General features: G+C 33.5%; 4 protein-coding genes across 5 annotated transcripts; all 4 read left to right on the top strand.

Annotated features, from left to right (window-relative positions):
* Positions 1-41567: 41567 nt before the first annotated feature.
* Positions 41568-43555, top strand: LOC141673027 (pentatricopeptide repeat-containing protein At4g19191, mitochondrial). Its single transcript, XM_074479762.1, has one exon. The coding sequence runs from the start codon at positions 41591-41593 to the stop codon at positions 43538-43540; it is 1950 nt and encodes a 649-aa protein (XP_074335863.1). The 5' UTR covers positions 41568-41590; the 3' UTR covers positions 43541-43555.
* A 238-nt stretch (positions 43556-43793) lies between these two features.
* Positions 43794-48344, top strand: LOC141673026 (U-box domain-containing protein 52-like). 2 transcript variants are annotated; one of them, XM_074479760.1, is made up of 9 exons: positions 43794-43910; positions 44210-44426; positions 44963-45081; positions 45438-45559; positions 45868-46139; positions 46231-46288; positions 46523-46820; positions 46909-47010; positions 47105-48344. In XM_074479760.1, exons 2-9 carry the CDS (start codon positions 44234-44236, stop codon positions 48167-48169), a joined length of 2229 nt encoding a protein of 742 aa, XP_074335861.1. In that variant the 5' UTR covers positions 43794-43910; positions 44210-44233; the 3' UTR covers positions 48170-48344. The 2 variants fall into 2 exon arrangements, with proteins under 2 accessions (XP_074335861.1, XP_074335860.1); XM_074479759.1 differs by lacking the exon at positions 43794-43910 and having other exon boundaries at positions 43924-44426.
* A 4725-nt stretch (positions 48345-53069) lies between these two features.
* On the top strand, positions 53070-54587 carry LOC141674859 (uncharacterized). Its single transcript, XM_074481562.1, has 4 exons — positions 53070-53400; positions 53452-53613; positions 53748-54057; positions 54491-54587. The coding sequence occupies exons 1-4, from the start codon at positions 53070-53072 to the stop codon at positions 54585-54587; spliced, it is 900 nt and encodes a 299-aa protein (XP_074337663.1).
* Positions 54588-66195: 11608 nt separating this feature from the next.
* On the top strand, positions 66196-68184 carry LOC141672657 (flavone synthase-like). The gene is made up of 3 exons (XM_074479302.1): positions 66196-66641; positions 67075-67503; positions 67591-68184. Exons 1-3 carry the CDS (start codon positions 66210-66212, stop codon positions 67894-67896), a joined length of 1167 nt encoding a protein of 388 aa, XP_074335403.1. The 5' UTR covers positions 66196-66209; the 3' UTR covers positions 67897-68184.
* Positions 68185-72089: the final 3905 nt, after the last annotated feature.

Here is a 72089-nt window from a genome sequence, read left to right as displayed (position 1 = left end):
ATTCCAAACTGCTAAATCGCATCATATTATCACTATGACTTGTCAACTATTTTCCCCATATTTATCCTATGCATCATTCTTTCTATTCTTCATTACTTCTTGGTTTTTTAATTAACTCTCCAATCTTTAAGCCATGTTTAATACCTGCAACCAAGCACTGGTGAAGTTTTAGCGGAATGTGAAATCTGCAATGAGCGGTTCTGCCTCCTGGAAGAAACGTAGCTGCAATTTCAGAGTAGGCCACGTGAATCACAATACTGCCTAAACTACCTAGTCTGCAACATAGTGTTTTCTAGATAAATGTCTTTCTACAACCACTTGAAGCATATACAAAACACACGCCACCAGCATTATTTACGACACGGCTGAGCATAGAAGTATATGCCTGAAGTTGGTCTTCGTTTAAACTTGTAAACAGCTTCTCATGCTTCTCTCGTTGCTGCGCTTGGTTGTAACCAAGCTCTAACGTAATTAGTCCGTTCTCTAATTCATGTAAGAAACTGGCATTAGGAAAATAATAATAGTGAAATCCTTGAGGATCTTCCCAGCATCTTTGAACAATTTTTCTATTTATGCAGTAAATGGTAGATAGATAAATAAGAACTCTATAATAGGAGAAGTGATATAAAAATGTAGATTACTTAAATAATAGTTGATTGTAATTCTATAAAGGTGTCAAACAAATTGATAAGGTATATGATTCATTGTTGCGGGTAAATTTTGGATGGTGGACCAAGGTCCATGTATCCACTCCAGAAATCTGTCATATTCTACATGGTCAGATGATTAGTTTGATTGTACTTCCTACAGTAATTAAAATAAAAATAATCATTGTTAGATTTATTCGATTATATGTATTTGAGAAACAATCCAAGCCGACATTTCTTTTGTTTAAATGTTAACTATGCCTGCATCATTTATGATTTGTAGTGACAGACATTATGGAAAATGATTCTGTCATTCTGTCCTTATATTTAAAGGTTCTAAACCCAAACATATAATTTTTTTTAGCAATCCTTCAGCTAATATCACCCCAAATAATAATATTTACAGTTAGGTTTCCATGGTGCTCATATGAAGATGCTCCCTGTTAGTGCAGGTTTCCACTGACAATATTTCACCGAAGAAGCTCCAACTGCTGATAAGGGTGATATTCTAAAAAAATGAGGGTTGTATGAGCAGTTAAATCTCACAATAGATTTCTCAGATTATTTGTGGTACCTTACAGAGTAAGTATTATCGTCTACTGATATCAATCCTTATCGTATCTTTTGAAACATCTGTTTTAAACTAATTTTATGATCTTATTATGTTCTCTCCATCATTAATATAACATCGAACGAATGGTTCCTCAAGCATGGAAAAGATCATATTTTTACTATTATGTCAGCTGGTCATACTTTGCAAGTGTTCGTCAAAGGACAACCATCAGGTAAATAGACTAATGTTGAGCTAATGATTTTTCCGAAAAAACTTCTTGCAAGATGTCAGATTATAGGATAACTTTCTTATTTCGACTGTCATAGTTTTATTTGAAGTGTATTAAGTGCTCCACAAATTCTGTAAATGAAAGAGATCTTAATATTATTAAAAAAAGAAAAGAAAAAGAGTTTACTCCCGTGTAGAAATCACTTGATGTTAGTTCTTAACTTATTTGCAGTGTTTCAGTGTTCGTTAACTTACAGAAATGTACCAACCATGAGCACTTGTTTTAATCTGATCTTTAATTTTTTAGCTTTTGTAGGATATGGTTGATGCACAAAATTGTACAATCTTTTGTTTTGGTTAAGTTGGTGTTAGAATAAATTAGCTTCTCCTGGTTGTTGTCTCCTCTGCTTTTACCGTAGTAGAGTTTTATTTTTATCAATTTTTAGTAATCTAATAGTACGATATCTGTTCCAGTAGAATATCCAACATCTATTCTTTGGTGTTGATTGCACATATTTCCAGAAGTATCTAAGTAGACACTTACTTGATCATCATGGTTATATTAAGATCATCAAATATATAGGTTAAAACTATTACTTGATCATCATATTAGATCATTAATTTATATCAAATTTGATTATTACGTTGATAGATTAGTGAACTCGTATGACTAATTTTGCCAAAGTGAGACATCCAAAGTTGAAGTACATATGGTTATAACTTATAAGAGCCTGTCCAATGGGAGAAATCCTTAGTTAAAAAAATTTATGCGGCAACCATTAAATATAATATGTATAAACTTTGATACTCAGACCATACAAAACCCCTGAAACATATGTAACCCCTGAAATATAATCTGGATATATGTAAGCATGTACATGAAAATCCTACATAAACAAACAATGGTGAAGAAGTGGTTAAACATAGCAAATATTTTATAAACTGATTGATATTTAAATATAATTTTATGTAACTATTATAAGTTAAAAAATATAGATTTTACACTATCATCCAGCTGAATGAGGTTATATCCCTTGATGGCATCGCTTGCGGTAGAAGAGTTTGGAACTGAAGGCCACATTCGAGTTACTCTTGCTTTAATATTCCAGGTGGTTCTAGAGAGGTCGAGAGAAAATAGTTTATCGAACATTGTTGCTAAAAATCTGGAAAATAGTATATTCAGCGAATTAGTTCGAATCAATTCAACTTTTAACTACATGACAGATACATAAAAAATCATGAGAAAATAGAAAATCAGAAATAGTTGAGTATTATTACGTTTGTGTAGTGGTTGCTAACTGTTAGTAGGAAGATGTGATTTTGTGTGAAAAGATGAACATGGTTTATATATGTGATTGACACATAATTAGTGGGAGGAATTGATGTATGTATAGACAAATCGGCACTTAATAATTGTTTTCATGATTCTAATAATAAATTAGTAATTTTCTAATCATAAAAGAATCAATTAATGCATGAATTATGGACATGTATGATATTATTTTGATTATTGATTTTGTAAATCATAAAAAGAATCAATTAGAACTATATCTATATTTTTGCAGGGTGTTATTTGCTAATAAATAATTTATATGACTATTTACTTTTATTGATTCATGTAAAATATTAATCGCTACCAAATTATTGTTGAGGATATTAAATCTCAATAAAAATGTTAAACGTAATATATATAGAGTAGTGTGCTGAGGATATTAGTTTTTAAGGATATAAAATTAATGTTAAAAAAATCAAACATAATAAATGATTAATTGGTAAATTTTCTTTTATAAAAGTAAAGAATAGTTGTGATCAGCAAGATTGATGTTACATTCCTTATTTGTTTGAAGAATAAGGTGCATTGCCGTTATCAACTTTCTTGTCATGGTACGTAGTTACCATGTTGGTTACACGTCAAATCTGTTGGATAGTAAGTTGGGTTACCCGGAACCCATGGTTAGTGGATGTAGTATCCGATTAAGTTGAGTATTTTTTGTACTGTCACATTGAAATCGGCCGAACCCATGGGTTGCAATTGGGTCAATGTGGTTATTATGGATAATTCAGCTGAATTTTTCATGACCAATAAGGGCAAGCAAATGATTTAGCAGAGTAAAATAATGAAGGGTATATAAAGTAATTTGTAAATCCTAGTGCTAGTAAACATTAAGAATATATTAATAAGCGAAATATGGTTTCGTTCGGTTGGTTGATTAATGTCTTCCTAAAAAATATGTTAATACTTTCCAAAATAAATTTTAAATAAATAGTATAATTTAATTTAAAAAATTAAATCATGTATCCAATACAACTACAAACTCTATAAATTATTATTCAACATAATTTCTATTCGCGCTCAACTTCTTTATTACCTCTTTTGTAGGGAATCAAATACTTTCAAAATTAATTTTAGTAATTTAAATTTTAATATAACAAAATAATATAATTGACATACAAAATTATAGGATAACTTTTTAAGATTTTAATTATCTAAATTTTGAATCCTCCAGTAATATAATACATACAAAATAATACGTAAATATTTTAACTTCATTAATATGAATAATATATAATTATTATATTTTATAATTTATTTTTTATAAAATAATAAAATTACAAATATTATAATCAGCTCGTGCATCGCACGGGTTATAGATGTATTCAATATAACTACAAACTCTATAATTATTATTCTAACATAATTTCTAATCGCATTTAACTTCCTTTTTACCTCTTCTGTAGTGAATTAAACACTTCCAAAATTAGTTTTAGTAATTCAAATTATAATATAACAAAATAAAATAATTTACATACAAAATTATAAGAGGACTTTTTAATATTTTAACTATCTAAATTTCGAATCCTTCAGTAATATAATACATACAAAATTATACACAAATATTTTAATTTCATTAATCTGGATAATATATAATTATTATAATTTTTTTTATTTTTTATAAATTAATAAAATTACAAATACTATAATCAGCCCGTGCATCGCACGGGTTATAAGCTAGTAAATAAATAAAAAGAGAATTGAATATTGTATTCCTCGACTTTGACCCAAATTCAAGTTATCTCTACCTTTCAATTCATATGAAACATGCATTCATATAAAAAAAAGAATTTTAATATAAAATGTAATTAAATTTTTAGTTATAATTCGAAAAAAGCTAAAATTATTTTATTTTAATGAATTTCCCCCCTTAAATACACACTAAAATAATAATAACGTCAAATATTTTAAAAAAGGTGATGCAGCGAATTTATTACTAAAACTTATTATATGATTAAAATTAATGTTTAAATATATATTTAAAAAAAATATTTTTTTGTGAAATTTTAAACTTTTGAAATTAACACCATAAAATAAAAATGAAATTCAAATTAGTAGTATAAATTGAAAATTCAAAAATATGAAATATATATAAAATTCAATTTTAATATAATTTGAAATATGTAAAATATAAGTTAATTAATTTTTTAAGATGAAATTCATAAAATGCCCATGTTTTATAAACAGAATTAGGCAAAAGAGGTGTTATTTGTGTTGGGTTTCAAAGAAAAAGGATACAAACTACAATTTCTGAAAATATGTATAAAATATTGAATTTGGGCCAAAGTTGAGGGATGCAAAATATAATTATCTCATAAATAAAAATAGCATTTTATATTATTTTAAGTCTTAAATTACTTATTTTAAAATTTCTCAAACGGGCATATTATTGTAGCTTAATTTTAGAAAAACATGATTTGTCTATTTCACTATGTGTTTATTCAATTTTGATTATTTTTATAGATATTGTATGATACTTGATTAATAAATTATTTTTTTGTCAAAAAAAGATGGTGTGACTATATAAAAAACATTTCCCTCTTACTTAAATTGATAACTTTTTAGATTTAAATATAAAAATATAATTTAACAATAATTTTTATATTTGGTTCATGATAGCCTATTAATGAAGTTAATTTTGTTCAATAAATTCTGAAACTCGGAGACAGACATATTACTTTTACTCTCAATTAATTTTACTTACATTAATTGACATTAAAATATCTTTAATGACATTCATTTCAATTTTCCACAATACGACAAATTATAAAAACACTAGTGTTTCCTAATCTTTCGTGTCAAATTGTAAAAAATTTGCATTTCTTTAACAAATAAAAAGCAACTTTCATTAACTTGAACCTAATAAAGTCGAAACAAACTCCCAACTGCCGATACAATCAGGTTGGAAAATAAATAACATACTAAAAATAATTAGAAGATTTGTTTCTTGATCATTTAACATGCTGAATTTAAAATTTTTTGAAGTTAAAAATGAAATTAAAGACATTTCAAGCGATCCAAACTGCACCAACATGCCTGAAAACAACAACATCACAATTGTCTATATCACGTAAAAATCATTATTAGTCAGTGTTCAAAAACACCAATCGCATATAGTGAGATTTGAGAAACGACATCATAGCTAGATGCCCAATACCATTTATAGACATGCCGAAGACACCCCAGCTATATACATGTCAGATACTAGTTATAAACATGTCGGAAGTGTAAACCCTTGAATGATTCATAATCTTTGGTTGTGAAAGGCGAGCTCTTCCGATAATTATCACCAACCCAGATTCGATGAAGGCTTTTCCGATACCAAAAATATCAACAAAATCGTTCTCAACAGATTCAATGTCAAATAAACTCAACTATAACTGAACAAAAACATAACAAAATATTCAATAAAGAGAGACAAAACACAAACTCCAACATGAGAGACACACAAACGACCAAAAATTTGGGTTTTATCGAAAGAAAATTAACGAGAACAAAATAAAAATGAAGGGGTTGGAGCTTTTCCCCGGAGAAAACCAGTGGAAGACTCTCGATTAATTTGAGAAATGACAATCCCTAACCCTGGGATAAGAGAAGAGGAGGGAGGCTGCTATTATGAATCGAAAGAAGTGACATTGTTTCTACATTAAATGTATATATTTTTTTTGAAAAAAGTAACTTATTTCAGTTTTAAAAATTAAGATTTGAATTAAAATTTATATAATAAATACTTGTATTAAAATAATATGTAAATATCAATTGATTTTTTAAAAAGTGTTATGAATTACTTATTTTAAGAATTACTAAATGGGTAATACATATAACATTTAAAAAATGAGTAAAACTTATCTAAAATATTCTTGTGGCTAGAATTAGCGGAATTGATGAGATAATATTTTTTAGTTTGAGATGTGGTCTCTCGCATCTCAATACAAATCGTTGGTTGGATGTTCTTTGAAAAAAATGATCAAAATACATTATTTTTATACTTTAAGTGCCCAAAATATTTTTTGGTAGAAACTCCCACCTAAATGCCTTGCGAATATGCATGATAATGATAGTGGTGTGTTTTCTGTTTTTAAAAAAATTACAAAGCATATGCATTTGAAAATTGAAATAATCGTCTTCCAATTTTTTTAACAATGTTATAACTTATACACGTGACACTAATGCGTGCATGCTAAAATCCAAAAAATGAATACGCATATTAACATTGCGTATTCTTTGTTAAACTTTAAAAATTAGGATATGGATTCTTGTAATGCGTATTTGTAAGGTATTTTGGGTGGAATTTATCGTATTTTGGTATTTTGGGCACTATTTGCTAAAAAATAGATATTTTGCTTTTTCACCCTTATCCTTAAATGTTAAAATTTATTAACAATTTACTTAGGGGTCTGGTTGGTATGTGGTTGTAATTATAAATTAAGTTAAGATGATATGAGGTTAAAGTATTATTTTTTATATTAAGTGTTTGGTTAAGAGACGGATGAATATGCTTGATTTAAAATATTTTCTGGTAATTAGTTTAAATTATTAATTTTAATATTTCTTTATATTTCTGAGTCATTTATTTAAATTTAATAATAAACATTTTTTGTAATTGTGTAAAACGAGATTAAATAAAAAAAATAAAATTAATTCTCATACCTATGTCTCGTTACCAGCTCCACATGAGTACAAAAATTTGAAAGAAAGTTAATATAAATACATTATCCTAAAAGCCATTTGGAAAACGTAACTTTGTACCATTAAGTAAGATATAATTATTAATTTCAAATTTTTTAATTAAATTTGATACGTCAAATATCGTTCTCGCTTAGCACTTCAATGTTAATTTGACGGGCAAGTGAGTATGTAAAATTGTTATGCATATTTACAGAATCTATTATGTACCTATGAAACAATATTTATTCAATAGTAACATAACACACTTACATAGTTTACATAAAAATCCAAATCTTATAAAAACATTTTATTTTAGCCTCCCACGTGGGAGTTTCATTAGATTAATTCCGATGGTTATTTCTTTTGTTGTAATAATTGGGAAGTCATTTACATTATTTCCTGTGAAATTTATTTTCATCAACTTTACTTTTGACTTCTGCGATGGTTGCTACATATTTAACAAAATCTTTTGGGAATGACAATTACATGCCCAGTCTCCATTCCACACATATGCCAAGTATTTTCATTTGTCCCACCTCGTGGTATTTTTTTTCTTGCTTTGAGATTGTCGCTTCAGTAGCCAGAATTGTTTTAAGGTCGAAAATACCAATGAATTCGACCTCGTCCAGGGCATTGACCTTCACTTCATCCATCACTATACTTTTTTCACATATATTCTGCTAAAATATTTTCCTGTTCTTCCTTGATTTTTGCTTGTATCTATATCAACCTAATGCGCTCTATTTCAAGATAAACCTACGACATGTCCAATTGTTCATTAAGAACCAAAAGGAAAATAGAAACTAAGCTTTCATAATAAGGAAAATGAATAATAATACATTCTTATATTTAGAAAAAAAACTCACCTTGCCTGCACATACACTATTAAGTGTTATTATCAACTCAGATTTAGTTTCAACATCTGGTGTTTGATCTATGTACTGCATTACTTGTTGGACCATCGCAGTTATAGCTTGTTCAAAAATCAAGTCAACAACTAATATTAGCGAGTAAACAGTAATTGAATGCACCAAAAAGTAACTTTTTATAAAATTATAAGAAAGCGACAAAAAAGTAAAGAATGTGCCATACATAAGCGATAATATAAAACAAGCAATTAAATCTTATGAACCCTTATGATACAGTCAATACTAGGATTGTTCAGGGAATGAAATACTAAATCCTTCAATCTGAGGTTGGTTCAATCAGGAGAATTAAGAAAAATAGGATACACTTGACTGTAGGAAAATCAAACTTCCATAAGCACATTAAAGACTAAAAGCCTTTTACAAATTATTTTTGTACGATTGGCAACAAAGTTTTCATACTGTATGTGCCAAAATGATAAATTAATAGCTAAACTTGATTGCACAGAATTAAATAAATAATAAAAACCAATACTTCTCAACTTCCCATTTGAAAATGAAAAGGAATCGATGGTTCCACGCAAGAATCATCCCATCAAGTCAAAGCACATGCCATGAATATTTAATATGCATCTAGAGCATATAAAGGGAAAATGAAGTACTGATAAACATATGTGCGATTTCTGGTTCATATCAACATCTTTAAAGGTGACAACTCCAAGTGACAAATGCAATACGGTAAAAAGTTTACATGTAAAAAAAATCATGGTATTCCTTTCTGGTTTACTGAAGCAAATTATTGAAGCTAAGGCAAATAGTAAGCTTCTCGGGAAGAGTGTTCGAGTACGAGACACAAAAATAAAAACCTATTCACACCATACTTCATTTGTGTTGGGTAGTGTCAACCCAAGTACCATATCGAAGAGATAATCGAAAATTATCTTGTATATAGAGCATCCAAATAACTCCATTAGTATGAGGCTTTTTGGGATATGCACAAAAACAAATATGCGCGGGTTTGGCCTTAAGCGGACAATATCATACTAATGTGGAGTTAAGGCTTGCTCGCGACCCAACAAGTGGTATCAGAGCCCATGGTTAAATTGGATCTTGGGGGAGTGACGGGTTGCGATAGTTCAATGTGGGGGTTCCCTCGGTGACGATTGGAGATCTATCGGTGCCCTGTATCGAAAGTCTTCTTGATGGTGTTCGTGTGGCGGGTTCTGTGAGGTGAATCGTGGCGGTGCAAGATGTAGACGGATTTATCGCGGGATAAAAACACGAGTTATGTGGTTCTTGGTTTGAGGGGAGGATTGTTTGGTAGTGTCAACCCAAGTACCATATCGAATAGATAATAAAAAATTATCTGGTATATAGAGTAGCCAAATAACTCCATTAGTATGAGGCATTTTGGGATATGCCCAAAAATAAACCCATGCGGGTCTAGTCCAAAACGGACAATATCATAGTAATGTGGAATTTAGCCTTGCTCGCGGCCCAACAATTTGGCCATGAACCCAAAGCCCTAGCCAATTGCATCTCTGTTAACATAGTTGAGTTACCGTAATGCACATCAATTTCCATGTCCATATTTTATCGATTAAGGTGTTTAAACATCAAACAACCCGTATGATGCCCAGACTTGTTTAATATTATTTATATTATAATAACTTATAATTTGAGTATATTTATATTATTGAAATATGATATGGCAATGTTTGATTCTAATATAATGTTATTATGTTTAATAGTAATATTTTAATTGGATATTAATAAACCTAAATTGGGAATTGTAAATTTATGCTAAGCCCGTCTTAATAATTTCGTTTATACCAAGTAAACCCGTTGAACACATAGTACTGACCAACAACTTATCTTGAGTTCAGTTTTAATATAGTACTATACGTAGATAGATAAAATGGGGATTCAAGATTTATGTTAAGCCTGTTTTACTAAGTCCGTTGATACCAAGTAAGCCAGTTGAGCCAATAATACCGACTAACAATTTAACTTGAGTTCGGCTTTAAGATAATACTAGCTTAGAACCAGTGCGATGTACGGTGTATTTATGAATTGATTATTTTTAATTTTATTTTAGCTCGATTAAATATTATATTAGCTTAGCCCGAATAAATATTATACATTATTTTGTTCTAATCCGATGTCATTATATCGACCACCGATTTATATTTTGATTCTAATTTTGTAATAGGCCTATTCAGTTGTACAATTTTTTAGTCAGATCAATTGTATTTATTATTTTATTTTAATCTGAGACCTATTATACTATACCAACAAAATCTAACTAATTATATTTAGTTTTTTTTTTAAAATTTTATTTAGTCCAGATCAATAGTTTGTTTTACCCAAAATAATAGTAAATATTATTTTGCTTAATCACGAAACCATTATACCGAACAATGAATTTTATTTAACCTCATTAAATAGTATAATTTTTTTAGCATGTGAGAATAATGTATATTATTTTGTTGCCCGAAATCTTTATACCGACCAATTTTTATATATTATATTGTTGCACGGAATCTTTATACTGACCTAATTTTTAATGTTTCGGCTAATATAATATAGTGGTGGGAGAATTGGGCGTTCATGAGTTCGGTAGGCTCGAGTTTGATTAAAATAATTCGGACTCGAGTGCGAGCTCGACCGAACCTTTAATTTCAAGTTCGAAACTCGGCTCGTAAAAAGTTCGGTAGACTCGAGTTCGTCTCGAAAGCTCGAATTAATTTCACTAAATATTAATAAAAACTCGAAATATGACCGATTTGACTCGAGTTCGACTTGAATTCGATTCGATAAAAATAAATAATATAAAAATATTAGATATATACATAAAAAATATATTTATAATAAAAAGTTAAAATAATAGAGGCTCGATAAAGCTCGCGAACCTTACGAGCCGAGTAATTTAAAACTCGAACTCGGCTCGGTTAAAAATTCGAAAAGCTCGAGTTCGAGCTCGACTATTTCAGAGCCGAATTCCAATTTTTTACGGGCCGAGCTCGAATAGCTCACGAACAGTTTGACTCGTTTCCACCCCCACATACATCTCTCTATATAACACAAACGTAAAATCAAATCCCTACCCTATGTTGAACATATCCAATGCCACAAGTACACAATCTATTTAGTACTACATAGTATATGATGTTGTAATACACTAGTAATAATGGTAACTATAAAAGAGCTACTAAATTCAAGAGTAAGAGGAGATGGAAATATGAGCATAGAAAGGAAGCTCGAAACTAGTTTTTTTCATTCTGCAAAGCCATCTATTTATAGGCAAGGTGAAGAACAATAACATTAAATGCATTTTTATAATTTCTACTCCTAAGACTAGGTTTACTATTTTACCATTGACTTATAAATTACAATCAATTATAACACTCCCCTTTGATTGCCATTTAACATGGATCATAGATTGCCTCGTTAAAATCTTGATAAAGAAAAACCCAGTGGGATAAAAACTTTGAGAAGGAAAAAGAGTACAATCTCCCCTTAAAAAAACTAATCATTCTCTGAATTTTGTTGTAACAAATCCTTGAGTCGACGCATTCCAATGTTATGTCGTAACTTCCCAAAGGTTGAATTCGGTAATGATTTCGTGAATAAATCAGCAAGGTTGTCACATGACCAAATTTGTTATACATCAATTTCTCCATTCTTTTGAAGCTCATGTGTGTAGAAGAATTTTGGTAAAATGTGTTTCATCCTGTCTCATTTTATATACCCTTCCTTTAGTTGATCAATGCATGCGGTGTTGTCCTCAAACATGACAGTAGGACTTCTTATGATGTCCGGTAATCCACATGATTCTTGAATATTCTTGATGATAGACCGCAACCAAACACATTCTCTACTGGGTTTATGAATTGCAATAAGTTCAAAAATAATTTATTGATGTTGCCACTGTAGTTTGCTTCGTGGACTTCCAGGAAATGGTTGCACCGCAATATATAAATACATATCTAGTTTGTGATCTGCCAAAATGAGGATCTGACAAATATCCAGCGTCTGCATATCTAATCAACTGAGATGTCGAGTTTTTCGGGAAGAATAATCCAAAGTCTGTTGTTCCACGAAGATAACAGAATATATATTTGATCCCATTGCAATGTCTGTCCATCGGAGCAGAGCTAAATCTAGCCAATAAATTCACTGCAAATGCAATATTTGTCCTTGTATTATTTGCAAGATACATAAGTGCACCAATTGCACCTAGAAATGGGATTTCAGGACCAATAACCTCTTCATCATCTTCTCGTGGTCGAAATGGATCTTTATCAGGTTCTAAAGATCTAACTACCATTGGAGTAGTCAATGGATGAGATTTATCCATGTAAAATTTGTTTAAGACCTTTTCTGTATATGTAGATTGGTGGAGGAAAATTCCCTTTGACAAGTGCTCGACTTGTTTCCCCAGACAATATTTTGTCGTTCCAAGATCTTTCATTTCAAATTTTGTCTTTAGGTATATGACAACATCACTGACCTCCGTAGTTGTTCCTACAATATTTAAATCATCCACAAAATCATATTGTGATTTTTTGATAAAAACACATGGAGAAATTTGGTTACTAATATACCCATTTTTTTGTAAATAACGACTAAGTCTGTTATACCACATACGACCAGATTGTTTCAGTCTATACAATGATCATTGAAGTTTAGTGGAGTATATATGACGAGATTCTTGAACTCATCCATTTTTAACCCTTCCGGGATTTTCATAAAAAAATCACTATCAAGTGAACGATATAGGTATGCAGTAACGACGTCCATAAAACATATTTCCAAATTTTCTTTAGATGCCATACCTAATATAAAATGAAAGGTAATTCCATCCATCAATGACGAGTATTGTTAGGAAATGAATAACACACAGGGGGGGGGGTGAATGTATTTTTCTTTTTGGGGCTTTTCTTGATCTTTTAAGGTTGAACAAAATAAATTAAATCTTGTAGTAAAATTGTGTTCATGCAGAAATTAAACTTCCAGAAAATAAAGAACACAAATCTTCAAAATTCACTTAATTTAATATTAAAATTAATAATATTTTGCTACAAAATTTCTAGGCTCTTTGTTGATAAAGAGCTTAGCTTCTTCTTGAGAGAGTTACAAGACTTTATATCTGAATTGTTACAACTGACTAAATGACTAGTGTTAACTTTATAACTCAGTTAATGCTAGTTTACACAGTGTACAATAAGACATGCTATTAACTTTACCAAGCTGTCACTTGTCATTTCCATTTATAGAAAAATATATCTACTATTTCTGGCTTAGCATATCTTTAGCATCCTGTGATTATCTTGATCTTCCTTTGTCAGTTAATCTTCACCATTGATCTTGCACATTCGTCAAGCTGCTTTTGTAGACTTTCCAATCCAGCTGTTTGGATTGTTTGTTGATTGTTAATCTTGGATATTGAATTGATCTGCAATTTTTTACTTTGAGATTTTACATCGAGATCTCCATTTGGTCTATAGAGAACTTGACATCTCAATACGTATATTGGTTTATCGAGATCTCTAATACTCCATAGGAAATTTGACTTGTAAAGGTCTCTGAGTTCCCTATAAGAGAATTTGGCTTGTAGAGATCTCTAGTCTTCATATCTTCACTTTGACTTATCGATAACTCTGAGTTGTCTAATGGTTTACTGACTTATCGATAACTCAGAGTTCTCTAGGTAAATTTGACTTATCGACAACTCAGAGTTCTCTAGTGAATTTTGGCTTATCGACAACTCTGAGTTCTCTAGTGAAATTTGACTTATCGATAACTCAGAGTTCTCTAATGAATGTTGTCTTGTCGATAACTCTAAGTTCTCTAGTGAAGAAATGACTTGTCGATATCTCCAAACTCCATGTCTTCAATTTGGCTTGTCGATATCTCTATGAGTTCTCTAGTGCCTTTCCTGACTTCTCGATAAGTCATTTTGAGTTCTCGAATGACTTCTCTATAACACTAAATCTGTGACTTGTAGAGATCTTGACTTAGAACATTTTTTCTAAAACAGATTTATTCAACTCCAAGCTTCTTCATAATTCTTCTGAGGCATGATCTTCTTGATCTTCTTCCAGATAGAATTCTTAGGCTTGACACTGTTTATAAAAAAAGACTCTAGTCTGCTCCTTTGACATTTTTACAGACTTTAAGTGTTACAAGTATAAAATGCAAATTAAGATAACAATACAACTTACTTAGGGTTGACAAAATGTCTTAGTCTTGTTAAAGTACAAGCATGTCTTATACAACAATCTCCCCTAATTTGTGAGAAGATTGCTTAACACAAATTCATGCCTGTTAACAAGACTAACCCCAAGTTTAAAATGATGGAAAATAAAATTAATACACAAAGCTTGATAGAATTACAATTTTTGTACAACATAAGATTTATAAGATTCAATGGTTACAAGTGTCAGGTAAAGACAATTTTTTGTGTCTGCTTCTTCTCTAAGTAAATCCTTCAAGTGATCTAGAATTTCAGGTTCTTCTATGATAGGTGTTCCACTTAGAGCTTCTACAAGTTTTTGTCTTGCTACCTTGGGATAACCACTGTCTAGCAAATATATTATAAACCTTGAGAATCCACCAGCTTTAATGTTTAGAAATTTCCCATCTTTTGAAATTCTGCTCATTCCTTTGGCCTTTAGTTCTTCTAATTTTTTATATACATCTCTATTTCTTCATCATACTTCCTCCTTCTCTCTTCAGCTTCAGCCTCATCTCTTTTCTTTGTTTCCTCCATTTCAATCAACCATTCAGCTAGAACTGATCTCCATGCCCTTGTAGAAGTATCCTTGTCCTTTAGCAAGCTTATTATTCTCTTAATTTATGTGGTTGAAAGAGAGTCCATTAATTTGCTCCCAAGAAAGGTGAAGGTACCATCTTCATAGAAAATTCTAACTTCCCTAAGAGATACAATCCAGACTTTGACTACTTCCTCAGTAAGTTGTTGAAAATGGTCTTTATCTGAGATGTACCAGTTTTGAGGTAGAAAGTCAGATTGCTTGAAGCAATTCCAGATGGCCCTTTCAGTGACTTCTCCTTTCTTTGTAGGCTTGACTTTCTTAGGCTTTCTTCCAACAGGTTTGAGATTGAGTTTAAGTCAAGGCTCGGTTAAGGGTAGGGTTGTGATTTTCTTGAGATTTGTCTGGCTTGTGGTGATTGGAATTTTTAGGAAAGAGTTGGCTGTTTGTTTGTATAGAAATTTTGGTTTTGAGATTGAAGGTGGTTTGATGTTTGAGATAGTTGATGTTGTAGGTTGAGCTAGTTGTGTTTGGATTCTTAAGGATTGGTATGGTTCTGAGTCATCATGAAGCCTTTTGCTTCTCCTCTCACTTCTTCTCTTCTTTTCTTCATCTTTCTTGTCATCCTTCTTTTTCTTCTCTCCACTCTTGCTGCCAGATGGCTTATTGGATTGACTTGGATTTGAGCCAGAAGGATTATGATCATCTTTCTTCTGCTCATCATCATCCAAATCATCCTTTTTGATCCGTGTTTTGGGCAAGTTGGCTTCTGCATTATCCAGATATCTCCTCAGTAGCTTTATCATTTCCATATCATCATTGTTCTTGTTCTTCTTGGTTTTTAAACCAGTTTCAAGGATCATGATAAGCTTTCTGTTACTCATGACACACTGTTTGGGGATCTGAAAATGTTTGAATTGTTTGGTGTTTGGACAGATGTATGATATACCCTTACTTGGCTGTAGATATGCTTCAGGAATAGCAGCCACTTGAGCATCTCTCAATTCAGTTAATAGCAAGGTATCTTCATGAGTTATAACTTTGACTTTGTTGATGAAGATATCTAACTTAGATGCCCTCCTTGAGATAAGGTAATTAAGGGACACCTGCATACATCTGTCTGTCTCTGAGTCATTTACATTGATGACTATCCTCTTTTATAAAAAGTTGTCTTGATTGACCATGATCACTCTTATGAAATTAATTGCCTTGTCCAGGGCCTTTTTGTATGTGAAGTGATTGTTGTTGAGAGAAGCTTTTAAGGATTTAAGTAGTTCATCAAACTCTCTGCTCAGACTAGGTCCTTTAGCAGCCCTAATAAGTCTCTCCATGTCAAGATCAACTTCTTTAGATAATTTCTTTTCAGCAACCTGGACTTGTTGTTGAGATGACCTTGATTGTGCCAATCTAGCCTCTATCTCCCCCTAAGTCTTGTTGACAAGCATGAGAAGGGGAGTAGGGATTTTAGGCCTTACCTATTCAGGTAGAGAAGCTAGAGGTATGTTGAGTTTGCCCATGATGGCTCCCAAAGCTATAAAATTCTGCATTTGAAGATGCTTATGGGAGTCCACCAGGGTTTGGACATCTGTTTGTTGGCTCTTGACAAGAGATGTCAAGGCCTGAACTTGTGTAGTGAGAGAAGAGTTGGAGTCTTACAATGCTGTGACTTGACCTTGTAGAGATTGAATCTATAGATTTGTTAAAGTAGATGCAGGTTGATGGAAGCTTGATGTACATCAGTAGATGACCCAAATGTAGCTTGCACAAATTTCTGAATCTCATCCATGACCAAAGGAGAAGGAGTGTATCTGGTAGTGTGCATCTGATCCAACTTCAACCTTATGTTATTAGAGTTGGTGATATGATTTTTAACTTGACTGTGCAGGGCAATAAATGAGTCCTTGAGTTGTCTCATGCTTTTATCTACACCACTGAGACCATATCTGGACATTTGATCTGAGAAGTGTTTGAATTAATTTTTGATCTCAGTTTGAGAGGGAATAATTTCATCCATCTATTCCCTTACCATCTTCCTGATCCTGTCTTCATGACCAGTCAATTTGACTTCAAGAGCTTTACCAAAAAGGTAAAAAGCTTTGAGTTGAGCTTTGTGCACTTCTATGACTGCATCATATACTTCTTATGGAGTCAAGGCCTTTGCATTGCTTCCAAGGATAGTAACATACTCTTCCATGAATCTGGCCAAGACTTGATCCATCTCCAACACAAAGTCTTGAGATAGCCATGCATCCACATTGCCATACCGTTCTTCATCATTTACAATCTTCTCCTTCTATTTCTCTACATCTTCATTGTAGGTGATCATGATGGCCTGATAGTCCTGATTGCTCATATCGGAAGTGAGGAGATGTTGAGAGATGTTTTCCAGTCCATAAATCTGCTCCACTAAAAGATCATCTACAGATGTGGGTTGAGAGACAGATTCTTGCAGCCATTTGGTGAGAATATGAGGTAGTTGAGGTTGTGAGGTTGATGGCTCAGAAACACCTGTGACTGAAGTCACAGTTTGACTCACAGATTACTCTGTGGTTTTGACAGTGTATTGTCCTCCACTTGTAGTGGGAATCTCCATTTGAATTGGAGGGTATTTGACTGGGTTACTGTCATGTACACCATCCTCAAACCCTTGTGTGTATTACAACACACTGGCACTTGAATGTGCTATACTTGCCTCCCCTATGATACTTGCCTCCCCTATGACAGGATCATGGGAATTGTACTCCTAGCTTCAACTGCCAATACAATTTCTGCTAGGATTGTGAGGGGAGTTGTCCCTACATGAGGAACCTCCAATTGAATTGGAGAGGATTTAGATAGCCCCCCTCAGGAGTACTACCCTCAAACCTTGCAATCTGTGAAGACTGTTTTGTACATGAAGGTGCATTAGAAACATCCATGGGGTCTTCAGTAAAAATTGATGAAATCCCCATGGTTTTGATGGTGTCATCAAGGTCTACCCCAACATGTAGTCTCTCACCATCTAAATGAAGTGTCTGGGTGGTGAGCAAAGCTTCTTGAGCTAAGTCACTTGATTTTTGTTGCACTTGAGAAGTGGATTCAAGTGGAATTGGAATAGAAGAAATTTTAGTCATAAGAATTTGTTGCTCAGTTGTGAGTGTTGGCAGCCCCCCCTAAATGAGTGAAGGAGCTTCAAGAGATGTGTCCTCACAGTGTGTGCCTTCCTTATTTCTCCTACCATATACTTGAATTGCTTCTTATGCAGGCTGTGCAGACTCACTACTGGTTGCTTTTATAACTGCATCTTGTTGGGAGGATACAGAGGAGGCTAGAGTGATCAGCTCAGTTTTTTTACTCCTTTTGGATCTTTTGACCAGAGGTGACTCTTTTTCAGCTATCTCCTCACCACTCTCAGTTACAACAGTTAAGGTTGCCCCTTTTCTCTTCTTTTTACTCATCTCATCCTTTTGAGAAGATGAGGTGGTTGGTTCCCTAGCTTCTAAGGGTTTTGAAATAATGGTTGCAGCTTGGGAAGATCCCTGTTGGTGTTCATGTGCTTGTGCTTCCACATGTTCAGAGATCATAGTTGTGCTAGATTGTATGTTAGATCTCATGTCAGGCATAGGGTAAGGGTAAGTCCTAAACCTCTTTAACATAAATGGAGTGATTTTTAGACCTACATTTACCTTATTCTTTGTAGTAAGTGAGCCAAATATTATTTTGGACACTTGCTTACAATTGCTTATTTTAGTACTATCTATACCATTCAATAGGTGTATGTCTGCTACTTTATTATTTAAAGTGGACATAATAAATCTAGGGAAGAATTTTTTTTACCTCTAGCTGACATGGGCATAGTTAGCCTGGTTGCAAGTTCTTCCAGGATCAACAGACCAACATTCAAGTGTTTGTTGTGGGCAATTGAATACACCAACTTTTGCACCACACTTGAAATGTTGTCATATCATGTCTTTCTGCATGTGAAGGCTCTCACCTCTGAATCAAAAATGAATGACCACTCCTTCCTTAGATTAGTTTTGTTCAGGCTTGATAAGTTGATTCTTCCACCATAGTTGATGAAGTCCAGAAACTCAATCAGCTCATCAGGAGTTGGCACCTCCACCAGATTTGCAGTGGGCAATCCCAAAGCTAGGTTCACATCCTGCTCACTAAACTTAATTTGTTGTCCTCCAACTGAGCAAGTCACCACCATTGATACATAATTATCATTCATTACAGTCCTCATCACAGCTATAGTCCAAAACACATGCAACACATCCAGGTACAACACTGGATTAGCAGTCAAGGCTCCTGCAATGTAAGATTCAGACATAAATTTCACAAACCCCTTGAAACTGTCAGGGGCTTGGTTAGCATCAGTAAAAGCCAAATAGTTTGTTCTTTTCTCTGGGATAGTTTCTCTAACAGTGTTTTGTGCGATTGTAGTTTAGTGAGTGAGAATGGGTAAGAAGAATTTTTGAGAAAGGAGTGAAACTGAGAGAGAAATCGGTTTTTACTTGAAAGGCTAGGTCACTTGAGATCTCAAAAATTGTAAGTATGTATATGTATCGAGAAGTCTGGGTATTTATAGTAAAAGTGAATGACTTGTCGAGAACTCAAAAATAGACGTTTGAAATTTGTCTATCGAGAAGTCATTTTAAGAAATGAAGTACATATCGAGAAGTCATTTTAAATTACTCTTATAGAGAACTAAAAATTGACTTATCGAGATGTCAAATAAATACCCAGTTTGTCCAAAAATGGACTGAATTAATTCCAACTTTTATTTGAATAAATTCAAAATAAAGTTAGAATAAATTTTCCAAAAGTATTTTATCAAATAATTTATTAAATTAAATTATTTCAGTTCTGAGTTATTGATAAGTCAAAAATTGTACTTGTAGAGAACTCTGTGAATTAACACTATTAGAGAATTCTACAAGGACTTATCGATAAGTCATATTTAAGCCTATCGAGAAGTCACTCGAGAAGTCCTAAAATGATTTGTCGAGAAGTCAATTATACTTATCGAGAACTCAGTTCTCTATATACTTTTGATCATTTTAATTATGCCTTGTGTTAATTTTACATATTAAAAATGTAAATTAACACTGAGCAGTTTACTTAGAATTTGAAAAATTCCAAGTTGAATTTTGAAAAATAAATATGCAGAGATTTCTGAAATGTTTATAATTCATATTTCAGTTAATTTCCAATTAAATCAAATTAATTTTGATTTAGTGGAAATTAATCTGCTGCAAAACTTTAGCTGAGTTCTTGCCTTAGGATGAAGAATTAAGCATTCCAATTTTACCAACAGTCTAGTGAAAGTTGCTTCATCCAAAGGATTAGTAAAAATGTCAGCTAATTGTTTTTCTGTTGGAACAAAAATGAGCTGAATGGTACCATTTGTAGCATGTTCTCTAATAAAATGGTACCTTACATTAATATGCTTTGTTCTAGAATAGTTAATTGGATTAGCTATTATAGATATAGCACTAGTATTATCACACATAATTGGAATTTTGTGTAACACTAGGCCATAATCCATTAGCTGACTTCTAATCCAAAGCACTTGAGCACAACAACTTCCTGCAGTTATGTATTCAACCTCAGCTGTAGAAGTTGATACAGATTGATGTTTCTTGCTATACCGGGATACAAGTCTTTGTCCAAGAAATTGACAGCTTCCACTTGTACTCTTCCTGTCAACCCTGCATCCAGCAAAATCTGCATCTGTGTAACCAACAGCTTCAAAACCAGTTCCCTTAGGATACCATAATCCCAAGTTTGGAGTTCCCTTCAAATATCAGAAAATCCTCTTTACAGCAATCAAATGTGATTCTTTTGGATTGGCTTAAAATCTTGCACACAGACATGTAGCAAACATGATGTCTGGTCTACTTGCAGTTAAATAAAGTAATGATCCAATCATCCCTCTATAGCTTGAAATATCTACACTCTTGCCCTTTTTATCTTCCTCCAACTTTGTTGCAGTAGACATATGTGTAGATGCAGGTGAACAATCAACCATACCAAACTTTTTCAATAAATCCTTGACATACTTGGTTTGGCTGATGAAGATACCATCACTCCTTTGACTGACTTGAAGTCCAAGAAAGTAACTCAGTTCTCCCATCATCCTCATTTCATATTCACTTTGCATAAGCTTAGAGAATCTTTGGAAAAGTTCTCATTTTGTAGAACCAAAGATGATATCATCCACATAGATCTGAACTAGGATCATAACGTCACCATATTTCTTGTAGAAGAGAGTCTTGTCTATGGTACCTCTGGTAAAACCATGCTTCAGTAGGAATTCTGACAGTGTGTCATACCAAGATCTAGGTGCCTGTTTTAGTCCATATAGAGCCTTGAGTAACTTGTACACAAAATTTGGAAATTTCGGATCTTCAAAGCCAGGTGGCTGTTGCACATAAACTTCTTCTTCTAGCTCACCATTCAGAAAGACACTCTTGACATCCATTTGATACACTTTGAAATTTGAGTGTGCAGCAAATGCTAGAAAAATCCTTATTGCTTCAAGTCTTGCAACTGGAGCAAAAGTTTCATCATAATTAATTCCTTCTTCTTGTGAGTAGCCTTTTGCAACCAACCTTGCTTTGTTTCCGGTGACTATACCACTTTCATCCATCTTGTTCCTGAATACCCATCTTGTTCCAAAAATGCTTCTATTCTTTGGTGCAGGAACCAATTCCCAAACCTTGTTCCTTTCAAACTGATTCAGCTCTTCCTGCATGGTAGATATCCAATCAAGATCCAGTAGAGCTTCATCAATTTTCTTAGGCTCTACTTGAGACAGAAAACATGCATGTAGACACTCATAGGAGTTGCACTTCTAGTCCTCACATCAGCAGTAGGATCACCAATAATTGCTTCTCTAGTGTGACTTCTATCCCACTTCCTTGTATGAGTTTGTTGACTTGTGCCTTCATCATTTTCCTCACTATTAGTATGACTACTAGATCCTTCTTCTCTTTCTTCCCCTGAGTTTGTGCTATCAAATTCAGGTATTTGAGATGAGCTTCCATTTCCATAATTTTCCTGTTGAGTAGTCTCTTCATTTATCATCTGTTATGCATCAACTTCATCTTCCCCATCAGAATCACTATCAATGTTGAGGTTTTCAAATGCAAGGGCTTCAATTTCATTATCATTAAGGCACTTCAAGCCTGAATACTTGTCATCATCAAAAGTCACATCTGTGCTTTCCATAATCTTCTTTTGATCAATCATATAAACTTTGTAGGCTATTTTTTCCAATGAATATCCCAGAAAAATTGCTTCAAATACTTTTGAATCAAATTTTCCCACATATTCAGAGTTATCTTTCAAAATGTAACACTTGCTTCCAAACACATGAAGATGCTTTACAGTAGGCTTCCTTTTAGACATGATTGAGTAAGGTGATTTACCGTATGCCTTGTTAATGAGAAATATGTTCTGAGTGTAGCATGCAGTGTTAACAGCCTCTTCCCAGAAACTTGTTGGCAACTTGGCATCTTGCAGCATTGTCCTAGCAGCTTCAACTAATGTTCTGTTCTTTCTTTCAACTACTCCATTTTGTTGAGGTGTACTAGCAGCTGAGAATTCTTGAACAATGCCTTTGCCTTTGCAGAATTCACTTAATGTTGCATTTCTGAATTTTGTTCCATTATCACTTCTCAATCTTTTCACACAATTGTAATCTTCAGCCTATTTTTCTATCTTCTTGATGTGCTCAATTATGATGTGTGGAGTTTCATCTTTAGAGTGCGTGAACTCTACCCAAGTATATCTTGAGAAATCATCTACCATCACAAGTGCATATTTGTTTCTTGAAATTGATAAGACATTTACTGGCCCAAACAATTCCATGTGAATAAGTTACAATGGTGTACTTATAGAATTCATAATTATTGACTTGTGACTTGATCTCTTCATTTTTCCTTTCTAACAAGCTTCACAAACTTCAACTTGAGCAAACTCCAGTTTAGGCATGTCGCTTACTAATTCCTTTTTGACCAAGGTGTTAATTGCCTTGAAATTCAAGTGAGACAACTCCTTATGCCATAACTTGCTTTATTCTTCTGATGCTTTGGTGTAGAGGCAACAAATTCCATCCTTATTTGTTGAGTCTAAGTCTGCAACAAACAAGCTTCCTTTCCTTGCTCCTTTCAGAGCAACTTCACCAGTTTTCTTGCTGATAAAAGTACATTCTTCTTTGTTGAATAAAACTTCAAAGCCTTTGTCTACAAATTAGCTACCACTGAGAAGATTCACTTCAAGACCAGCTACCAGTGCTACATCATCAATGACAACATTTTCAGAAACAATCTTGCCATATCCCATTGTGAATCCTTTGCTGTTATCTCCAAAGGTCACCAAAGGGCCAGCTCTCTCCTCAAATTGTGATAGTAGGGCTTTATCACCTATCATACACCTGGAACATCCACTATCTATGATCCAGATGACTTTCTTCACTTTGCCCTGCACACAATGAGTTTTAAGTGTGTTTAGCAACCCAAGCAGTGTTGGGTACTTTCTTCTTATTAACTGATTTAGCAGAAGTAGAATGGGTAGTTTCAGATAAAATAGAGTTTATTGACTGTTGAGCATTTTCTCTTTCTGTTGTAGACCCAATTCTTGTTTCTTTGAGGTCTACTCTCAGTTTGTGACAACTTTTCATCACTTTTAAGTTGCAAGGAATGCAGTCAAACTTGTCACAGAAAGAGTAGGGATCATTTGCATCTGCTTCATTGTATTTACAGACTCCTTCAGTTGGCTTGCTAACTGCCTTTTTACAAAGGTGAGTTAGGTGATTAACAGAGCCATATTTTTCACATTTCTTTCTTGGAGCATCTGCAACATAAGCAAAATTGTTGCTTTTGTTTATCCCTATTTTTCCATTTTTATTTTTCTTTTTCTTTCTTGCATCTTCATTTTTGGTCTCTTTGATAGGTGTATTGGGACTTTGCTTGTCCATGAGCTTTTCTTCAGTTTTAGAAGACTGAGTTGATTCTGCAGTTATCTTTTCTTTGTCCTCATCAGCAATTTCTTGCTTGATAATCAATTCTTCTTCACTGAAGTTGACTTCACATGCCTTGAACATAGGTGATGTAACCTTTTTCAGCATAGCTGGAACATTTTTATTAACTGTTGTTTTTCCTTTGTCACCTGTCTCTTTCTTCTTGCTGTTCAAGGCATCATAGTCAAGACCAATAGCAATATTTGCACATGGTTTGTTTTTCTCATGATACTGTCCAATTAACTCATATGCATTCTTGAAAGACTTCAATTTCACCTCATTCTTTTCCAGCTTCTCCCTTAGCACTGCTTCAATTTCATTTGCATACTTGAGCTTGTTCTTGAGATAAGCATTCTCTTGCTTTACAGCTTCAAGCTCCACCAACAACAATTCAGTTTCTTGCTTCTCACTTTCAAGCTTCTCATTTATCTATGTTAATCTGCTAACTTCTTCATTAGCAGCAACCATGCTAGTGTGAATGTGAAACATTTCTGTGCTCATCTTCTCTACAGTTTCCTTATATTGACTCGCATTTAAATCAATGATGGTAAGAGTTGGTACCTATGATTTAGATGAGGATGATTCTCCTTGCTCCAAGGACATGAGTGCATAATTTCCAAATTCTTCATCTTCATCATTTTCAGAGTCATCCCAACTTTTACCCTCTGCAATATAAGCTTTGCTTTGCTGTTTCTTCAGAAGAGCTTCATACTTTGCTTCTAATTCAAGATAAGCTTTATCCTTCTTTGCTTTCTTGGGTTTCCTGTATTCTGTGGCAAAATGGCCCAACTCATCACAGTTGCAGCACCTTATCTTAGGTCTATCAACAAATCCAGTTTTGTAACCATTCTTGCTATCAGAGGTGTACTTCCCTTTTCCTTTCCAGCTGTTATCTTTGTTGAAAGACTGTCCTTTACCCTTGAAAAATCTTGGCTTCTTTACTCTAATGTTAGAGAATTTTCTAGCCAAATAAGCCATTGACTGATCTAGCTCTTCCAGTTCATCAAGAGTGTAGAACTCATCTTCTTCCAATTCCAGAATGACTTGTTCCTGTGAATCATCTGTTCTTTGCTCACTTGTTGAGGCCACTAGAGTTTTAGGTCTTGGCTCATCAATAGGTGTTTGGCTTTCATTGACAATTAAAGCACTTGAGCCATCTACAACATGTCCTTGGCCAGATCTCAATGTTTTTCTCGGAATCATTTCAAGTTCATATGTTTTAAGAATTCCATATAAAACTTCCAGTGTTATCCTACTCAAGGCTCTCCCTTTCCTGATTGTTGAGATTTTCTATTCCAAATGATGATGGAGAGTAAGCAAGAACTTTAAGTTCACTTCTTCAGCTTCATAATATTTATCATGAAGTTGCAAGTTATTTATCAGCTTGTTAAACCTTTCAAACACTTCAGTAATACTTTCCTTTGGCTTAGCCATGAAACCCTCATACTTTGAAATCAGTATCCTTCTCTGATTTGATCTAACTTCCTCAGTTCCCTCACAGAGTATCTCAATCTTTTCCCATATTTGCTTGGCAGTGTCACAGTTGACAATGTTGTTGTACATTACATTGTCAAGTGACTCAATCAATATTAATTGCAAGCCACTATCCAGGGAAACTTTCTCTTTTTCAAGCTCAGTATACTCAGAAGGGTCTTTTGGAGCATAATGAGCTGGGATAACCATGTCTCCATCTGTAGATTCCTCAACTCTAACCATAGGAGTGAAGGGCTCATTCTTGAGGATCTGAATGTAGTTAGCTTTGTCAAAGGTAGGAATTTTGATGCTACTGATTTTTTGTGTATTCATTCTTCCAAGATCTTGAATCTGTTTACTTTCAGATTTTGCTCTGATACCACTTGTTAGGAAATGAATAACACACAGGGGGGTGAATGTGTTTTACTGTTTTTGGGCTTTTCTTGATCTTTTAAGGTTGAATAAAATAAATTAAATCTTATAGTAAAAATTTCTTCATGCAGAAATTAAGCTTGCAGAAAATAAAGAAAACAAATCTTCAAAACTCACTTAATTTTTATATTAAAATTAAGAATGTTTTGCTATAAAATTTCTAGGCTCTTTGTTGATAAATAGCTTAGCTTCTTCTTGAGAGAGTTACAAGACTTTCTATCTGAATTGTTACAACTGACTAAAGGACCAGTGTTAACTTTATAACTCAGTTAACTGCTAGTTTACACAGTGTACAATAAGACATGCAATTAACTTTACTAAACTGTCACTTGTCATTTCCATTTATAGAAAAGTATATCTTCTATTTCTGGCTTAGCATATCTTTAGCATCACGTGATTATCTTGATTTTCCTTTGTCAGTTAATCTTCACCATTGATCTTGCATATTCTTTAAGCTGCTTTTGTAGACTTGTCAATCCAGCTATTTGGATTGTTTGTTGATTGTTAAACTTGGATATTGAACTGATCTGCAATTTTGTACTTTGAGATTTTACCTCGAGATCTTCATTTGGTCTAAAGAGAACTTGACATCTCGATAAGTATATTGACTTATCGAGATCTCTAATACTCCATAGGAAATTTGACTTGTAGATATCTCTGAGTTCTCTATAAGAGAATTTGGCTTGTAGAGATCTCTAGTCTTCATATCTTCACTTTGACTTATCGATATCTCTGAGTTCTCTAATGGTTTACCGACTTATCGATAACTCAGAGTTCTCTAGTCAAATTTGACTTATCGACAACTCAGAGTTCTCTAGTGAATTTTGTCTTATCGATATCTCTGAGTTCTCTAGTGAAATTTGACTTATCGATAACTCAGAGTTCTCTAATGAATGTTGTCTTGTCGATAACTCTGAGTTCTCTAATGAAGAAATGACTTGTCGATATCTCAAAACTCCATGTCTTCAATTTGGCTTGTCGCTATCTCTGTGAGTTCTCTAGTGCCTTTCCTGACTTCTCGATAAGTCATTTTGAGTTCTCGAATGACTTCTCTATAACACTAAATTTGTGACTTGTAAAGATCTTGACTTAGAACATTTTTCCTAAAACAGATTTATTCAACTCCAAACTTCTTCATAATTCTTCTAAGGCATGATCTTCTTGATCTTCTTCCAGATAGAATTCTTAGTCTTGACACTGTTTATAGAAAAAGACTCTAGTCTGCTCTTTTGACATTTTTACAGACTTTAAGTGTTACAAGTACAAAATATAAATTAAGATAACAATACAACTTACTTAGGGTTGACAAAATGTCTTAGTCTTGTTAAAGTACATGCATGTCTTATACGACATGTATGTCTCTTGATAATCAATGTCAGGCCTTTGAAAAAACCCCTGTGCTACAAGCTGGGTTTTATATCTCATAATTTCATTCTTTTCATTTCGTTTTCTTATGAATACCCATTTTATTTCCAACAGGGTTCTCACTAATTGATATTTGGACAACATGTCCAAATACTTCTCTTTTACGCAATGAATTTAATTTTGTTTGGATTGCGTCTTTCCATTTTGGCTAGTCTTTTCTTCGATGACATTCATCTACACTTTGTGGTTCAGGATCACAATTTATGTCGACATCCAACTCCGCGGAATACACAAATACATCATCGATTATGACTTTACTTTAATCCCATAATTTCATATCATGCACATAATTTATTGAAATTTATGATTGTTTAATCCCGTATCTTCGGAGACTGGAATCTCTTCAGGAGATAATACCACTTCACGGGTATTTGCTTCATCTGGAGCATGTGCCACTTCGGGGGCAATTTTCTTTATTCTTCTTTTTCGTGGTGCAACATCTTTTGCACCTACCGGTCTACCACGCTTCAGGCGTGACTTTAATTCTGTAACCAATTCTTTTGTATCTGATTTTTGAATGGGTATATCTATTCTAGCTGGAGTATTTACTGCAGGTATATGAGATTTAGTCATATTTCTAGAATCGTTAAATGTGTCAGGCATTTGGTTTGCGATATTTTGCATATGAATAATTCTTTTAACTTCAAGTTCGCATTGATCGGTACGTGGATCTAGAAAATATAATCCTGATACATTCCATGTTATGTCAGGATTAACTTTATTTAAATGTTTATCTCCCCCTAAGAGAGGAAACATAGACTCGTCAAAATGACAATCTGTATATCTTGCGGTAAATAAGTCTCCGGTTAGAGGCTCCAGATATCTAATTATAGATGTGGAATAAAAAACAACGTAGATACCTATTCTTCTTTGAGCTCTTATCTTCGATCTTTGTGGTGGAGCAATCGGTACATATACAACACTTTCGGAAAATTTTGAAGTGAGAAATATTAGGAACTTGACCAAGTACTAGTTGTAGCGGAGAATGTTGGTTGTAGAAAGTTGGTTTAATCCTAATAATATTAGCAACATGAAGTATTGCGTGACCCCAAATAGATGTAGGTAATTTTGCTTTCAACAACAGCGGTCTTGCAATAAGTTGGAGTCTTTTGATAAAGGACTCGGCCAACCCATAAAATAAAGGGATCCTCGACTTCCAAGTACTCAGATTTTAAATCTTCATGCATGTGGTGTCAGAGAAAAATTATAGAGGTAAAGTTTTCTTTAGCCGTTGATTTATTTTCATCCTTTATTGTATCGCTTAATTTCTTTGAACCCAAGTGTAACTTTACATTTTGCATCCATGATAAATAATTATCTCCAGAAATGTCCATGGCAACGAACGACAAGCTTGTAATATTTGTCATACTAAATATGAATTAACACGAAAATTATTAAATTTAAATTCATCAATGTAAATATTACATAAAATCCTAGTTAATCGGGTGCGTTAGTAATTACACAATAATCAATGTATATATCATTATTATCATTGATATTATAAACAGATCTATATATAAAATGATAAATGGATTTTCACCCGGCATACGGATGTCTACGTATGCAGGTTATCTCCGACCAATAATAAATTAAAGTGGATATGTTAGATATATTTGATAATGTCATGGCTAATATGTTTTATGTTTAGATTTCAGATCTTATTTGAACAGAACAAATCAGTACTTAACTGATCAGTACTTATACTGGACGTCAGAACTTAAGGGATATCAGTACTTATGTTATCAGGAGATAAGCATCAGGAGATAGATATCAGAACTTAAGTGCTGAAGGACGATCAGATAAGGACAGTAGCTGATTGAAGTTAAGAAGATCAAGATAAACATAAGAAGAGATATGCATGAAGAAGGAATTCCGTGAAGAATGGAATACTTGGAATAGAAGATATCTGATTGATATATATTAGGAAGCAGAATTATATTCCATATCAATTAGCGATTATCTTGTAACTGTGTAGTATATAAACACAGACATAGGGTTTACACTATAAGTGTTATCATTATCGAGAATATTATTTACTGTAACCCTAGCAGCTCTCGTGATATTTTGTTCATCACTGAGAGATAACAGTTCCAGATTGTAACAGAGTTTATTGTTTCAATAAAGTTTGTTTTCTGTTACATAAGTTCTTGAAGTTTGATTTGATTGTAATAAACACTGTATTCACCCCCTCTACAGTGAAAGTGTGACCTAACAAGTGGTATCAGAGCCTTCTGTTAACACACATACAGTTAAAGATCCAAACACAATCATGTCTGACACAGAAACTCCAACTAAGCCTACCAAAACTGAGGAATCATCAAAGACATCAACTCAGAGTCGATATGAGACTATCAGAGTTCCCATATTGAGACCATCTGAATATCCCATATGGAAGGTAAGGATGACCATGTTTCTGGAAGCAACAGATCCAGAATACCTTGATAGAATCAAGGAAGGGCCTCACAAACCTACCAAGCTCGCTGTTGTAGTTGCAGGTGAAGCAGCAAAGACCGTACCAAAGGAAAAGAGTGATTACACTGCTGAAGATATAGCATCTATTGCTAAGGATGCCAAGGTACGACACTTATTGCATAGTGCCATTGATAATGTAATGTCAAACAGGGTAATCAACTACAAGACTGCTAAGGAGATATGGGATGCACTGGAGACAAGGTGTCAAGGAACTGAAACAGTTAAGAAGAACAGGAAGACAATACTCACTCAAGAGTATGAACACTTTGACTCTAGGACTAATGAGTCATTGACTGATGTATATGATAGATTTGTCAAACTCTTGAATGACTTGTCATTGGTTAATAAGGAGTATGATCTTGAAGATACAAACCTTAAATTCCTGTTAGCTCTTCCTGAATGTTGGGATTTGAAGGCAACAACAATAAGAGACAACTACAATCTTGATGAGACAACTCTTGATGAAATCTATGGAATGCTCAAGACTCATGAACTTGAGATGGAACAAAGAAGCAAGAGGAAAGGAGAAAAGTCAAGGACAGTTGCTCTCAAGGCTGAAGAGGAATCTCCCAAACCACCTTCCTCAAAGAAAGACAAGGGTAAAGCTCTTATCATAAAGTCTGATACTGAGTCATCAAGTTCTGAGAGTGATGATGACTCAGATTCTGAAAGCTTGCCTGGAACTGATGCTGATGAGGAGATGATGAAGCTGTGTGCTCTTATGGTGAAAGGAATCACAAAGATTGCATACAGGAAGTTCAGGAAGGGAAATAAGTTTTCCAGGAAAGGCATAAGTTCTGATAAGAAGAATTTCAGAAGATCTGAAGGAAGAGGAGGAAAGTCTGACAGAGGAGATTACGCTAATGTTAAATGTTATAATTATGGTGAGAAAGGCCACATATCTCCTGATTGCAAGAAGACCAAGAGTGACAAAGGCAAAGCTCTTGTCACAAAGCAGAAAAGCTGGACAGACACCTCAGACTCTGAAAGTGAGGAGAACTATGCATTGATGGCAAATGCTGATAAATCAAGTTCTGAGAGCAGTTCTGAAGCTGCTGAAATAAAGGGCAACAGGAAAAATATTTTAGTTCTGGACAGTGGATGTTCAGGACATATGACTGGAAATAAGGCCCTGCTATCAGACTTTGTTGAGAAAGCTGGCCCAAGTGTTTCTTATGGAGATGGCAACATTGGAAAAACTTTGGGATATGGCAATATCAATCTTGGGAATGTCATCATTAAAGATGTAGCTCTGGTCTCAGGACTTAAACACAACTTACTGAGTATAAGTCAAATCTGTGACAAAGGTTATCATGTTGATTTCTTTGCAGAACATTGTGAAATAGTTAGTAAATCTAAAGAAAAAATTGTTCTGAAGGGATTCAGGCGTGGTAACATTTATGAAGCTAAGCTTTCAACAAGTTCTGATGGTTCTGCAATCTGTTTAGTGAGTAGAGCCTCAACTGAAGAAAGCTGGAATTGGCACAAGAAACTCTCTCATTTAAACTTCAACAAGATAAATGAACTGATCAAGAAAGATCTTGTGAGAGGACTGCCAAAATCAGTATTTGTTCCTGATGGTCTTTGTGACTCATGTCAGAAGGCTAAACAAAGAAAATCTTCATTCAAGAGCAAGACTGAATCATCAATTCTTGAGCCTTATTATCTGCTTCATGTTGATCTATTTGGTCCAGTGAATGTCATGTCTATTGCAAAGAAGAAATATGCGTTGGTCATAATAGATGAGTTCACCAGATACACATGGGTGTATTTCTTGCACACAAAAAGTGAAACTGCATCTATCCTGATTGATCATGTCAAACATCTGGATAAATTGATCAAAGATTCTGTGAAAATTTTGAGGAGTGATAATGGCACTGAATTCAAGAATCTGATAATGGAAGAGTTCTGCAAAAATCATGGAATAAAGCAGGAATTTTCTGCTCCTGGAACTCCACAGCAAAATGGAGTTGTTGAAAGGAAGAATAGAACTCTCATTGAAACTGCACGAACAATGCTTGAAGAAGCAAAGCTTCCAACCTATTTCTGGGCTGAAGCTGTGCAGACTGCTTGTTTTACTCAAAATGCAACACTCATTAACAAGCATGGAAAAACACCATATGAGATGGTGAAGAATAAGAAGCCAAATCTCAAATACTTTCATGTATTTGGATGCAAGTGTTTTGTTCTCAAGACTCATCCTGAACAGCTATCCAAGTTTGATCTAAAAGCTGATGAGGGAATCTTTGTTGGATATCCACTTTCTACAAAAGCCTTCAGAGTCTATAATTTGAGAACAAAAGTGGTCATGGAATCTATCAATGTCTCTTTTGATGACAAGAAGATCACTGGACTTGAAGATTGCATTGATCATGATCAGCTGAGATTTGAAAATGAAGATTCATATTCTGATACCTCAAGTCCTGACAGTCTAAATCCTGATACTGAAAATTCTGATGGATTAAACTCTGATGTTATTGAAACTGTGGTGACTACGTCAAAGGAAGATGCACCAATGCAGGGGGAGCATACTCAAGATATTATCACATCTCAAGAAGCATCAGAACATACATCTGGCTCTTCAAATTCTGATTCGTCAAGTTCTGATAAGCCAAGTACTGACAGTACTGAAAATCCAAATACTGAAGGATCCAACTCAGAGAGCATAGTTTCAGGGGGAGCATCAGAAAATGAAACCGAAGACAGCATGAATCATGGGGGAGCATCCAGTTCTAGAGAAAATCTTCCATCTGCAAGGAAGTGGACAAAATCACATACACCTGATTTGATAATTGGAAATCCTGAGGCAGGTGTCAGAACTAGAACAGGTACTTCAAATGAATGTCTTTACAATTCTTTTCTCTCTTAGTCTGAGCCAAAGAAAGTGGAAGAAGCTCTTCAAGATGCTGATTGGGTGCAAGCAATGCAGGAAGAGTTGAATGAATTTGAAAGAAACAAAGTCTGGACCTTAGTGCCAAGACCTAAGAATAGATCGATTGTTGGTACAAAGTGGGTATTCAGAAACAAAACTGACAGTGATGGCATAATTGTAAGGAACAAGGCAAGGCTGGTTGCAAAAGGATATTCTCAACAGGAGGGAATTGACTATGATGAAACATTTGCGCCAGTTGCTAGGTTAGAAGCCATAAGGATATTCATGGCTTATGCTGCTCACAAAAAGTTTACTGTCTTTCAAATGGATGTGAAAAGTGCTTTTCTCAATGGAGAATTGGAAGAGGAAGTATATGTTGAACAACCTCCAGGCTTTGTAGATTCCAAACATCCAGATTATGTCTACAGGCTTGATAAAGCACTTTATGGACTTAAGCAAGCTCCTAGAGCATGGTATGAGACTTTAGCTCAGTTTCTTCTGGAAAGTGGATTCAACAGAGGAACTATTGACAAAACACTGTTCTATCTCAACCATGGCAAGGACTTACTTTTGATCCAGATTTATGTTGATGATATTATTTTTGGGTCTCCAAATGACAAACTTTGCAAAAAGTTTGCCAAACTAATGCAGTCAAGATATCAGATGAGTATGATGGGAGAACTTAGTTATTTTCTGGGCCTTCAAGTCAAGCAGAGTGAAGAAGGAACTTTTATTTGTCAATCTAAGTACACCAGAAACTTGCTGAAGAAATTTGGAATGCAAGACTGTTCAAGTGCATCCACTCTCATGGCCACTGCAACAAAACTGGATAAGGTTACTGGTAATTCAGTAGATATTACTGATTACAGAGGTATGATTGGCTCACTTCTCTATCTAACTGCTAGTAGACCAGATATCATGTTTGCTACCTGTCTTTGTGCAAGATTTCAAGCAGATCCAAGAGAACCTCACTTAACAGCTGTAAAAAGAATCTTTAAGTATCTTAAAGGAACAGCTGATCTAGGATTATGGTATCCTAGAGAATCAGATTTTAAATTAATAGGTTACTCAGATGCAGATTTTGCAGGTTGCAAAATTGACAGGAAAAGCACAAGTGGTAGCTGCCAATTTCTTGGAGGCAGGTTGGTTTCTTGGTATAGCAAGAAACAAAAGTCAATTTCCACATCAACTGCAGAAGCAGAGTATATTGCTGCAGGAAGCTGCTGTGCACAGATTCTCTGGATGAAGAATCAGTTACTGGATTATGGGTTAACATATTTCAAAATCCCTATTTACTGTGATAATCAAAGTGCTATTGCTATGACAGGTAATCCAGTTCAACACTCTATGACAAAGCACATCAGCATCAGGTACCATTTCATCAGGGAACATGTGGATGAAGGTACAGTGGAATTGCATTTTGTTCCCACAGATCAACAAGTAGCAGATATCTTCACAAAACCACTGTGTGAAGCTACCTTTACAAAATTGGTAAATGAACTTGGAATGATTTCAGGTTCTTTCTCTAAATCTGCTTAAACTTGTTCTATGTTATCAGACTTTATGATCAGTATTTACAGAATTAATCTCTTTGTATATTCTGTGCATTAATTGATAAATGTCCTTAAGTACTGACTGTTGTCTGATATATGTTTCTAAACTCTGATAAGTGATATGCCTGTTTCAGTAACTATTCAATCCTATGAGGATAACTGTGCTAGATACTGACCTACTAGTCTTCAATAAACAAATGATCCCATGAAAGAAGTAATTATTTCTGTGGAAATCTTATGACACAAGCAAATTCTGATACTTGAGCTTAGTTTAGTTTACTTTATTCATCTTATTACTAAGTCCCAAATTAGAATAATGCTACTCATCTGTTTCAGTTCTGATTCTAGTAAAACTGCTGAATGTACTAAGTGCTGATAAACCTCACTTATCAAAAGAAGAAGAACAAGAATCAAAGAATAATATCAGGTACTCCTTTGAGATCTAGAGTAAAAATGTGAATGGGACGACCCAAGTGCATAGCTGGTATTAAGTAAATATGCATTAGAAAAGCAAAATATTTTTCTTGGTGACTTTTCACACTCTATGATTACTGGATAAATACTCTGATAATAGCATAAATTCTGATAAGCAGTCGTGACTCACTTACACTGAGAAGCCACTGTAAAAGAGAATTTTAAAAGATGCATAAAATTAGCACAAAAACAGTTGAGGTGGACTCATGCATGAACTCATTTATCAGTAGGTTTCAGAATAATGACAGCTCTTTAGCAAAATTTTAATTATGACTTATTTCTAAGATGTACTGAAGTAGATCAGACTTTACTCTTTGTCTGTTATTTAGCTTAATGCACACACTAATCACTCCATCTGAATGATGAAAATTTCTGTGGTGGTCTATGTTATTTTAGATAAACAGTCATTGTGTCATTTTTGCACAAATTCTGAGGACAAGTTCTAGTTACACGTTCTGATGATTAAGTTCTGACGCTCATAACTAAGAACTTGTATGAGTATTTACTAAGATGAGCATTCCTTTTTTGAGTTAAGAAATTATGTTCTGATGACTGTTAAGTTCTGGTATAGGTCTAAGTTCTGATTTCTCAGTCTAATCCTTTACTTGGCTTATCTTTGAATGAAATTTAATAACAGTCTCAGTTTGTACTCGCATATGTTGAAGTGGAAGATTAATAGTCACTATGATTAGGATTAATGGTTTTGTACTTGAACAGTCCACTGTTTCTTATGTCTTGTGCGGTCTAGACCATGATTCCTCTTTCCAATGACTGTTATTTTTTTTCAAAGTCTAGGGAGACGAGGTAGAATTAATTCTACCTGTCATCATTAAATATCTTTGCGTCTCTTGGCATTCTCTTGCCTATATACACAGCCACTTCACATTAGTCTTCTCATCACACTTGTATCACAAATTCAGTCTTGTTTTTCATTTACTATCACAAATGGATGAATTTGGCTGGTTCTACAATTACGGTGATGAGACTGAATCAGATTCTGAGGATCAGATTCCCTCTTCAGAACCTGTGGTAAATGAAGCTGAGAAGGCAACTTCTCAGACGGATTCTGCAATTGGGGGTTCTAGGCTTCTCAAGAGGCTTAGACGTATGACGGTTCCTGAAACTCCCAAGGAATCCAAATCAACAAGGAAGTACAAGAAACAGAGGGCACAAAGGCCAGTTTCAGATGATGAGGAGGAAGCAGCTAAGGAAGGGGATCAGGAATCTCTGATCTCACAAGACAAGGAATTTGCTCCAGTCACTTCTTCTCCATCAACTCCATCTCAGGATCCTGTATCTGACAAGGCTAATTCACCTTCTATGTCTCTTGTTGATCCAGGCACAAGTGCTGAAATTGATATTCAGAACCTAGTTGTGCCTGAAATACTTTTCTTAGAAGCTCCAACAGCAAATAATCCTTCCACAACACCTGTTACTGATGCTGTTCAAACTCCTGAGTTATCACTAACACCTTCTCTGCATCAAGATGCTGATGATCAGATTTTAGGTGAGCATCAGGATATGGCTGTTGATCAGAACTTAGTATCAGATCAGCAATTAGAGGCCATTGCTACTCACACAGTTGTCTTATCAGAAGATACTGATTCTCTAAGTTCTGATGCTGCAAATGTTGGAGATACTGGTGAGGCTGCTACAACTGTAGATGCTGATGAAGCAGGTCCTTCAGGATATACTCCTCCACTGACTCTTCCTAAGTCTGAACTGGTAAAGGAGTTTGTTCTCAGGGATGCACCAGTACCTTGGAGTGAAACTCCTGCAGGACAGGAGTGGACTAAGGAATGGAACTCAGTTTCATGTGTTCCAAATGCTTTACATCTTGCTGAGCACTTGACTAAAGCTGATGAAATGTTACATTCTGATGATTTTAAAACCCAGCTTAGAGTCACTGCATTGAGTACTAAACATCTACAAGGTCTTCATTCCAACACTCATGCAGAGCTACACAAGATTCAGGAGAACTTTATCAAACAGGAACAAGTTTGGAAAATTGATAAGAAAAAGTTCTTCCAACCTACCATTGACAGGGTTGCTTATATTGAGAAAACTCAAGAGAAGCAACAAGCTCAGATTGATCAAATTCTGACAAATCAAGCTTCTCAGCAATCGCAACTTACTGAAATCCAGACCTCAGTGGAACTACTTATCTCTCTTTTATTACCTGCTGATGCCAAAAAGGGGGAGAAGGTAATTAAGTCCAAATGCAAAACCAACAAGTCACTGCAAGGAAAGGATGATGGAAAAGATGACCAAGGAAACTCTGGAATGGGTAGTGGTCATAGTCAAGGTAGAAGGTTTACATCAAGACAAGCTAGTCACAGAACAAGTTCTGATACTGGGAAAAGAATAAGTTCTGCTGCTGGTAAAAGGATAAGTTCTGATGAACTTCTAGATCTTGATGAGGAAATGTCAAGACAGTTATTTCTTCAAGAAAATCCAGGGATGGACTTGGAAAGTTTAAAGGAAGAAGAAGCCAGACTTAAATCAGAGAAAGTCACATCTAAATCTGAAGCTTCTGGTAAAAAGTTACTTCCAAAACCTAAAGGCATTGTGATCAAAGAAAGGATACATACTGAAGAAACTTTGGCTAGATCACAACCACAGATAGATCCAAGATCCAAGGGTAAAGAAAAGGTTGGTGAACCTATCAAACCTTATGTACCTCCTGAGGAAGAAGAAATTACTGATGGAAAAGATGATCTTGCTCTGACTTCAAGAAAAGTTCTTAAAACAACCTCTGACATGGATCAAGTTGTTCAGAGTCAAGAAATTGTAAGTTCTGATATTCAGAAGAAGCAAGTAACCTCTGACAGTGCTCAAGTTAACTTGATATCAGAAAATAAATCTAAAACACTCCTACCAGGATTCACTAAAGCAAAACAGACTCAATCTTTGAAGACTACTCCAAGTGGTTTTGAAGCAAGAGTAGTTACTGGAAAGGAAGCTAGAGATAAAAATGGATTGGGAAGTGCTGATGAAAGAAGAGTACACAACACTACCGATGATCCAACTTCCTTGAGTGAACCAGGTATTGGAGCAACTCCTGAGAGATTGAATCAACTAGAATCTGTACAGATGGTTTACCATACCTACTTGAAAGAATACATCATGTTGTATTTCATGACAGATGGTAGGATTTATCATATAAGACAAAATGCCATTCCTTTGAAGTATTTTGAAGAATTGGAGCATGTACTTTTCTTACTTCAAGTGGATAACAGAATAACAGAGACTGCTGCAAACTACTTAAAAGAACAGATTCAGAGACAGAAAAGGCTTTATTCTGTTAAGTCTGACAGCAGATATGTTCCAAAGTACAGAAATCACAATGGTGATATTGTTGATATGAAGCCTAATACTGCACAGATCAGAACATATCTTGGTATTAAGGGGCTTGAATTCAATCTAGAGTCTAACAAAGCTTATGTCATAAGACTAGATCGGGAGTTGAGAAAAACAAAGATTAATGATCTCAGAGCTGCAATATTTCAAACTGGTGAAGATACTGCAGAGCTTAAAGATGTCAAACGGAGAATGATTGATGAACTCAGATATGCTGAGAAATGTTTGTTGAAGAATTATCTCAGAACAACTCCTGACATCAGAGAGATCAGAAAATGATGAAGCCAAGTCAAAGATCTACAACTACTTAAATTCTGATGTGTATACAGACCAAAGTTGTTATCAGAAGTTGAATTGGTAAAAGCTTTAAGGACTGTAAGTTGTAGTTATCTTGTCTATTTCTCATGCATTTGTACTTAATGTTTTTGACATCATCAAATATCTGTTAAACTTGTATATTTTGCTAATTTACAAGTTGGGGGAGATTGTTAGATATATTTGATAATGTCATGGCTAATATGTTTTATGTTTAGATTTCAGATCTTATTTGAACAGAACAAATCAGTACTTAACTGATCAGTACTTATACTGGACGTCAGAACTTAAGGGATATCAGTACTTATGTTATCAGGAGATAAGCATCAGGAGATAGATATCAGAACTTAAGTGCTGAAGGACGATCAGATAAGGACAGTAGCTGATTGAAGTTAAGAAGATCAAGATAAACATAAGAAGAGATATGCATGAAGAAGGAATTCCGTGAAGAATGGAATACTTGGAATAGAAGATATCTGATTGATATATATTAGGAAGCAGAATTATATTCCATATCAATTAGCGATTATCTTGTAACTGTGTAGTATATAAACACAGACATAGGGTTTACACTATAAGTGTTATCATTATCGAGAATATTATTTACTGTAACCCTAGCAGCTCTCGTGATATTTTGTTCATCACTGAGAGATAACAGTTCCAGATTGTAACAGAGTTTATTGTTTCAATAAAGTTTATTTTCTGTTACATAAGTTCTTGAAGTTTGATTTGATTGTAATAAACACTGTATTCACCCCCTCTACAGTGAAAGTGTGACCTAACAGGATAATCCTGCACAAGTTAGTTAGGGGAAAAAAGTTATTATCCGATAGTATGCAATTTATAATTTAAAGTTCCCACTATACTTCGGTATTATCCAAAATTAAATGGTACCGTAAAATAATTTTAATAGGCGGTGCTCCGACCATATATATTTAAATTATTAGTAGAGGGTGTAACCACGTCTACTCCGATCATATATATATTTAAATTATATGTAGAGGGTGTAACCACGTCTACTCATATATATGTATATTTAAATTAAAATTATACCTTCTCAGTTTCGGCAGAGTTTCGTGCTGATAACGTGCTGTAATACACTAGTAACAATAAAGGAGCTACTAAATTCAAGAGTAATATGAGAGGGAAATATGAGCATTGAAAGGAAACTCGGTACTAGTTTTTTTCATTCTGCAAAGTCATCTATTTATAGGCAACGTGAAGAACAAGAGCATTAAATGCATTTTCATAATTTCTACTACTAAGACTAGGTTTACTATTTTACCATTGACTTATAAATTACAATCAGTTATAACATAGGATAATTAATAGCGCATCAATTTTCCTGTCCATTTTCTACTGATCCAGGTACTCGAGCAACATCAACCTACCATGATTCTCCCGGTCATTATGACGACTCTAATTGCCTTCATGACTACTGCCTACATTTTCTCTCTCTAACATTACTCCTAATTCTTGGGTACTAACGCCATTCCCAACCTTACTTTAAGTGGTCAGAATTGTTACCAAGGCCAGAAATTTTTGTGCATCGACCTCGTCTACGTTATTAAGCTTAACTTCATCCAACTCTACATTTTTTTTCACGGACATTTAGTCTGTTGGAATGATATTCTTTTCCAATAGAAGAGTGATATATCGTGTTGGATGAAATTGATATTTTTTAATCACCATTTTGATTTTGTTTAGCAAGAAGGAAAAAAAATATAACTAAACAAATTTGTGTTATTTTACATCTCAGTTCAATTCTTATGAATAGGCGAAAACTAGATAATGTCTGAACACACTTAAAATCCTGAAATTTTAGGTTAAATCAATCACTTTAAGCTCTCGGTGCATAAACTAGATTTTTATGATTAAACTCTTTTTAAATTTCTTTCACAAACTCTTATTTTATGCATGTGATATCATAATAATATTACTGGAACATTTTTATTTCTTTCCAAATGATTTATTTATTAACCGTTGTAACAAATGTCAATACTAGTTATTGTAGGGATGTCAGAATTTTCAGAATTGATGGATATTCGACCGAACTAACATGAATGATTTGTAATGAACCTGATTTTTATAGTTCAGTTACAGTTTGATTTTTATTTTCGAACAATAAATTTTGTTCGGATTCAGTTTCTAGGCGAATCGAACAAAAATTCGAACCAAATACCCGATTCGACATAAAATCAAACTTTATCGAAGATGATATTTTAAACTTAATATATACTTTCATTATATAACTTTACATAATACATTTATATAATTGGGAAATGATCTCATGATAACTTAATTTAATCGAGTAACTATTCATAAAATAGTTTAAATGGATTAAGAGTTGGTTAGGTGATTGACAAAGAAGATCTATTGACTTGAAATGAAACACATGTAAACTGAGAAATATAATCGACTAAAGTAATTAAATTGAAATACACGTAAAATAAGAAAAATAACCGACTACAACAAGTAAATATGACTAATAAGTAATTGAGTATTTAAATGATATAATGCTAAATTCAGTCATACATATTCCATTATATTTGCAACAATTTGGTTATACTTTATATAATTTTCTGGTTTCGATTTAAACATAGAAATGAATAAAAAATTGGCAATTCAGATTTAGATTTCACTTTTTAAATTTAGTTCAGTTCGATTAGAATTTGGTCTTGATAAAAAAGAAATGCTATATTTTCAAAAACTGTTCCAAAAATGGTTTCAAAATATTTAGTTAGCAACATATTATTAATTATTATTTCATTAATAATTAATGATAGGAGTCCATGTGCATATAAGTTCTACCGGTAACCCTAGGTCATATATCATTTTGGAATCATTATTGGATACTTACAGTATTACAGATTTCGGAAATCGGAACTATTCGGTTGAGGTACCAATTTACGATTTATCGGACGATTTTTAAAAAATCGGTTGATTTATCGGGGATTTATCGAAAATCGGTCAAATCGGATCAATATTTTTGACCGATTTTTGAGCGATTTATCGGCGATTTTTGAAAAATCGGCCGATTTCTATAACAGAGTATACTTAGTATTAATAAAAAAATATTAAATTTATGGCGGTAAGTCTAGCTATAGTAGCAGTCTTGTCCTAATAATCATGTTACATGGCGGCAAAGGCAACAATAATACCTAGTTATAACCATATTTCAAATTTCTCAACTGTCACTCTATGGAACACAAAAATAAAACGAGCTATAAAACAAAACCAGCTTCATAAATCACTAATTTACTTCACACAAATGAAGCAAAACAACATTCAACCCAATAATTTAACCTTCCCATTTTTAGCTAAAGCATGTGGAAAGCTCACAAATCTATGTAACTCACAAATCATTCATACCCATGTTGTCAAATCACCTTATTGTTTAGATAAATATGTACAAACAGGTTTGGTTGATATGTATGTGAAATGTGGGAGAATTGAGTTTGCGTGGAAGGTGTTTGATGAAATGTCTGAGAGAGATGTTGCGTCATGGAATGTAATGGTTTTGGGGGTTTGTCAAATGGGGGATTTGAGTAGGGGATTATGGTTGTTTAGTGAGATGAGGCTGAGTGGGGTTGAGGTGGATTCGATTACGGTTATTGGGTTGGTGCAGTTGGGAGGGTTTGTGAAGGATGTGAGGTTTGTGAGTGGTGTGCATTGTTTGGGGTTGAGGGTTGGGGTTGAGGGTGATGTTTTGGTTGGGAATACGTTGATTGCTTCGTATGCTAAGTGTGGGGATTTGGGGTCTGCGGAGAAGGTGTTTTATGGGATTGGGTTTGGTTGTTTGAGTGTTGTGTCGTGGAATTCTTTGATTGCGGGGTGGGCTTATGGTGGGCAATTGATTAAGGCGGTTGGGTTGTATCGGATGATGCTTTGTTATGGATTTCGGCCCGATGGTAGCACTATTCTTAATTTGCTTACGTCGTGTGTTCAACGGGAAGCATTGAATTGTGGGAAGAGTTTACATTCACACGGGATCAAAGTGGGTTGTGATGCTTATGTTTCTGTGCTTAATACACTGATTTCTATGTATTCCAAGACTGGAGATGTTTGTTCTGCGAGGAATGTATTTGATAGCATGCAAGAAAAAACATGTGTTTCATGGACAGCTATGATTGGTTGTTATGCTGAGAAAGGTGATTTAGACGAGGCTATGGTCTTGTTTCAGTCCATGGAAGCAGCTGGTTTAAAGCCAGACTTGGTTACTGCTCTTTATATAATATCCGGTTGTGGACAAATAGGGGCACTTGAAACTGGGAGATGGATTCACAATTATGCTGTTTTAAATAAGTTACGTAACTTAGTGGTGTCAAATGCATTGATGGACATGTATGCAAAATGTGGTTGCATGACCCTTGCTAGAGAAATCTTTAGCACCATGCACGAGAAAAGCATAGTGTCATGGACAACTATTATTAGTGGGTATGCTTTAAATGGAGAATTCAAAGAAGCATTGGATCATTTTGAACTGATGGTGGAGCTTGGACTAACACCAAATCATGTAACGTTCCTTTCCGTCCTTCAAGCTTGTAATCATGCAGGTTTCCTTGAGAAAGGTTGGGAGTGTTTCCATTTGATGGTTAATGTATATGAACTGAGCCCTCAGATAGAACATTATTCTTGTATAGCGGATCTTCTTGGACGTAAAGGTAGGCTAAGAGAAGCAGTAGAATTTGTTCAGAATATGCGTATTAGACCTGATGCGGGAATATGGGGTGCCTTGCTTAGTGCTTGCAAGATCCACCATAACATAGAGATAGGTCAATATGCAGCTGAGCGTCTGCTTGAAATTGATCCCCAGGTTGCAGCACCCTATGTCGAAATGGCTAACATCTACGCTTCAGTAGGAAGGTGGGATGGAGTGTCGACAATGAGATCAATGATGAAAGACAATCAAGTGACAAAATACCCAGGACAAAGTGTTGTTCAAGTGAATGGTAAGACTCATACATTTACGGTGGAAGAAAGATGTCATCCTGCAGATCTACTTATATATGATGCATTAGATGGTTTGAGTTTGCAGTTAAAAGAGATATTCGACTCTGCATTCATTGAAGAGATGACTATTTAACGTAAGCAAGTTAGTCAGTGGTTCGGACAGGATATATATTTATCTAGCTAGCTTGCTTCCTAAGCACTTGCAGACGAAAATTCATTTTCTTTAAACTAGTACCAGCCTACTAGGACTCTACACCAGATCTCGAAAATGGAACTAACCTTATGAGTTGATTATATCTATCAGAAAGATAAAATCTATAAAAGGGAAGGCGAAGCATCCAGATTTAGAGATACTAGCATTTGTGAATGCTTTTGAGACTTGAGAGTGATGATCTTGGGAGGAGAGGTTGGTAACTATTGCTATATGCTTGGATTGCACAGATGGAGGATGCAGTAGAAACATATAATACTGGTGACTAACTGCTTAAGAAAGCAGTTCAAAGGTAGTAAGCTCATAAAGTCTAATTATAGAAGCAACACATCTATTTTTAGAAAATAACTATAGCGTGTGTGGGCGGGGGGTACAACAATGGTTTTATATCTAATATTTATGTTACAGAAAGAAAGGAAGAAAAAATGTGGCCATTGAACAAATATGGCAAACCATCTGCCAACTCATACAAATGCAAAACTACAAATATAGATATATTATTACATACCTAAACAATACATGCATATGCATAGAATCAACTGCGTTCTTTTATCTATCTTTTTCCTTCCTCTGAGGACTATTGAAATTTAGGGGAAATTGTAGAAGAGAAGAGGGATGTGGCGGTCAGGGGGAGGTCACGTTGGAGGAGAAAAGAAAGGCTTGGTAGCGGTGGCAATTGACAAAGACAAAGGGAGTCAGTTTGCTCTTAGATGGGCCGTCGATAATCTTCTCTCCCGTGGCCAAACCGTCGTCCTCATCCACGTTTTGCACAAACAACCCAATCCTATCAATGATTCACCTACTTCATGTATATGCATATACCATTATAATCTTCTTTTGATATATCTGGTTGTGTGTCTATATATATGCATGTATATTATTGATACATGATTAATTTTCATATAATTTTCTGTTCATGCATAAATTATTCACTTCTTTTCTTTATTATTCTAATATCATTCTGCACATTCATCTTCCTGAGTTGTGATCTCTTGAGCATAAGTTAATCTTCGATTTTGTTCTTAGTTTGTTGTTCTATTCATGTTAAATTGAAACCTTGTACTTGATATGGTTGAGCCACATTTCTTAAAAAAACGGCTCTAAATTTAAAAAATGTTACAATCTTGCCAAATCGCCAAATATTTACTATACACTCCTGTATAAACTGTGAGACACCATAAGTCCGTGCAGAATGTAAAATCATTTTTTACAAATAGTTTTGTTGTTTAATCTGAATAGATGGGAGAAATGAAGTAATGTAATATGAAGTGCTGCAGTTGCCCTGGCTCTTTTACATGCAGTTTCCGCTCTAACAGTGCTGCACTGGTTACTTCGTGAATGCAGTGATAAACAATTCAATTGTTGCTGACATTAATGGTGATGCATCTGCGAACAAGCAGCAACTTGAGAAGCAGACTAAAGATTTATTCCTTACCTTCCATTGCTTTTGTACCCGCAAAGATGTAGGTTCTCTACCTGTTTCATTGTTTGTGCTACCATATCCATACATGAACTCAAGATCCATAAGTTCTGTTATATGTATGTATAGATAATGTTAGATGTGTGTGTTTGTGCGTATTATACATGGTTCTGCTTAGTGTCAGAGAGGACAGTACCATGACGAGTTATTATGTACCTGGATGACAAGTAATCCTTTCCAGTAAACAATTTGTTGGATTATGCTTTCTGTTTGGTGGACGCCAATGCTTTTCTTCTATCATTTAGCCAAGGGTTGCAGTTTATCTGTTTAAAGTGTTTATAAAAACATAATATAGGAATGATATTACAGTAAAACTAACTTGTGTGCATAATGCAACAGATTCAATGTATTGATGTGATACTTGAAGATACAGATATAGCAAAATCATTAACAGAATATGTTAATTATACTGCTATAGAGAACTTGGTTCTTGGAGCCCCATCTCGACATGGCTTTATCAGGTAATTTATGTGTTCTTAATCTTATAATGTACTTAAAATTGACAGAGGCTTTTCTATAACTTTGTAAGGTAACTATATTCAAAATGCCAATATATTATGGTGGAAAATGCATTTTTTTTCCTGGAATGATTAAGTTTGTCCGCATAAGGATATTGGGAGTATCAAAGCCATGGATATCGTGCACAATTCGTAATTCTACAAAAGAAAAGGAATAATTATCCTAACATTGAACCAAGCGGTAGACTAAACCTCGTAGAAATTCTTATGTTGATTATGTTGACTGAGTTCTCCATAACTGTTTTCTGCAGGAGATTTAGGATTTCTGATGTTCCTGGTAATGTGTCAAAAGGGTCACCAGATTTTTGCACCGTCTATGTGATCCACAAAGGAAAGATCTCATCTGTAAGGAATGCGTCTCGTTCAGCTCCATTCAATTCACCTCTTTTAGCTCAAATTCAGAAACAAAATGATAACTATAGCTTCCAATCTGCTGCACCTTCCGGAAATAGCTTCCAGTCTGCTGCACGGTCGGGACATAGCTTCCAAAGTCATGCACGGCACAGAAGCTTGAGTATGAAAGGTTTGTTTTTGGCGGTTCGAAGAAATGAGTGTGCATTCCACATGTTATTTCTTCCGTAAATATTTCAGATGTTGCCTCATATTTGTTACAGGAGCAGAAATGATACGTCAGATGCCTCGTAACTTACAAGATGACCATGAAACAATCAAGTAAGTATCATGATTAACAACAAAAATACACACACACGCACACTCGCTCACACTTGTTGTAATGTGAGATAAATCTTGTAGATCCTGACATTGTGGAACATATGGCAAGTAATAAAATTTTGAGTAGGCCAATTGAGCACATTTCCACTTAGTCATGCTAAGAACATAATGGGTAGTTTATTTACGGATTATTTATTATTGTTTGAATTGATTCTGATTTTTATTATATAACAGGCAGTCTGCACAGAGTAGGGTAAAAGATTTAAATGCGAGGATTAGAGATGTTTGCGACTCTGATACCGACATATCATTTGTAAGCTCTGGTAGACCCGAGACTGATCGAATGTCAGCCATGCTCCATGATAGCTTGGATGTGGGAAGAACTCCACGGATGTCTACCAGCTCAGACCATAGTGGTGGCTCATCATTCCAATATAGAGGCAGGGATTCTGACTTTAGCTCCCTTAATGATTTATCTTCCCGATCCTCATTTGAGAGTGAAAGAGCATCAATATCATCCACTAGCACCACGGTAAATGGAGAAATAGACTTGGCACCAGCCTAAGCGTCAATATATTGATAAACATTTCTGGCTTATTGGTGCTTAAATAAAATTGCAGGATGATGCTGAAGCTGAAATGAGGAGGCTAAAGCTTGAGCTACAGAAAACGATGGAAATGTATAGCACAGCCTGCAAAGAAGCATTGACTGCTAAGCAAAAGGTTCATAGTCATATATTAGAGATATACAGTCGTATTGATATATAGATGAGGTGTCAAGTAGCATATTTAAATGGTTTGTATGTATGCACCCCAGGCAGTTGAGTTGCAGCGTTGGCGGATGGAGGAGGAGGCTCGAATTGCTGCGGAATCAGAAATGGACTCTGCAGAGAATGAGAAAACAAAGTCTATGGCATCCATGGAGACCTCAGAAGCATCCCAAAGAAGTAAAATGCATTCTCAAAACGAATCGGAGAAAAAGCAAGAGGAACCACATTATGAATTCCGTTACAGGAGATACACAATTGATGAGATTGAAGCGGCAACAGAGCATTTTTCCAGATCTCGGAAGATTGGGGAAGGTGGTTATGGCCCTGTATTTAAGTGCCGTCTTGACCATACACCAGTTGCAGTTAAGGTTTTGCGTCCAGATGCGACTGAGGGTCGATCACAATTTCAGCGGGAGGTAGAAGTTCTAAGCTGCATGAGACATCCTAATATGGTACTACTAATGGGTGCCTGCCCCGATTATGGATGCCTGGTTTATGAATACATGGCTAATGGTAGCTTGGATGATCGCCTCGCTCAGCAAGGAAACACACCACCACTATCTTGGCGACATCGATTTAGAATTGCAGCAGAGATAGCCACAGGGCTTCTTTTCCTCCACCAGACCAAGCCTGAACCTCTAGTCCATCGTGATCTCAAACCTGCCAACATTCTTCTTGACCAGAACTATGTAAGCAAAATCAGCGATGTTGGACTCGCTAGGCTAGTTCCTGCATCCATTGCAGACCAAGTTACACAGTACCGAATGACATCAACAGCTGGGACTTTCTGCTATATTGATCCAGAGTATCAACAGACTGGAATGCTTGGGGTAAAGTCTGATGTCTATTCCTTTGGGATTGTGCTTCTACAAATAATAACAGCCAAGCCGGCAATGGGTTTGACAAGTCATGCCACGCGGGCTATTGAAAAAGGGAATTTTGTGGAAATGCTGGATCCTTCTGTTCCTGATTGGCCCGTGGAAGAAGCAATATGCATAGCCAAGTTAGCACTTAAATGTACAGAGCTCAGACGGAAAGACCGCCCAGATCTCGGAAAGGAAGTTTTGCCAGTGCTTGATCGACTGAGAGACCTTGCGGATGAAAACATGTAGTATATAACTAGAAGAGCGCTTTGTACCTGGTATTCACCAGTCACAGCTAATTTATGATGTGTTCTGGTATACTCTTGTGCTCCTGCAGAGCGACTAATAGAGATGATTTACATGCAATTATGTTTTTGTATAGTGGTTTTCTTCTTCATAATTTTAAAACCCTTTACTTAATTGATATTTAGGAGCTCTGTAGCTTGTTTTATTTTTAGAATGGGGATAGTAGCTATAAAGTTGGTGCAAATGTTTTGCAAAGAATGACTATGTTTTAAAATCTCAAGTCACCGTGTGTGTGAATATATGTATTGGTCAACAGGGTGTTGAGCCTGTGAGACAGTCGTAACATGTATTGTAGAAAAATATAAGATCATTTTAGGGTCTTTCTCTGACTTGAATCTAATCTGACGTCACATCAAATGTAGTGTTTATTTAATATGGTATTGAAGCTCCGAACGAAGGGTCTCAGTTTTGAGTCTTCCCAAACCCATTTGTTTAAATTTAAATATTTGTTTCGTTATTGGTATTTGGTATAAAGGGTTATGTTTGTTTAATTGTACGATTGAGAGAGAGTTTTAAAGGGAGTATAAGATTCTCTTAGAACGTTTCACTGGTATATCATCTTTAGTTACAGCTAGAACAAGATGTTTGCATAATCTGGAATATCCAGACCAAAATCTAAACTCCAAATCTTATTACAAAACGCTCAACACAATCAAATAGATTAAAATCTTGCTGTTCTACATTCTACTGCTATCTTACACATCCCACAATTAGTCTCTCTGATGAAAGAACACACAATTTTATTGATCAACCAATACTCCGTACTGGCTTGGTTGACATGTAAATATGAGTAACTGATCGATACCTTCTTCGTCTCTTAGCTAGCCTCATCAGACTCTCCGATAACTGATGATTACTAGAACTCCGTTCATCATCAACATTTTCATGGCTCTGAGCCGCAACAACATCCTTTCCATTCTTCCTCTTGTTAATATTTCCATGATCAGAACTTATTACGCTGCTGATATTTGCGGTATCAGAAGAAGTTATTCTGTTGTCATTATCATCGTCTCCGCTTAGCTGCATGAGCTGCTCAGCTGCAGCAGCCATGTCCATATCTTTCGAGTCTTCGATTTTTATCAGTGCCATCTTCTTTTCTCTTCTTCTCTCTGGAGATACTAGTTTGCAGGTTTTTATACATGCTTGTTGGTAGCCTATTAAGTTGTTATTACTGTATATCTGTAGAAGCATTTTGTAAGAGAAATTACCAGGAAGATGTGAGGAAAGTGTTCGTCAACTTGGAGGATATATTGCTTACCTCCGTTTTTTGTTTTGTCAAATTATTTTTTTATTGTTTATATTAAAATGACCAAATTAATAGCTAAAAAACTGCTGCTTTTACACCCAATGCGCGTATTGAGATCTCTACACGGATGCGGGGTCGCCATAAATCATAACCCCGATTTTTACGTCAAATAATGTGCCATTTCCGATTCTAAATTAGTAACTCAGTCGATTAGATTCGATTCCAGATATTTAAAAACGGAGTAACATGATTATTTACCTTATTACAATAATTAAAGCAAAAACAATACTTAGCTCGAACCATTCAAATTTTTATTGAGCCGAATTCTAGCTCGTAAAATTAGCGAGCCTTATCGAATTTCTATTATTTCGATTTTTTTATTATATATACAATTTTATACAAATATTAAATATTTTACATATTCTGTCGAATCGAACTCCAGCCTAACCAAAAGTTGAGGCACCTAATCCTATTATTGAAGAATCTAGTTTATGGATTTAAAAATCTGTAAAAGGTGAGATCCCGAATCCACCGATTTCCGGAACATTTTTAACATTGGCAAAATTAACTCATAATTTATAAAATCATTAATATCTGATACTATATTAATTAAGATCAACAAAAGGTTTGCAATTTATTTGGTTAATTAACACGTTTGCCTCAGAACCCTTAGACAGCTAGACATCCACACTCCACAGTAAAAAGAGTAAAAATATTTTCCTTAATCAGCTCATTATGGGTAGCAGAATATTCTTTATCATAATAAATGCAAAAAGTTACTCCCCATCCTTTTAATTTGTTATCAAAAGAATCGGACACGGAATTTAAGAAATATGTATAAAGTAGTGTAAAAAAGAAAGAAATGTGGGTGAAGTGGTGGACTCATTGATTTTTAATGTATAAAAGAGAGATAGTTGAATAAAATTAGTGTGAAAAGGAAGAAAAAATGGGAAAATGGTGGAACCCATTGATTATTTTTTGGTAAATTTTGAAATGTAAAGAAATGAAGCGGACATCCAAAAAAAACTGTAAAGAAATGAAAAGTACGGGGGAGTAATATTTTCCTTGTATTTCAAGATCATTATTTTAATATCAAGACTGTAGGTGAAAAATTGTCAAAAGAAAGGGCCCAGTCTAAGTCAATACCGTGAATTCTATATACTTAGCAATGAAGACTGAAGAGTGATGTTTCTTGAAACTAAAAGATAAAAGAAAAAAGATTAACCTGTATTGACTTGCTAAGTCGCTTGAATATAGTCCAGGAGCTGCTGTATGCCACAAGTTACTTGGAAGTTTAACTTACGAGCAGTGACAATTGTATAGAATTTGATACAAAAAATTTATATAGAATAATATTATAATTAATGTGAAATGTTATAATTGAATTTATTAATGTGAATACAAGGTTACTTGCCATGAAACGGTCCACAAACCCGGAAGATTATATTTCCAAATAATTTGAGTTAATAAAAAAAAACATACATCTTTGTGAACACATTTTGTTCACTGTAAAATAAACATTTCTATCCTTTTAAAACACTTTTAACTCAATCAACTCTCTGCTCATTGCTTTCATCTCCGAGCTATCCGACTGTCATCGGGGTTATTGTGCGTGGTGATTGGCACAAATTTTTTTTACAAGAACGTGTCTGTTCAAGCTTTTTCCTTTGACCCCATCCCACAATCTGAACTCAGCCATCTTATGTTTGTTGCCCCTAGACCCGAGTCACCTGACAATTCGGATAACCGGTTCGGTTTTGGATCGGATCAATTTCGGATTGGATCTACTTTCGGATTATGATATATTTGAAAATCATTCGGATCGGATCGGATGTGATTCGGTTCGGGTCTAATTCAGATTAAAATCGGATAAAATTCGGATTAAGATCGGACACAATTCTGTTCGAATTAAATTCGGTTAGGATATTTTTGAATCATAATTTTTTTATTTTTTCAAATTTTGAAATTTGAAAAATATCTTTTTTATTTAATTTAGTATTTTTAATATAATATAATGTAGTTTTACAAAAGAATCTGATTAAATAAGTATGTTATCATAAACATGTTTATGAAATTATTTAAAGTATAAATTTTACTTATTTCGGGTCATATTCAGTTCAGGTAATATATTATTCGGTTTCAAGTTATAATCGAATCTTGTATTTCGGATCATTTTCGGTTAAATTTTTGGTTCGGGTATTTTTCGGATCGGTTTAAATTGGTTTTCGGATAATTATCGAATTATATGATTTAGATCCTGGATCGGATATGGGTTTCATAAATTTCGGTTCAGTTATTCGGATTCAGACCCATTTTGCGAGGTTGCCCCTTGCATATTATAGCCTTCTGGTCATCTCAAACTGAGCAAAATACAAAATGTAGACCTCCTTGATCATAAACTCCATTTTTTAAATACATGTTCTTTCAATCAACGGAATCTTTTTAAAGCTAGTTTATAACCCGTGATTTGCACACGGATATTTTAAAAATTATTTAATAAAATAAATAAATAAATTTATAATTAAAATTGAATAATATAATTCTGAAAGATTAAGTTATATATATAATAAGTGTATTTTATCTGCATATTACGATAAATTCATTTATGAAATTCTTTCGTTTCATAAGTTATTTTTATGTTATATATTTTATGAAATTATTTCTATAAATAGATCTGTCAAAATTTAAAGTTTAGTTCAAATTTGTATTAAAAACTTATCATAAATAACATAATTCATATTTAAAATTGTATTGCAAAGTTTTCATAATTAAAATGGGTCATAATAAATATATGGATCTTTTATAAACTTAATATAGATACCAAACCTAAAAATGGATAGTCCATCGGGTCAAATTAAAATTAAAAATTATATCCGAACCAAAATATGAATATCAAACCTTAGGAAATGGTTATCCAACAATTTATAATATATAAATTTCTTAAATTTTTATTCTTAGCCTTAGCAACTCCTCAGCGCTCCCCTCTTCAATTTTAATAAATAGACACCTCTGAACATAGGCGACGCCTGGTTGCATTTGATACAGAATCCCGTTTCAGTCGGTCAAACACAAGTACAAGCCAACATGACATGTTTTATGAAGATTCTAAGCTGAAGATCATATATATATATATATTTTAATTTCCTACCATACATTTCATTTTCATTTCAAATAAGTAGCAGCAACATACTAATAAAACAGTCATTCCAAGAAAAAAATGTAAGGAATTCTCTGATAAACATTTTACTCACTCATACGGACTTGATACATATCCAAAGTATATACTCCTTCCGTCCCTAAAAACATTTTCTTTTTGTGTTGGACACGTTTGCCAATGTACACTTTTGATTGTTAATATCTTTAATTTCGTATTAGTATTAAATATAATCGATACTAACAGCAAAGCTTGGAAATAATCCAAGTTACAATTGGAGGAGCGTGTTGGAAGCTCAGAACTTGGTCAAACAAGGAATTTCTTGTCGAGTGGGAGGCGGTCACTCTATCCTTATCAATGATACTCCATGGCTTCCAGAAGTTCATGATCCGTACATTCACACTATCCCTGCATCTTTGGTAAATCAAAATGTTTTTTCTCTAATGATTACAGGAGCTCATCAGTGGGACATTGATCTTATTCGAGACATTTTTGACGACAGAGATGCAAACCTCATTCTTTCTATTCCTCTGGGAGAAGATAACGAGGATAATTGGTTTTGGAGACATGACAAGTTGGGCGTTTACTCAGTGAAAAGTACATACATTAATCTGCAACTTGCCAGGAGTCGAAATCTGGATAACAATTCTGGTTTTTGGAGAAAGCTATGGAACCTCAAAATTCCACCAAAAGTAAAGAACTTTCTTTGGAGATCAGTGAATTGCTGCTTACCCACCAAAGATCTTCTTCGTATTAAACGAGTTCCAGTTAATAGTATATGCCCAGTTTGTAATGATGGTGCATAAACTATATTGCATTCTCTAGTGGTTTGCCCATTTGCGGAAAGTTGCAGGTCTACAGCAGCTCTTCTCGTCATAACGGGTGAATATCAATCTTTTGGGGACTGGCCTCAACTGATTTTTGATCAGAGCAACAAGACCTCAATCATTCTCTCAGTTATGCTTTGCTGGAAGTTGTGGGGGAATCGTAATGATTTAGTATGGTCTCAGAAATGTTTATCAGCTATGGAGGTAGTTCAGTCAACATTGTCCGTCCTTAACCAATGGCAATTCATCCAAGATAAATTTTTTGATAATTCTTTGGGATTATTCTACCTGAAGATGGTCAAGTAACTTGGCAAGCTCCAATGCATAATCGGGTTAAGATCAATACTGACGCAACACTCTTTAGTGACATAAATAGATTCAGCCATGCCCAAGTCGTCCGAGATCATAATGGTGAGCTGGTGGAAGCAATGTCTAGATGCCATCAAGGCACGATCAGTCCAGAAGCAGCTGAAGCTATGGGGATTCGCGAAGCCTTAAGCTGGGTAAAACAGAAGCAGAAACAGGATGTGGTAATAGAAACAGACTACCTAGTTGTGGTCCAGTGGATTCGAAGTTCATATGCCACGCTTTCTTATGTGGGCAGGTTGGTTGAGGATTGCAGACAACTTTTAATGGATTTGCAGGGTAAAAACGTGATGTTAAGATTTGTAAAACGGTCTGCGAATATCGTAGCTCACTATCTAGCGAGTTATAACTCTTCTTTAGCTGATCGTAGGTGGGAAAAGGAAAATGTCCATCAAGAATTCCTTTCCATTTTATGTAATGATTTAAAGTAATAAAGTTCTCTTCTTTTCCGGCAAAAAAAATACTCATAAATACGAATCCAACAAGATCACTCATGACTATATTTGATCTTATAAATTAGACGTAAACTAATAGTCAATCGCTTAACATGTATTACGGGACGGAGGGAGTAGTATATAGTATTGCATGGATCTCCTCGACAATGACATCTGCACCCTTCCATTCTTCTTCTCTTGCCTTCTATTACATACATTTGAATAATTCTTTTCTAGGGAGGAAGTTGGCTACAGAAATATTTCTGCTCCTATTCTATCTGCCTCTCTTTTTCCAAAAAGTAAAATTGCACTCCTCAATGCACATCCGCTTTAAACCAGTTCTTGTCAAACTGAAATCATATGTTTGGTTTCACATGTAAAGTTTATGTTTTAAATATGTGTGTGAGAGAGGGGGCAATGTACCATTTTTAGATAATTTGTTTTAGATCTTTCCGGAGCTTTTTTAAGAAATAGCTCAATCATATGGATGACAAAGAATGCACAATCCTTTGTATTTGGTTGTTGAGGAACCTGATGGTAATTCAAGGATGAAGGAACATAATGGTTAAAAATTAAAATACAGTTAGGCATGCTATCAAACAATAAAGTAAACATAAAATCTAAGGCATGCCATAGGGATTTTACATCAACTGTTTTTTTCTGAAAATAGCTAGTAATTTTAAAGTTTTTCCCCATTTTTTGTTTCAAAAGCCTTCATTGGTCAAGACTTGCAAATTACATATTTATAGAATTAAATATAACATATGTCAGTTGGTGAATGGTTTCACTTTAGTTTTCTTACCACCATTCACTGTGTTTAAAAATTATATCACTTGCGAAGAAAAAAAATGAAAAATAGGGTAAAATTCCTACAACTAAAATTAGTCTTTAATTAAAATGATTCACCATAATCGATATTTTTGAATTGCTTTCTCTTCAATAATTTCATATTTGAATTGTTTTCGGTGTGCCGCGTGTACCACAATTCAAGAAAGACAGGAAGGGTTGACGTTTAAGGCTCCGTTTGATATTGCTGTTACAGACCGATACAACAGCTTTTTGCTCAAAAACTGTCAGAAAGGTGTTTGATAAATTTTAAAAGCTGCTATTTGTGAAAGCGTTTTTGGTCCAAAAGCTGCTTTTAGCAAAAACATGCCCCCATGCTTTTGGAAAACGTAGTTTTTAGCTTTTTCAGAAAGTAGCTATCAGTTTCACCATCAAACCTTCTCAAAAATATTATTTTTATATATATTATATCTCAAAATATGTATAAATTAAAAAAATTACCAAACAATCATCTAATTTTCCTTACAGCACTTTTTCCACCGGCTCTTTTTCCCACAGACAACAGTTTTTAACAAATCCCAAACAGAGTCTTAATAGAAAAATTGGAGCAAAAGAGTAAAATAGATGAGTAAGATAATATGGTAGCACTGGTCATAACAGTCTCAAACCTGATTCCCAAGTTGATATGGATGTAATCTACGGGGAGGTAAACTTAGAAGATTCATTCATATTTTACGCTGCCATTATATTTTTTCCCCAATTATCGGTTTCTTTTCGGATAGATATCTAGAGAGGACATTTTCAGGAGTTCTAAAATTTCTAGTTTTAGAGCCTACTAGTTGGTAACCCGTGCTTTGCACGGGTCAAGAATTAAAAATAATAGTTTTACATTATTATATATATAAAATTAAAATTCATAATCCGTACAAAATATATATCTGAATATAATAGATAAAATGCTGTTAAAATATGTAATTAAAAAAATCGAAATTAAGTATAACTCTAAAATTTCATCGTATAGTTCTAATTATGCATACACCTAATTATTTACTTATACAAATCTGACATGTTAACTTATTAATACAATTATTTTAAAATAAACCGACGCTTGGATGTTCAACAACAAATAAAAATTGAAGGAAAATAAAATTTACAGAGAGTAAAAGTTAATTTTTGTCAGTTGAGATTTTATTACATAAAATTTTAAAAATAATTGTATAATTTTTTTAGTGATTACCAAGATTTAGGACATAAACATGGTTTCACTTATTAGTATAGATAGTTGATAGTTGATAACTCGTGCGAAACACTGACCCGAGACTAAAAATATCAAATTAATATTTGTAGAGAATTATTCATAATTTATGCGAAATACGAATTAAAATTAATATATTAATATCAAATATTAAATTGGTACTTGCAAAAAATAGTTATGTGGTTAAAAAGAATCGAATCAGTTATCAAATTCCCCCCTATAATTCTAGTTTTGCATTGTTTTACTTGATATAGAAATCCAACATATTAGTTTTTTATTTTTGTGAAACGAATTGTAGGTCTATCTTACGAACCAAATATCTGTTTTTTAGATAATTTAATATCAATTAATATTATTTGATAATTATCTGATAGAGAAAATATCCTAAATGCACTTCTAGTCCATTGTGATTTAGGTTTTTCCATCAACCAGTTGTAGCATTTTTTGACAGCTGCATGATAAAGTTAATTAAATTGTGCAGTTAGTTAGGTCTTAGATAAGCTAAAAAATAAATCTTAACCTTTTTTAACTCATCCATATGTTTGTTGAACATGTAGTCTGTTGTAGCCCTTACTGCAAGCCACAAAAGCTTTCTCAAAATGATTCCTTTATGATCTTTCACCATGTTCCTATAAAGGTGCATAACACAGAATCTGTGTTCAGAGTTTGGAACCACTTCTGTCAATGCATTGATCAAACCCTGAAATAATTATAAAGGTAAGTTACAATGCCAATTAATAAACCATGAAATGTGAAATAAAGGTCTAGTTACCTTTTTCCTATCATAAATGAATGTCTAAGATGCAGAATTGACCACACCAACATCAGTTACCAATAGATTTATGAACCAATTCCAACTTTCTGAATTTTCTGCCTCAACAATGGCCCAACAAATAGGGTACATCCCATCATTAGAGTCACACCCAACTGCTGTCAATAATTGACCTCCATAAGGTCCCTTGAGATGGCAACCATCCAGCCCAATTATAGGTCTGCAGCCTATTTTAAATCCTTTCTTGATAGGTCCTAAACAAACATATATTCTTTTAAATCTTCTTCACTCCAATCCAATTTGTTCTTCTTCTAATACAACATCAACTATGGATTCAGGCATAGATTTTTTCACTTCATTCACATAATTCCATAATTTACCATATTGTTGAATATGATCACCCTTAATATTCTGCAATGCCAACCTCTTAACCCTTCCTACCATATAGATGCTAACATTACAGTGCCAATCATTAATTATCTTCTTTTGAAATGCAGATATTGGCCAAATGGGATTCATCCCAAGGTCATTCTCATAATGCTTAGCTAACCACCCTATAGTAATTTGTTTTGGTTCAAAGGTAGGTGCACAAGTATGTTTCTTGAAATAAGTCTTCACCTGGTATGTAGAAATGCTCTACATTTTAGTGGCATAGATTTTCCACTTACATGCACTAGCAAGACATACAAATCTAACTTTCACTCCAAAATTTCTTACTAGCTTTATTGCTCTCATGTGCACAATGGCATGCTTTCTCACTGCTGCCCTAAATGAAGTTGTACCCGTGAACAACATTCCCAACTCAAATTATGGATCTCTCATATCTGTCTCCTCATTAAAAACATGATACTTCAATTCCTCTTCATCAGTGCTATTTCCAACCATTCTCTCTTCTTCACTACCAGTATACTCACTGAAGTCAGATACATCACCTAAGTCTAGTTCATCTTGATTCAAGAAGCATGTCATTGTAGATACATCAAATGCACACATACCATAATGCCTATCCTTTTCATCAGCACACTTGTCTTTTTTGAACTCACCATTTTTAAAAGCTATTACATCTTCATCTGTTGAGTCCATGTTTGAGCTGTCACCATGAAAGCTGTTGCCATCACTATGATGATCACTATGATCATCAACTAATTCATTTCCAAAGTTAGGCTCTACAATATCTTCATGATTATTAAAGTCTTTATACATACCCTCAAGTTCAAATAATTGCTCCAATTATTCTTTCTCATATGCAATATGTCTAGGATCATTTACATAAACTAGGTCATCCAAATGCACCTGTGATGGTATGTATGCTTCACTAACACCATATACATGTATGATTCTACTGCAATCCAGAGCATCACACATTTGCAAGGCATGAGCATCACTTGATTAAGGGTTCAAATTGCTCTCTAAATCACCATTTGGAACCTTGTAAAACACCTCACAAACAAATATTGATTCACCACATTCAGTTAACATATTACCTATCTCTAAAAAACTCATCTCATCCACATCAAAGTTGTCTACATATCTTATTTGTCCACCAAAATAATTTCTAGGATTTAGTTCAAATTGACCACCAATGTGCATTTTTATGGAAAATTTATCAAGAAAATCTGCATAAATATGAAAAGGTGGCAGAAACACATAGTAAGCAATCATATTCACTGTGTTCTTCAAACCCAAAGCCTCTTAAAACACAAAAATCACACTTTTCTATAACACCTATGCAAACATGATGGTTACAGTCATATGAGATAATATTACAGATAATATCACATTATACAAGTAAAAATTAAAATTGTATCACTTCAAACTCACTACTGCAATCAAGGAAAAAAACATGAAACAAGAGAAAGCAAGAAACTGACTACTGTAATCGGGTGAAGGGTTTTTAGCACATAAATGCAGCGAAAACGTAAATTTAAATCTAAAAAAAAACGAAACCCTCCGCAGGATCCATGCGAAAAATAATATTTAATTCGTAGTTCAGTATGTTTACCTTAAGAAACTTTACGTTAATGGAAAGATGGAGGTCTTTAATGGCGATCCAAAACGATGAACGAAGATCCTTAGCAACTGCTCCTCAAGTGTGAAGCACTCCACACCAAAAAAACGATGTAATGAAGGAGGAGGAGATGGAGAGAATTAGGGTTTTGTAAATCTTTTTGGTTGAGGCAAAAATAGGGTCTATAATAGTATATTTATAGGCAAAATTTTCAGCTGAAAATTTTCCCATAAAATATTATTATTATTAACCCTTTATTATTCTCACTAATAATTAAAACACTTTTAATTATTAATCCTTTTTCTAAACACTTTAGAAATAATTCTCTCACTTGATTTAATTTCCAAAAATTAAATTCTTAATTAATAATATTAAGAACTTTTTCTTAATTAATTTATAATCAATTAAATCTCATTTAATCAATTATTAAATTTTCCAATTTATTTATTTCATAAATAAATAATTATCAGCCATTATTAATTAATTTCTCCACCATTAAATCATTCTCTTTTATGGTGTGACCCTATAGGTTCAATTTTAAGCCGATAGTAGAAATAAATAATAAAACTATTTTATCATTATTTATATAAATTCTCTAATTCATTAAATATGATTAATTAATTAATCATATTTATTCTACATCGTGAGGGATACTTCTCAGCATATCGCGACTATCCGGATAATACGAATTCACTGCTTAGAATACCAAGAACCTATTCAGTGAGTAGTTACCGTACAATTAATTTCTTCTACCCTGCAATGTCACGATTAAATACAAGGCATGGAACTTGTGTCAAACCTATCTTATTTAATGACTTGCTTTCCCATTCACTATGCTTAGTTTTATTTAATGTAAATTAAAAACTCCTTTCTAATTTCATTCACTCTGGCCAGAGATTCCTGAACTAACATAAGTGGATCAACATTGAACATTCTCTTCCTGCACTGGAAGGGGTAGATCCTTTATTGATCATACACTATCTTCGTGTACAAATTCCTATACCCAGTAGAGCCCTTATAATTGTCCCTTGAGACTAAGAACTAAACCAAAGCATAGTTCAGTGTACACAAGATGACTATGATGATCTCAAGTCTAAGGATACTTGTACAACTATCACTATGTGAACAACTGCTGACACGTGAGTGAACTCCATCAGTTGTTCAGCTGTGTGAGTCATGTTCAGTGAACTTATTCTATAATAAGCACCTACATACTAGCTATAGTGTCACCACACCAATGTCTATGAGAACAGACATCCTTCATAATGAAGCAAGCATAGTATGTATCGATCTTTGCGGATTATTAATTACCAGTTAGTAATCCTACGGCCAGGAACTATTTAAGTTTAGAGTTATCATCATTTAGGTCTCATTATTATGATCTCATCACAATCCATAAAAAGCTTTACTCTAAACTATGGTATATCTTATTTAAACATTTAAATAGATAGAACCCGCAATAAAAACAAAACAAGTCTTTTATTAATATCATTGAAATCAAAACAGATTACATAAAAGTTATTCCTAAATCCTCATACATGATTGGACTTAGGACATATCTCTTTCATCGGGTGCTTCCTTCGGGGAGTATACATCATTTTCAGCTACAGGACGCACAGACCATGCCATGGGAAATTCAGTAAGAATCTTGAAAATTAAGACATAAAGAATATTAGGAGGGAATCAAGAAGAGTAAAGTGGGAGATTGGCGCCAAACTACCTCCAACAAGTGCTTATATGGTACAATAATGCATATTTTGCTGCAATTACAAGAACACCCTACACAATTAGCTTTATTTACTAATGGAAGTAACAGCTGAGTTGACGGGCATACACATTCCGCAGAGTATCATCAACTGGAGGTACACAATCTGCAATTTGAAGGAATGAAGGTACACACTCTGCATTTTGTTGATACTGCAGGTACACACTCTGCATTTTAGTCTGGGATGAGCGAAAAGCGAACTTATAACATGCGACGATGAATTAGAGATAAGCCCATAGTCACTTAAGATAAGTTCATAATCACTTGACACAACTACTTAAGATAAGTCTATAAGAGCATGCATATCACAAGACATTTTAATGCCCAATTCATGTCTCGGGAAGCACAATCAGCACATGCACTATCCACTAGTGTCGGAGGAAAATGAAAAGTTAGGCATGTGGACCGTTTAGTGGTCATGGCCAACAGCAGAGCACTGTTATCAATAATCTTATTTTATGTTTTTCTTATTCTTTAATATTTTTTTTATCGTAGGTAACCCGCAGCCGCTACCCTTCGGGTGCGCACTGGGTAAACCCTACGGGCTCACGCAATAACCTGCAAACCACGTGAACCAAGGTAAACCGCATTTAAGCGACAGACTCTGACTCAGGAGGCATAATCATAAATTCTCCTCCCGTGGGATTCGAACCTGTGACCAAGAGGACAATTTTCCTCTCTTTAACCAACTGAGCCAACCCTTGTATTCGTTAGTGTACATGAGTGTATATGTGACTGTTGACTAGTAACAAATAATTTTTTTTGGTTATAAATTGTAAGTTATTTTCATTCATTTCGTCCTATAAACTTTATCTCTCTAGCAATTTTTATATTCTGAAATTATACTTCAAACTTATGAATCCTAATAATTCTGCCCGCAAGGGTTGACCCTGTTGGTTAAAGAGGGGATACTTGGTCATAAGTTCGAATCCTACGGGAGGAGAATTTATGATTATATCTCCTGAGTCAGAATCTGTCGTCAAAATGCTAATATGAAAAATGCTCAATTTTCAGACCAACTAAATTTCATGTATTTGAATTATAAAAGATGTTATAATTTTATATTATAATTTACCTTTATTAAAATTAATAATTTACTAATTTAATTATATGCTAACGAAAATCTTACAAGATAATTATAAGTTAATTAAATTATATATAATTGAGTTTAGTGGGGTCCAAAAATATATAAAAAAGTAATCTATACTATATTATAATAGATGAAATATTAAAAGTTTGATAATCGGTCGGTAATTACTGAAATTACTTAATTACCCTTACTTAATTATTACAATTCTAATTATTGGGTCGATCAATTTTAATTCTAATTGATATTGAAGACAACTTCATTGCTTTACCAATTTCAATTCTATTTTAAATCGAACTCTATATCATTCTAATTTATATTAAATTCTACAAATTTATATTTTAATTCATTTCGAATTTTATATTATTCAAATTTGTTACTTCGGGCTAAATTATATTTAAGCAAACTAAATATAATTATTAAGATTTAGTTGATATATCATGTGAATCGGGTTAATATAAAATAATAATATTATCAATCCTCCTAAAAAATTATACAAATGAACTTGGATAAACAAAATAATATATTTCATTTATCCATGATAAAAAAATACATTATACACACTACTACAAAATTCAACTTACATAGCATTTATATTTGAGCGTACGTAGCGTTTTTGAGTGCTATGTAAGCCAGTGCCATGCAAGTTCATTTCACTTGCATAACGCTTGCTTACGAGCTATCCAAGTACATTAATTTAAATAACACTTTTATAAGTGCTATGTAAGTAACCGTTATCCTAATACATGTATTACTTATATAGCACTTTTACGAACGCTATTTACGTCATTTGATTTAAAATAACATCACTTACATAATTGTACAATTGGTTCAGACTAGCACAAAACTAAAATAAAAATATAATTCGACCAACAAAAATAAATCATATATACTAATTATTAAGTCTAAAACAAAATTATCTTATTGATCCGCACTTTAAAAAAATTAAAATAAAACTAAAAATAATTAGTTTGATTTTGTCGGTGTATTGGGCATCGGGTTAAAATAAAATAATATAAACCACTAATCCGAGATAAATCAAATTAATATTAGACTAATTATAATTCGTATCCTATTGATATGAACTAAAAAATCTATATTATAATAGATGAAATATTAAAAGTTTGGTAGTCGGTCGGTTGGTACTTGCTGAAATTACTTAATTACCCTTACTTAATTATTGCAATTCTAATTATTGGGTCTATCAATTCTAATTCTAATTGATATCGAAGTCAATTTCCTCTATTATTTTACCAATTTCAATTCTATTTTATATCGAACTCTAGATCATTATAATTTATATTAAATTCAACTTCTTCTACCAATTTATATTTTAATTCATATCGAATTCTATATTATTTAATTATATTTATCCAGGATAAAAAAATACATTATACAATTAATTCAGACTAACACAAAACTAAAATAGAAATACAATTCGAACAACAAAAATAAATCATATATACTAATTATTTAGTCTAAAACAAAATTATCTTATTAATCCACATTTAAAAAAAAAGTAAAAGAAAACTAAAAATAATTAGTTTGATTTGATCGGTGTATTGGGCATTTGGCTAAAATAAAAATAATATAAACCACCGATCCGAGATAAATCAAATTAATATTAGACTAAGTATAATATGTATCCTATTGATGTGAAGTAAAAAAATCAAATTTTAATTAAAACATAAATATTATTTTTTTAAAAATACACATAAAATTATCAATAAAACTCTATCGTTCAATTAGTAATATTGTCTTTTTCAAATATCATTTATAGAATTATAATTAATCAATTAAGTAATCACTATGCTAAAATTATATATTTTAAGTTCCCAACGTAATGGAGACATTATATTTTTACCCTTAATAAAATAATAATTTTGTTGTAATAATATTTCCCTTCTTATCAATACTATCACTTTAAATCAGTTTAAATATTCTAAAAAATTATGAACAAATACGTTTACTAATATAATTATTATGAAGTCATATCATTTAAAGTTTTAAATGAACAAAATTCAAAATTAAATTCAAAATTTTTAATTTTTTTTATATAATATTAAAGAAAATCTGTGTGATCCGTGCATAGCATTGATTTAAGCTAGTACTAAAATAATAGATTAGTTGGGACATTGCGTTGGAGAGAATTGGATACATTTTTTCTTGGGACAACTTTGACAACTTTTGCTTGGTTGACAATAGGGATGGTAACGGGCGGGTTCGGATCGGGTATTGTAAAATTCAAATCCAAATTCAAATATTTTCGGGTTATCCAAATTCAAATCCGTCGGGTTTCGGATCGGTTCGGATCGGTTCGGATATTTTTCGGGTATCCAAAATTATGAATAATGTAGTCAAATTTAATATTATTTATACATACAAACACCACTAATTACATTTATATGATAGCTAAAATTAAAATATATTAACTAATAAGTAATTAAACAGATTATATTGCGGGTTGACATGGTGAGTTATATCTAAGATATGTTGATAACATAATATTTAGTATTTCATCACAAATTAGATTTTTTATATAAATATATACAAAGTACATCTCACATAATAAAAGCTGATTTTGAAATAAAAAATCATAATTCACTAAATAAGTGTAGACAATCTTGATAATAATATACTATTACTCAAATAATACAATAACAATATATAAATTATATGTATTACATATAAAATATTAAATATAATCATGTGTCGGGTTTTAATTGGGTTTCGGATTTGGATCGGGTTTGAATTAGATTTCGGATTTCGGATTTCGGATCGGGTATCAAAATCCAAATCCAAATCGGGAACGTAACCTAGTAGTAGCCTAATCACTTGAGATATCTTATTGCGCTTATTGCGCGTTTAAAATTTATATATACACACATGCACCTCAAACAATTGTTTGCGTAATTTGCAATTTCTATACTTTAAATATTCAACTTTGTATATTGATACGAAACTCTCAACACAATAAGCTAGGTCAGAACCTTGGTATTCTATGTGATACATTCCACTTATTAGTCTTTCTGATGACAAATTACTCGATTTCATCGATCAGATTATTCACCGTACGGGCTTTGTAAACATTTAGAGATGAATAATTGATCTATATCTTCTATGTTTTCTAGTCAGCCTCATCAAACTCTCCGATAACTGATGATTAATATTTGCAGTCTTAGAAAAAGTTATTATGTTGTCACTATCTTGGTCTCCTCTGAGTTGTATGAGCTGCTCAGCTGCTGCAGCTAGCCCTGTCCATATCTTCCAGTGCTTCCATATCTATCAATGCCATCTTTTATTCTTCTCTCTGGAGATTTTAGTTTGTGGCTTTTTATGTATATATACATGCTTGTTGATAAGTATTTTTAAAAATAATAATATACGTTAACAGCCGATCATGTTCCAACAAGAGTGTTCCGGATGCAATACAGTCCAATCATTGAATATTAGTAGCAAATGGTCTTGATTTGTATAAATTATTGAGATATCCCACGTTTTACACATAAATTTCCCCAAAAGGCCAAAACTGACAAGCCTCCTTCATTATTGCAGCTCAATTATTGCTTCTATCGTGTGTGTACCGGAATACTCCACACCTACAATTTAAAACGCCACCACTCAATTTCTGTGGCATTTTTCACGTTATGGAGTTGTGTCTGGATGTGGAGCTCAACACGATATGATCATCATAAATTTGATCATGAATATTCTTAATTTGACTCCTCATGTTGGTTTATTGGGTAAAATTTGTTGGAACACTACAAGAAACATGGCTTCTAACATGCCGATTTTTCCCAGTTTTATGTCGGTCGGTATTGTGGCGGTTGGAAAACTCCCTGTTTCTTGTAGTAGAAGATCAGCCTATGGTCTAGCTCACTCTTTAACTAGCGTCAGCGTTTATATATACCAGTGGCAGACATGCTGATTATGAACTTAATCTTTTTCAGTGACTATGGAGTTAAGCATATTCCATCAATTAAATTGCAGCTTAGAGTATATGACAGGTTCTAAAAAATGTTTCTATATTATATTTGTTTTCAAAATAATAAAAATTAAGTAATAAAGTCCGAGTACCAAAATAAAGATAGCTGCGAACTCTGATTTTTTTAGAGAGAATATAGTTTGTTGTTTACGGAATTAGAACCTTTTTTTTCCAGAAATTAGGGTTAGAACTTTGTTTGTTCTAGAAATTGTTATTTAACATCAATACCACTATTTAAAATAAAATTTAAAATTAAAAATTGACGAATAAGAGTATCTCCAACAATATTGTATCCAGCATGCTAGATGACGTGCATATATATACCACCTTCTTTGGGTTACTGGAGAGTAACAAAGTGTCGGCACTAGACAGAATGGCTCCCACTACTATTTCTGCATTATCCAAGGAGAAAACCTTGAAATCTGATTTTGTCCGGGATGAAGACGAGCGTCCCAAAGTTGCTTACAATCAATTCAGCAATGAAATTCCTGTCATTTCTCTAGCTGGTTTGAATTTGGATGGCAGGAGAACTGAGATATGCAGTAAAATAGTCGAGGCCTGTGAAGGCTGGGGAATTTTCCAAGTGGTTGATCATGGACTTGACCATGGTTTGATCTCTGAAATGACTCGTCTTTCTCGGGAATTCTTTGCTTTGCCTGAGGAGGAAAAACTCCGGTATGATACAACCGGTGGTAAGAAAGGCGGCTTCACTATTTCCACTCCTATCGAGGTACATTTACAATTTTCATAGATAATGCAACATAATTTAAATACCTAGTAAATTACAGACTTGTGCCGAACTATATCCAATTTTGCACTTTGATGACCCGAGTCTTAAATTTGCATTGAGAAAATATATTTTTACAAAAAGTGACCTTAGCCACCTTTTCGAATAGCAAAAGCAACATCTGACCAACATATTACAAACTTTAAACTTTACATATTACAAACTTTAAACTTTGGCACCATAGTGCTTAAGTAGAAAAAGTTGTCACCACTCTTAAAATAATTTTGCATGTTCTTAGGCTTCTCAGTTTTCAGTTCCTCTTGTAGCAGAATCATATCACAGTATATTTAATAATAGTAACCATTTAAATTTGAATTTGACAATCATGATCTATGGATTAGCTGCTCTTAATTTTTCTAATGGTATGATAATACAGGGTGACAGCATAATGGATTGGCGTGAGTTTGTAACTTATTTAACGTACCCGATAAACTCTCGGGACTACTCCAGATGGCCTGATAAGCCCGAGGGATGGAGGTCTATTACGGAGGTTTACGGTGAGAAGTTGATGGTGCTAGGTGCCAAGATACTGGAAGTGTTATCAGAGGCCATGGGGCTTGAGAAAGAGGCTATTGCAAAGGCCTGTGTGGACATGAAACAAAAAATGATAGTCAATTACTATCCCACGTGCCCCGAACCCGACTTGACACTCGGGTGCAGAAGGCATACTGATCCAGGTGCAATTACCATTTTGCTTCAGGATCAGGTTGGTGGGTTACAGGCCACTAGGGATGGTGGCAAAACTTGGATTACTGTTCATCCTGTGGAAGGAGCTTTTGTAGTTAATCTCGGTGATTATGGTCATGTAAGTTCATCTTATCGTAATTAAAGACTCCGTTTTCTCTGTACTTAAATATATTGTTCACAAATAATTAGTTTGTGCTTTGTGTAGTATTTGAGCAATGGGAGGTTCAAAACTGCTGATCACCAAGTAGTAGTTAATTCAACCTCTACCAGAGTGTCGATTGCGACTTTCCAGTACCCAGATCCGAATGCAATAGTATTTCCACTAACGATTAGAGAGGGAGAGAAGGCAATTCTGGATGAGGCCATCACATTTGGTGAGATGTTTAAGAGAATCCTGGATGCACATATTGAGGGAAATCTCCAGAAGAAATTGGCTAAAGAGAAGCGGTTGCAGGGGGAGAAGGCAAATCTGGATATGCAATCCAAAACTGCACCCAAAATTTCAGCTTGAATCTTTATTTTTCCACTTCACACAAACTTTACGCGAACTGCCCTTATGCTGCTGCAACAATAGGATTGTCTCTAGCCAGCCCCCATTTATAAATATGTTACTTATTCTGTGTGTTCTGCTTAATGAATTATGTCAATGTAAATATGCGATATCTGAATATCGCAGTACTAAATATTTCAAGATCCTCTCTCAGCATGCAATAAGGGAATGCATTTATGTACATTTTTAAATCCAGTGCTTCCTTCTGTCGAAAAAAACTAAAAAAAATTCCAGTGCTGTTTATTCTTGTGTCTGTTCTTACCATCTGTAGTAATGTTTTTTAATGTTTTTCTTTAAAAAGAATCAAAATTTTATTCTCAAATCATACAATCGAGCAAATCTTTTAAATTTTAAGAAATTAAAACCTGCACCTTTATTAGTTCGTAAAGAATGAACTTGATGGGATAACTTTTACGAAAAAACGTGATACATGTTTTATAGATTTTTTTTAGTAATGATGTTTTATAGACTTTGTTATAATATTATCATTTTTAGTAAGAAAAGTTTACAAACATCACATTTAAACAACATAGAAGTAACTATTCACTGCACGTCATGAGCATGTTTTAAATTAAACTAACTTTTAAGCCGGGGATTTTTTTAGTATCGTTTATTTGACCTTTTATAAACACACGCCTATAAAAGTGTATATTTTAGTGATAATTTTGAAATTTTAGTTAAAAAAATATATAATAATTAAAATATATAGTTTTATTAATATTAATAGGTGTTTATAAAAGATAATATTATTTTATAAATTTATTTATAAAATATAATTTTGTATTAATTAAAAAATAAATTAACCAAGATCAATATTGTACTATTTATCTTTAGTTTGATTTCAGTATTATTTTAGCACGTTTCAATTGTATACATTATTTTATATTAGTCTAGGATAATCTAATTAATTGTATTCTTTAATTTGTTTAAGCTCAAATGAATTTTAAAATTTTCATTTTAACTTGATAAAAAATATATTATTTTATTTAGTTTGTCAAATTATTTCCTAATTTTAATTTTTTTTATCCCATATTAATTGTATAAATCTTTTAGCCTGATGAAAAAGTATATCTTGAACAATTATACCAACTAACAAATTATATCTAATTTTATTTTAATAAAAATATATAGATGTTATTGAGATAGAATAAAGCTCGTAATTATAAATTATCTTTAATTTGAACTTTATTTTTGTTTTAGCATTAGATCAATCAAATTTAGCTAAATGTATTTATTTTGCTTTAATTTGCTGCCCTCGTATGAATATTATTTAAGTAAATAATAGAGTTGTGATTAAAATTTAAAATATAAAAAATTATAAAAAAACTACAATTACCTTATATTCTCCTAAAATATTATCATCGTTCATAATATTCTCCTAAAATTTCTATAACTTAAAATTTTAAATTATTAAATAGAAAAAAAACTTACATTGATTATTGACTAATAAATAATATAATTTTATGATATTATATTTATGAATAATGAGAGAGCGACTCATTGTATTAAACATGTTTAACGAGATAACGACTTTATAAACATTTTTATTTATTATAGTTATTTATTATTATTATTTATAATTTCATAATGACAAGAATTAGATAAGAAATACATGAAAAAAAAATCGAAATATTATTTCAGAAGACCGCTGCGAAATGCTGTTTAACGAGAGAACGATTTTATAATTTTTATTATTATCATTTATATTTATTATTTATAATTTCATAATGACAAAAATTAGATAAGAAATACAAGAAAGAAAAAAATCGAAATATTATTTCAGAAGGCCGCTGCGAAGGGCGTCTTAGTAAACTAGTTTATATTAAAAAAAGATGGCAAAAGGCAATTTTTTAGAGAAAAACTAATTTTTGTTGTTTAAAGGGTGACACTTAGCTATCTTTTCGAACTTAAAACAATATTTAGCCAATAATTTGTAACTTTGAAATTTCGACGATCAAAATATGAAAGCGATAAAATTTAGCTATCAGTTTGCAATTTACTCATATAATTTTGTTTTAGATTGTATAAACAATTTTGGACACAACACGACTTACAAGACATGAAATGACACGAAAATTTAGTGTTTGTGTTTGCATTTTTAGTACACGACACGAAAGTACATGAACACGAAAGTACACGGTCGAGATTTATTGTCGGTTTTGTGTTTAACCTTCGAGTACATGACACGACACGAAGTATACGACATAAATAAATATTATAATTAAATTATAATATTTTTATAATTATATGTAGAATTATAATAAATGTATGCATATTTAATTTTAAAATATTATTTGATTTCATTTAATTGTATAGAATTGAGATCTAAATATATATTTTTCATATATTTTATAATTTTTTATCTAAAAATCTTGTTTTTAAATTTATATTAATATTAAATTTAATATATATTAATATTCAGCTAACACAACATACACGACACGAAACGAAAGTACACGAACACGAATGTACACGAACGCTAAACATGTCGGTTTTGTGTTTGACATTCAAGTACACGAAACACGAAAATACACGACACGAAAGTATACGATACGAACGAATTGCCAGGTCTAGTTAGGTTGGATGGCGTGATTCGTGAGTGAGTTATAAGAGGAGGTGAAGGTGATTGTGATTTATGGGGATGAGGTAGTAGGTGATAGGGAAGAGTATGGGTCGGTTCGGCTCGGTTTCTGTATAAAATCGGAACTGCAATCATATATCTCAGTTTTTAAAATTGAAAATCGTAACCGCCGGTTCGGATTCGATTTCGGTTCAAAAATCCTCGGTTCGGTTATAATCGGTTCGGTTTCGGTTACAAAATCGAATAAAATTAAAATTAGAAAATAAAAATACAATTATAAATAAAAAATATACTTAATTCAAAATTTATTTCAACATTTTAAGTTTTACAAAATGTACCAAATTTACACAAACTTGGTTGAGAGATAAGAAACATGAACTCCAAATATATTAGCAACTGTAGTAGTAATACTAACAGTTCATCACAATAGAATTTTTTTACAAAAAATATGACAAACAAGACCTCCAGATTGACACTTTAATGAAAAGTGATGGAAACAAGGTACACTATATTGATACATTTATGCTTGGTTAACAGTGAAAACTAATATATACAGGTAAACAAAACAAAGTTCTAGTTTTAGATCTTAGGCCAAATGAATTAATTCTGGTTCGAATGATAAAATCTTAGATATTTAAAATTGTTTAAGAATTCATAAGATTTATATAAATTATATATAAATAATATATTTATTTAATTATTAAAATATTCGGTTCAGTTCGGTTTTTTCGGTTCGGTTTTAACCAATAACCGGAACTGGAACCGGAACCATGAAGTCAGTTCGGTTTTCAATTTTTCGGTTTCAGATTCGGCTCAATTTTTTTTCGGATCGGTTTTTACCGATTTTTAGCGATTTTGGTTCGGTTTCAGTTTTATTTCGGTTTTTTGCTCAACCGTAGTAGGTGATATGCACGAAGGTGGATTAGAGTGAGGTAAAGAGGGAGAGCGATCTGATGATGTTCACGTAGAAGGTAAAGATTGGGCTGGATAAGAGGGAGGAGTTGGGCCTAGAGGTTGGCCTTTAGAAGGATATGAGAGGTTCAAAGGGGGTAATATAGAATCATCATGTGGTTCACATGGGAGATTACTCGGGGGAGAATAAGGGAAGATAAGTGACGAGTAATGTTGTAAAAAATGCAAATCGGACTTAAACGGTTGGTTCATCTTCTAGCGCTTAAGTGCTAAATCGGACGCTTAACGTAGAGTTTACCCAGTGCGCACCCGAAGGGTAGCGGCTGTGGATTACCTACGATAAAAAAAAATCGGACGTTTAAGCGATTTTAAAAACGGATCATTAATCGGATTATAAATAAATAAATAAATAAATATGTATTTATTAAAAATAATGAATATTTTTTTAAATAAAAAAATAATATTCACGTATTATAATAACCAATAAGATAATCATTCATAAAGTTATAATCAACTTAAAAAAAGTAATATTTAAAAATATCAAATTACACTTTTTTAAAAAATAATATTTATTTTTTGTAATTATTTTTAATCCCCATTTAATTGGTCAAAAACTGCTTAAACGGTCAAACTCTGTTTAATTCCGCTTAGAGCTGCTTAA

The sequence above is a fragment of the Apium graveolens genome, chromosome 7 (assembly GCF_009905375.1).
Source record: "Apium graveolens cultivar Ventura chromosome 7, ASM990537v1, whole genome shotgun sequence".
In the NCBI taxonomy this organism is placed as follows: Eukaryota; Viridiplantae; Streptophyta; class Magnoliopsida; order Apiales; family Apiaceae; genus Apium; species Apium graveolens.
This window is presented reverse-complemented; position numbering and strand designations above follow the sequence as displayed.

Coding starts and splice junctions, on each gene's coding strand:
- LOC141672657 (XM_074479302.1), top strand. CDS start 66,210: ATGCTAGATGACGTGCATATATATACCACCTTCTTTGGGTTACTGGAG. Junction 66,642..67,074: donor CTATTTCCACTCCTATCGAG/GTACATTTACAA, acceptor ATGATAATACAG/GGTGACAGCATAATGGATTG. Junction 67,504..67,590: donor ATCTCGGTGATTATGGTCAT/GTAAGTTCATCT, acceptor TGCTTTGTGTAG/TATTTGAGCAATGGGAGGTT.
- LOC141674859 (XM_074481562.1), top strand. CDS start 53,070: ATGATTACAGGAGCTCATCAGTGGGACATTGATCTTATTCGAGACATT. Junction 53,614..53,747: donor CTGGAAGTTGTGGGGGAATC/GTAATGATTTAG, acceptor TTCTACCTGAAG/ATGGTCAAGTAACTTGGCAA. Junction 54,058..54,490: donor ACGCTTTCTTATGTGGGCAG/GTTGGTTGAGGA, acceptor ATTCTTTTCTAG/GGAGGAAGTTGGCTACAGAA.
- LOC141673027 (XM_074479762.1), top strand. CDS start 41,591: ATGGCGGCAAAGGCAACAATAATACCTAGTTATAACCATATTTCAAAT.
- LOC141673026 (XM_074479760.1), top strand. CDS start 44,234: ATGTGGCGGTCAGGGGGAGGTCACGTTGGAGGAGAAAAGAAAGGCTTG. Junction 45,560..45,867: donor TCTCGACATGGCTTTATCAG/GTAATTTATGTG, acceptor TGTTTTCTGCAG/GAGATTTAGGATTTCTGATG. Junction 46,289..46,522: donor GATGACCATGAAACAATCAA/GTAAGTATCATG, acceptor ATTATATAACAG/GCAGTCTGCACAGAGTAGGG.